The sequence below is a fragment of the Physella acuta genome, unplaced genomic scaffold, assembly GCF_028476545.2.
Source record: "Physella acuta isolate Inbredline_101_S28 unplaced genomic scaffold, ASM2847654v3 ptg000653l, whole genome shotgun sequence".
NCBI lineage: Eukaryota > Metazoa > Mollusca > Gastropoda > Physidae > Physella > Physella acuta.
Genome location: NW_026732172.1, coordinates 2,271 through 74,359, shown reverse-complemented (window position 1 = coordinate 74,359; position 72,089 = coordinate 2,271). Strand labels below are relative to the sequence as shown.

General features: G+C 39.9%; 4 protein-coding genes and 1 long non-coding RNA gene across 7 annotated transcripts in view; all 5 read right to left on the bottom strand.

Moving 5' to 3' along the window:
• LOC131948620 (uncharacterized) overlaps positions 1 to 1,777 on the bottom strand; it is a 53,232-nt gene extending 51,455 nt beyond the window's left edge. Inside the window, exons 1-2 of the mRNA XM_059310227.1 lie at positions 1,460 to 1,777; positions 1,114 to 1,200 (exon numbers count right to left, since the gene is read on the bottom strand). Coding sequence (XP_059166210.1) covers positions 1,114 to 1,200; positions 1,460 to 1,488 — 116 coding nt within the window. The 5' untranslated portion in view covers positions 1,489 to 1,777. The remainder of the gene's footprint in view (positions 1 to 1,113; positions 1,201 to 1,459) is intronic.
• Positions 1,778 to 21,065: 19,288 nt separating this feature from the next.
• LOC131948622 (uncharacterized) lies at positions 21,066 to 29,564 on the bottom strand. 2 transcript variants are annotated; one of them, XM_059310229.1, is made up of 6 exons: positions 29,535 to 29,564; positions 28,158 to 28,296; positions 27,149 to 27,335; positions 25,563 to 25,700; positions 24,739 to 24,914; positions 21,066 to 23,726 (listed from the first exon to the last, which is right to left on the bottom strand). In XM_059310229.1, the coding sequence occupies exons 2-6, from the start codon at positions 28,266 to 28,268 to the stop codon at positions 23,601 to 23,603; spliced, it is 738 nt and encodes a 245-aa protein (XP_059166212.1). In that variant the 5' UTR covers positions 28,269 to 28,296; positions 29,535 to 29,564; the 3' UTR covers positions 21,066 to 23,600. The 2 variants fall into 2 exon arrangements, with proteins under 2 accessions (XP_059166212.1, XP_059166213.1); XM_059310230.1 differs by having other exon boundaries at positions 29,415 to 29,541.
• Positions 29,565 to 39,457: 9,893 nt separating this feature from the next.
• Positions 39,458 to 55,613, bottom strand: LOC131948617 (uncharacterized). Of its 2 annotated transcripts, none has more exons than XM_059310222.1 (5): positions 55,550 to 55,613; positions 42,962 to 43,144; positions 41,643 to 41,784; positions 40,327 to 40,464; positions 39,458 to 39,999 (listed from the first exon to the last, which is right to left on the bottom strand). In XM_059310222.1, exons 2-5 carry the CDS (start codon positions 43,061 to 43,063, stop codon positions 39,833 to 39,835), a joined length of 549 nt encoding a protein of 182 aa, XP_059166205.1. In that variant the 5' UTR covers positions 43,064 to 43,144; positions 55,550 to 55,613; the 3' UTR covers positions 39,458 to 39,832. The 2 variants fall into 2 exon arrangements, with proteins under 2 accessions (XP_059166205.1, XP_059166204.1); XM_059310221.1 differs by lacking the exon at positions 55,550 to 55,613 and adding an exon at positions 45,413 to 45,500.
• Positions 55,614 to 57,548: 1,935 nt separating this feature from the next.
• On the bottom strand, positions 57,549 to 66,844 carry LOC131948629 (uncharacterized). Its single transcript, XM_059310240.1, has 7 exons — positions 66,452 to 66,844; positions 65,925 to 66,039; positions 62,550 to 62,672; positions 62,098 to 62,169; positions 61,322 to 61,484; positions 60,452 to 60,613; positions 57,549 to 57,760 (listed from the first exon to the last, which is right to left on the bottom strand). The coding sequence occupies exons 1-7, from the start codon at positions 66,693 to 66,695 to the stop codon at positions 57,626 to 57,628; spliced, it is 1,014 nt and encodes a 337-aa protein (XP_059166223.1). The 5' UTR covers positions 66,696 to 66,844; the 3' UTR covers positions 57,549 to 57,625.
• Positions 66,845 to 68,196: 1,352 nt separating this feature from the next.
• On the bottom strand, positions 68,197 to 70,354 carry LOC131948628 (uncharacterized). The gene is made up of 2 exons (XR_009388039.1): positions 70,234 to 70,354; positions 68,197 to 69,064 (listed from the first exon to the last, which is right to left on the bottom strand). It is a non-coding gene; the product is annotated as an uncharacterized LOC131948628 (long non-coding RNA).
• Between the last annotated feature and the right edge of the window lie 1,735 nt (positions 70,355 to 72,089).

Below are 72,089 nucleotides of genomic sequence, written 5' to 3'. Positions count from 1 at the left end.
ACCACCAATGACATATGCCCCTACCTATCACACCACATATGTCATATGCCCCTACACCACAGATGGCATATGCCCCTACAACACAGATGACATATGCTCCTACCTATCACACCACCAAAGACATATGCCCCTACCTTTCACAACACAGATAACATATGCCCCTACAACGCAGATGACATATGCCCCTACCTATCACACCACCAATGACATATGCTCCTACCTATCACACCACATATGTCATATGCCCCTACAACGCAGATGACATATGCCCCTACCTATCACACCACCAATGACATATGCCCCTACCTATCACACCACATATGTCATATGCCCCTACACCACAGATGGCATATGCCCCTACAACACAGATGACATATGCTCCTACCTATCACACCACCAAAGACATATGCCCCTACCTTTCACAACACAGATAACATATGCCCCTACAACGCAGATGACATATGTTCCTACCCAACACACCACAAATGACATATGCTCCTACCTAACACACCATAAATGACATTGCTTTTACAACACAGATCACACATGCCCCTACCTATCACACCACATATGACATATGCCCCTACAACACAGATGGCATATGCCCCTACCTATCACACCACATATGACATATGCCCCTACAACACAGATGATATATGCCCCTACAACACATATGACATACGCCCCTACCTATCATACCACATATGACATATGCCCCTACAACACAGCTGGCATATGCCCCTACCTATCACACCACATATGACATATGCCCCTACAACACAGATGATATATGCCCCTACAACACATATGGCATATGCCCCTACCTATCACACCACATATGACATATGCCCCTACCTATCACACCACATATGACATATGCCCTTACAACACAGATGGCATATGCCCCTACCTATCACACCACATATGACATATGCCCCTACAACACAGATAATAAATGCCCCTACAACACATATGACATATGCCCCTACCTATCACACGACATATGACATACGCCCCTACCTATCACACCACATATGACATATGCCCCTACCTATCACACGACATATGACATACGCCCCTACCTATGACACCACATATGACATATGCCCCTACCTGTCCTTGTCATAAAACTGAGGATGCTGGTTTAAATCTTCACGTATGTTCGTCACCTTGCCCGTCACAGGTTTTTTAACTTCTAAACTTTAGATTGAAAACAAATTTACGTTCTTGCCTTAACTTTAAACAAAATTTGTTTTATTATAATCTTTGAGTTTTACACTTTGTTATTAAAAGAAAGAATGATAAACCTTTAAATAACTCACTGAATAAAAGAATGATAAAATTTTGAAAAGATAAACTGAATGAATGAAAGATTAAGTATTGAAAAGACTTAATGAATGAATGGAGTTTTTATATGACTCCTTGATTGAATACTAATCAAGTTTTTAAAAGAACTAACTTTTTATTTGGCTCGGTCGACATCACCATGTCATATGTCTAAACGTTGCCACAGAAATTCATAAGTCACTATCCATCTTGATCTGGAACATTCGCACACAATGATATAGAATTAAGTCACCCCAGGGCAGGCACAAATGTTTACATTTCTTAATGTGTTTCTAAAATTCGCTAATTATATTTTTTCGAATGGATTTTTATTTCGCAATTTTATGATTTCCAAGTCATTTAAAAATTATTCGCGATTATTTGTCTTACAAAACAAAACTAAAAATTCAAACTCAATATCGTTAAAATAAATGACCAGAACTAAAATACTACTATTATAGTCTACAAGCAGACGATCTTCTGTAATCAAAGACAATGGCATATGGCAGCGTGTCATTCCATTCTTTGAGCGTGTAGATCTAGCTAACAATGGTGTTCATTATAATTGAAGGCTATCGATTTAATAACGTGTAGACATCAAGACGGCGTATCGTCTGCTAGAAAAATGTGTGCGGTATTTGTAAAAATGTGTAGGGCCTACGGTATTTGTAAAAATGTATGCGGTATTTGTAAAAATGTGTAGGGCCTACGGTATTTGTAAAAATGTGTGCGGTATTTGTAAAAATGTGTAGGGCCTACGGTATTTGTAAAAATGTGTGCGGTATTTGTAAAAATGTGTAGGGCCTACGGTATTTGTAAAAATGTGTGCGGTATTTGTAAAAATGTGTAGGGCCTACGGTATTTGTAAAAATGTGTGCGGTATTTGTAAAAATGTGTAGGGCCTACGGTATTTGTAAAAATGTGTGCGGTATTTGTAAAAATGTGTAGGGCCTACGGTATTTGTAAAAATGTGTGCGGTATTTGTAAAAATGTGTGCGGTATTTGTAAAAATGTGTGCGGTATTTGTAAAAATGTGTACGGTATTTGTAAAAATGTGTGCGGTATTTGTAAAAATGTGTGCGGTATTTGTAAAAATGTGTGCGGTATTTGTAAAAATGTGTACGGTATTTGTAAAAATGTGTGCGGTATTTGTAAAAATGTGTGCGGTACTTGTAACAACGTCCACGTGACCTTTCAATTTATTTTTTTGTTCATTATCGCCAAAAGTTCACCGGAGACATTTGTCATTGTGTGGATCCAAGGGGTTTAACTTCCCATAACATCTTTCGTTGATAGACCTTTGTGGTTAGCCACGTGTGGCGTGGTTTAACCACAGATCACCACACCCTACTACGTGCTAACTTTGTGGCATACACTAGCAGTAAAGACTTGTCAACACTTTACACACAAAAAATATTCCACAAAAATCACGTTCGGCGTCTCTTAGATAATTGCGCTGATTAGTTTGTCTAATTAAGCAAACACTACTCCTGTGTTTACGTTAACTAGGTCAGTCTGACCTCGTTAGATGGCAGACAGAGCACCAACATAAAATTGTGTTTTAACTTGTTTCATGCAAGTTCCGTACTAATTAACATCACGCTGGTTTGTTAATTAGTTCATGTAATATACTTTAAATAATTAAACTCAAAGCACTTCTTAACAACAATGATTTTCTTAAAATATTGAATCTTAACCAAACTACTCCATATAGCGCTTAAGCGCTGCTTTCTATATATGCAACCTAATCCTCACTAAAATAAAACCTAACATTTATGTATGTAACAATCTTAATCCGCACTGAAATCAAACCTTACATGCATTGGATATATTTAGTCGTAATTTCACGAAACTTAATTAGTCCTAATTAAGCAACAACTTGTGTTGTGTCCATTGTTATTGTTTCCATGGCTGGTTCTTACCTCAAGGAAATTTTGGTCTCAGGTTTTGTACATAGAACTTGTGTTATTTGGACCAAAATAATCTTCCGGTGTTTGGACCAGACAAATCTTCCGGTGTTTGGACCAAACAAATCTTCCGGTGTTTGGACCAAACAAATCTTCCGGTGTTTGGACCAAACAAATCTTCCGGTGTTTGGACCAAACAAATCTTCCGGTGTTTGGACTAAAGGAATTTGTTTTTATCAACAGTAGAGCTGGGACTCGAAATGATTTGTATCAAATGCGTTGAATCAAATTTTCATGACAGCGTATCTACCGGCTGAGAGAAATAGGCTGCCTGTTTGAAATAAATGCCCACAGAACTGGGTTATAGCCATTACATGTATGCCTAAATAATTCAATTATATGGTTAATACCCATAAGTTGAATTGTCATCTGGAATGTTTTAATCCAAGCAGAAAACTAGAAAGTGGTGACATATTTAAAGAAAATCATATATTTTCTTCTTTTTACTTTCTCGTATATGCGAAGTATAGAGAAAGCCTTGTAATCGTGCAAAAAAAAAAACCCGAGATTTTTACAAATCTCGACGTTTTACACCTCACAGATACGGAAAAACATAATTTTGGAATCTTGTCCGTATGTCTGTATGTCTGTCTGTGTGTGTGTGTGTGTGTCTGTCTCTCTGTGTGTAAACACGATAACTTGAGTACCGTTACAGCTAGGTTGATGAAATTTCATATATAAGTATTTTATCAAAATCGTAAATCCGTTTCAACTTTTGAGCGATTTCCGATAAGCGGAAGTGGTACTTTTTCTACTTTGAATTTTTTTCAAAAGCCTATAACTTGAGTACTATTTAGGATAGATAAATGAAATTTCACATGCAAGTAAAAGATTTAATTCTCTACCTTCTGTCAAATTTTGAGTAATTTCCATTGACAGAAAGTACTAATTTACGCTATTTCCTATTTCTCAAAAAAAAAAACGCATGTAAATTTATAAAGTACTAATCATATTGCGTACTATTATGCACATTTTGTTTTGACGTTCGTTTGGTGCGCAATTCTTTTTTCTATGAGATTCTTATTTTTAAAAGTTTAAGTAATTAAAAATCATGTCTATATTCCAAGTTATATAAGAATATTCGAGAAAGCTTTGGGGAGATCACTCCCGGTTTATTTAATGCATATTTAAAAACTTTTCATTAAAACTTTTAATACTTTTAAATTTGAATAGAAAACAATCGCACAGCCAAAATGAATTGCGCATCACATGATGCAATCGATGTGGAAAATAACACGAAGACATCTATTTAATTTTGTCACCTTACACACCTGCTACACACAAGTTGTTCGCTACACACACACACAAAACACACGGATCAGATATGTGTTACATGACAAAGTTAGTTAAAACCAGCTGAGACCAGGATAAAACAGCACAAGAGTTATGACTTACCCCGAGTCAGACACAAGAGTTATGACTTACCCCAAGTCAGACACAAGAGTTATGACTTACCCCGAGTCAGACACAAGAGTTATGACTTACCCCGAGTCAGACACAAGAGTTATGACTTACCCCGAGTCAGACACAAGAGTTATGACTTACCCCGAGTCAGACACAAGAGTTATGACTTACCCCGAGTCAGACACAAGAGTTATGACTTACCCCAAGTCAGACGTACATGTGGACAGGTTGAAGAAAAATCTTTACCGTGTTGTTTTCATGCATGTTGGCTGGGGGAAAAATCTGTTGTTTTTTAAATTGTTAAAACTTTCGGCCTCGGTCTTAAAGCACATTTTTTAAACAGAGCGTTAATAATAATTCTTTGAGCTGGTTTAAGAGAGGAAATAATATCCGTGTTCTAGATGTGAGTGTAATGATACGTCCATTCTAAAACGTCCCTAGATGGCATCAATACACGTCCCTTCTAGATGGCCTCAATACACGTCCCTAGATGGCCTCAATACACGTCACTAGATGGCCTCAATACACGTCCCTAGATGGCCTCAATACACATCCCTTCTAGATGCCTCAATACACGTCCCAATATGGCCTCATTACACGTCCATAGATGGCCTCATTACATGTCCCTAGATGGCCTTAATACACGTCCCTAGATGACCTCAATACACGTCACTAGATGACCTCAATACACGTCCCTAGATGGCCTCAATACACGTCCCTAGATGGCCTCAATACACGTCCCTAGATGGCCTCAATACACGTCCCGTCTAGATGGCCTCAATACACGTCCCTAGATGGCCTCAATACACGTCCCTAGATGGCCTCAATACACGTCCCGTCTAGATGGCCTCAATACACGTCCCTAGATGGCCTCAATACACGTCCCGTCTAGATGGCCTCATTACACGTCCAGTCTAGATGGCCTCAATACACGTCCCTAGATGGCCTCAATACACGTCCCTAGATGGCCTCAATACACGTCCCTAGATGGCCTCAATACACGTCCCTAGATGGCCTCAATACACGTCCCGTCTAGATGGCCTCAATACACGTCCCTAGATGGCCTCATTACACGTCCCTAGATGGCCTCAATACACGTCCCGTCTAGATGGCCTCAATACACGTCCCTAGATGGCCTCAATACAGGTCCCTAGATGGCCTCAATACACGTCCCGTCTAGATGGCCTAAATACACGTCCCTAGATGACCTCAATACACGTCCCTAGATGGCCTCAATACACGTCCCTAGATGGCCTCAATACACGTCCCTAGATGGCCTCAATACACGTCCAGTCTAGATGGCCTCAATACACGTCCCTAGATGACCTCAATACACGTCCCTAGATGGCCTCAATACACGTCCCTAGATGACCTCAATACACGTCCCTAGATGGCCTCAATACACGTCCCTAGATGGCCTCAATACACGTCCCTAGATGGCCTCAATACACGTCCCGTCTAGATGGCCTCATTACACGTCCCGTCTAGATGGCCTCATTACACGTCCCGTCTAGACGACCTCATTACACGTCCCTAGATAGCTTCAATACACGTCCCTAGATGGCCTCAATACACGTCCCTAGATGGCCTCAATACACGTCCCGTCTAGATGGCCTAAATACACGTCCCTAGATGACCTCAATACACGTCCCTAGATGGCCTCAATACACGTCCCTAGATGGCCTCAATACACGTCCCTAGATGGCCTCAATACACGTCCCGTCTAGATGGCCTCAATACACGTCCCTAAATGACCTCAATACACGTCCCTAGATGGCCTCAATACACGTCCCTAGATGACCTCAATACACGTCCCTAGATGGCCTCAATACACGTCCCTAGATGGCCTCAATACACGTCCCTAGATGGCCTCAATACACGTCCCGTCTAGATGGCCTCAATACACGTCCCTAGATGACCTCAATACACGTCCCTAGATGGCCTCAATACACGTCCCTAGATGGCCTCAATACACGTCCCTAGATGGCCTCAATACACGTCCCGTCTAGATGGCCTCAATACACGTCCCTAGATGACCTCAACACACGTCCCTAGATGGCCTCAATACACGTCCCTAGATGGCCTAAATACACGTCCCTAGATGGCCTCAATACACGTCCCTAGATGGCCTAAATACACGTCCCTAGATGGCCTCAATACACGTCCCGTCTAGATGGCCTCAATACACGTCCCTAGATGACCTCAATACACGTCCCTAGATGGCCTCAATACACGTCCCTAGATGGCCTCAATACACGTCCCTAGATGGCCTCAATACACGTCCCGTCTAGATGGCCTCAATACACGTCCCTAGATGACCTCAACACACGTCCCTAGATGGCCTCAATACACGTCCCTAGATGGCCTAAATACACGTCCCTAGATGGCCTCAATACACGTCCCTAGATGGCCTCAATACACGTCCCGTCTAGATGGCCTCAATACACGTCCCTAGATGACCTCAATACACGTCCCTAGATGGCCTCAATACACGTCCCTAGATGACCTCAATACACGTCCCTAGATGGCATCAATACACGTCCCTAGATGGCCTAAATACACGTCCCTAGATGACCTCAATACACGTCCCTATATGGCCTCAATACACCTTCCTAGATGGCCTCATTACACGTCCCGTCTAGATGGCCTCAATACACGTCCCGTCTAGATGGCCTCGATACACGTCCCTCGATGGCCTCATTACACGTCCATAGATGGCCTCAATACACGTCCCTAGATGGCCTCAATACACGTCCCGTCTAGATGGCCTCAATACACGTCCCTAAATGACCTCAATACACGTCCCTAGATGGCCTCAATACACGTCCCTAGATGGCCTCAATACACGTCCCTAGATGGCCTCATTACACGTCCCTAGATTGCCTCAATACACGTCCCTAGATGGCCTCAATACACGTCCCGTCTAGATGGCCTCGATACACGTCCCTAGATGGCCTCAATACACGTCCCTAGATGGCCTCAATACACGTCCCTAGATGGCCTCAATACTCGTCCCTAGATGGCCTCAATACACGTCCCTAGATGGCCTCAATACACGTCCCGTCTAGATGGCCTCGATACACGTCCCTATATGGCCTCAATACACGTCCCTAGATGGCCTCAATACACGTCCCTAGATGGCCTCAATACAGGTCCCTAGATGGCCTCATTACACGTCCCTAGATGGCCTCAATACACGTCCCTAGATGGCCTCAATACACGTCCCTAGATGGCCTCAATACACGTCCCTAGATGGCCTCAATACACGTCCCGTCTAGATGGCCTAAATACACGTCCCTAGATGACCTCAATACACGTCCCTAGATGGCCTCAATACACGTCCCTAGATGGCCTCAATACACGTCCCGTCTAGATGGCCTCAATACACGTCCCTAGATGACCTCAATACACGTCCCTAGATGGCCTCAATACACGTCCCTAGATGGCCTCAATACACGTCCCTAGATGGCCTAAATACACGTCCCTAGATGACCTCAATACACGTCCCTATATGGCCTCAATACACCTTCCTAGATGGCCTCATTACACGTCCCGTCTAGATGGCCTCATTACACGTCCCGTCTAGATGGCCTCAATACACGTCCCTAGATGGCCTCATTACACGTCCCTAGATGGCCTCAATACACGTCCCGTCTAGATGGCCTCATTACACGTCCCTAGATGACCCCAATACACGTCCCGTCTAGATGGCCTCAATACACGTCCCTATATGGCCTCATTACACGTCCCTAGATGGCCTCAATACATGTCCTGTCGAGATGGCCTCAATACACGTCCTGTCGAGATGGGCTAACTGGGAATACGTTTGTATGGCGATAAATCCTCTCCGTTCTTGGCTTTAATTCGATCACTGACAGTATCGATAGGAGCCGATCAATCAGGGACGAACAAGAGTGAGAAAATCCTTTGAGAATTTAAGTGTTTTCTTTTTCATGCCCTTGACGCTAGTTCTCCAGTTTTATTTCTCATCGCTCAATCTTTGAAAAGAACCTACTGCGTGTGTTCAGTTGGTTATGACCTACTACTACAACTACTACTATTACATTACTATATCTACTACAATACTACTACATAAAATATTCTAATACGTTTAACACACGTAGTAAAACCGCAATAGTAAGTACCGGAAACAGGTCACAAAGTCGCCATATACAAACCACATGACAGAAAAAATATCCGTCACATTTTACCCAGAAAATCGTTAATTATTCCATCATTGGCATCCAGCATCAGGCACTTCCTTCACAAGCATCGAAATCTTCTCTGAGAATATCCGGGTACATGCCATTAGAATTTACCATCGAAATGTTCTCTGAGAATATCCTGGTACATGTCATTAGAATTTACCATCGAAATGTTCTCTGAGAATATCCTGGTACATGTCATTAGAATTTACCATCGAAATGTTCTCTGAGAATATCCGGGTACATGCCATTAGAATTTACCATCAAAATGTTCTCTGAGAATATCCTGGTACATGTCATTAGAATTTACCATCGAAATGTTCTCTGAGAATATCCGGGTACAGGTCACTAGAATTTACCATCGAAATGTTCTCTGAGAATATCCTGGTACAAGTCATTAGAATTTACCATCGAAATGTTCTCTGAGAATATCCGGGTACATGTCATTAGAATTTACCATCGAAATGTTCTCTGAGAATATCCGGGTACATGTCATTAGAATTTACCATCGAAATGTTCTCTGAGAATATCCTGGTACATGTCATTAGAATTTACCATCGAAATGTTCTCTGAGAATATCCGGGTACATGTCATTAGAATTTACCATCGAAATGTTCTATGAGAATATCCGGGTACATGCCATTAGAATTTACCATCGAAATGTTCTCTGAGAATATCCGGGTACATGTCATTAGAATTTACCATCAAAAGGTTCTCTGGGAATATCCTGGTACATGTCATTAGAATTTACCATCGAAATGTTCTCTGAGAATATCCTGGTACATGCCATTAGAATTTACCATCGAAATGTTCTCTGAGAATATCCTGGTACATGCCATTAGAATTTACCATCGAAATGTTCTCTGAGAATATCCTGGTACATGCCATTAGAATTTACCATCGAAATGTTCTCTGAGAATATCCGGGTACCTGCCATTAGAATTTACCATCAAAATGTTCTCTGAGAATATCCTGGTACATGTCATTAGAATTTACCATCGAAATGTTCTCTGAGAATATCCGGGTACATGTCATTAGAATTTACCATCGAAATGTTCTCTGGGAATATCCTGGTACATGCCATTAGAATTTACCATCGAAATGTTCTCTGGGAATATCCTGGTACATGCCATTAGAATTTACCATCGAAATGTTCTCTGAGAATATCCTGGTACAGGCCATTAGAATTTACCATCGAAATGTTCTCTGAGAATATCCGGGTACAGGCCATTAGAATTTACCATCGAAATGTTCTCTGAGAATATCCTGGTACATGCCATTAGAATTTACCATCGAAATGTTCTCTGAGAATATCCGGGTACATGCCATTAGAATTTACCATCGAAATGTTCTCTGAGAATATCCTGGTACATGCCATTAGAATTTACCATCGAAATGTTCTCTGAGAATATCCGGGTACATGCCATTAGAATTTACCATCGAAATGTTCTCTGAGAATATCCGGGTACATGCCATTAGAATTTACCATCGAAATGTTCTCTGAGAATATCCTGGTACATGCCATTAGAATTTACCATCGAAATGTTCTCTGAGAATATCCGGGTACCTGCCATTAGAATTTACCATCGAAATGTTCTCTGAGATTATCCGGGTACCTGCCATTAGAATTTACCATCGAAATGTTCTCTGGGTTATGGTTAGTGCTTGAACTATGTTAGCTCTAGGCTTAAGGTTAGTTGGGTTATGGTTAGTGCTTGAACTATGTTAGCTCTAGGCATAAGGTTAGCTGGGTTATGGTTAGTGCTTGAACTATTTGATCAACAATGGGGCACTCGGGATCGAGGACAGTTGGTCCAAAAGTTTCTTGAAGTAATCGACTTTAGACTGAGTGCGGTAAGTTCAAAAGTTTAATGAAGTAAACGATTTTAGACTGAGTGCGGTAAGTCCAAAAGTTTAATGAAGTAAACGACTTTAGACTGAGTGCGGTAAGTTCAAAAGTTTAATGAAGTAAACGACTTTAGATTGAGTGCGGTAAGTCCAAAAGTTTAATGAAGTAAACGACTTTAGACTGAGTGCTGTAAGTTCAAAAGTTTAATGAAGTAAACGATTTTAGACTGAGTGCGGTAAGTTCAAAAGTTTAAAGAAGTAAACGACTTTAAACTGAGTGCGGTAAGTTCAAAAGTTTACTAAAGTAACCTAGTCTAGACAAGCTGATTATAATTCGGTACTAGGATACCATACCATAAAGAAATAGCGATGACGTAGAAGGCAAATGGTTATCGACAGAACAAAGTTATTAATAACAAAGTACACATCAATTAGCGACGGTTGGGAAAACATTGTGATGGTAATTTGTTTCTCTACACACGACAGCTCCCCCTCACAGCCGTCCTGTTCTAGTCGCCATGTTCCACTCCCAGTTTGTGACATTTCTTGGTTGCTAAGGACGCCACAAGCAGACCTTCTGACAAGAATCCCCTTAATGGTCTCTATTGATTTGGGGTGTGGAAGAAAAAGACAGCTTTAAAAATCTGACCTTTAACTCTATTCATCTATTTAAAAATCTTAACTGCTGCCTTCAGTGCTGTAGAGTTGTTGAATAGTTTTTAAGTAGTTGGTTCTAACTCTGGGTAATTAGTTTACTTAAAAAAGGGCGCCAACTGTTTAAAGGGGAATAACGCATTTATAAACTATTAAAATGGAGCCACTCAGCGATATGATCACCAACTCTCGTCCCCCTTCGGCAGTTAGTGCAACCCAAGTTAGCACCCTTCCCAGGGACAAACTTTCAAACTTTCAATTTGCACCCCCCCCCCCGTCAAGTTTTTCTCTATATATTTTGCTATTTTTTGCCTTGGTGTCACCCCCCTATATGGTGCGTTCCGCACCAATCGCCCCCCCCCCCCCCCCTTCGCTACGCCTCTGGCTTAACTTTCTTTTAGACTATACCGGCCAAGGTCGAGAGGGGGATCACGATGCAAGGGTTACCCAGGGTCACTTTAACTAACGCCATGGTACCCGACCCCTACATTTCTATTCTCCACGTGCATCTATTGTCTCCCGATTCAAAATGGAGCCATAGTTCAATTTAAAAAATTGGGGGGGGGGGTGTTATATAAATAAAATGAGCGAGTTATGTAAGGCTCTAGTGACGTCAGACACATCAATGGCAAGTCAACTTTCTTGAAGCTGACATCACCTGGGTGTGCGATGTCTTGGGGGTGCCGCAATGTTGTCATGTCTTAACGTGCTCAATTTACCGAGGAACATTTGTATCTTGCTCAATATACCGAGGAACATTTGTATCTTGCTCAATATACCGAGGAACATTTGTATCTTGCTCAATATACCGAGGAACATTTGTATCTTGCTCAATATACCGAGGAACATTTGTATCTTGCTCAATATACTGAGGAACAGATAACTATCTTGCTCAATATACCGAGGAACATTTGTATCTTGCTCAATATACCGAGGAACAGATACCTATCTTGCTCAATATACTAAGGAACATATGTATCTTGCTCAATATACCGAGGAACAGATAACTATCTTGCTCAATATACCGAGGAACATTTGTATCTTGCTCAATATACCGAGGAACATTTGTATCTTGCTCAATATACCGAGGAACATTTGTATCTTGCTCAATATACCGAGGAACATTTGTATCTTGCTCAATATACCGAGGAACATTTGTATCTTGCTCAATATACTGAGGAACAGATAACTATCTTGCTCAATATACCGAGGAACATTTGTATCTTGCTCAATATACCGAGGAACATTTGTATCTTGCTCAATATACCGAGGAACATTTGTATCTTGCTCAATATACCGAGGAACATTTGTATCTTGCTCAATATACCGAGGAACATTTGTATCTTGCTCAATATACTGAGGAACAGATACCTATCTTGCTCAATATACTGAGGAACAGATAACTATCTTGCTCAATATACCGAGGAACATTTGTATCTTGCTCAATATACTGAGGAACAGATACCTATCTTGCTCAATATACTGAGTAACCTGTATGGACGATTAAAAAGCAAAACTAATTCCCTCTAAGCAGATGAATTTTTAATGTGAACATGCTATTTTACTGTTTGTCTTGACATAGGGCTCCAATGGCCGTCTTGACATAAAGTTCCACTGACAAAGCGGGTTGCTGTCAACTAACCAACCACGCGGGTTGCCGTCATTTCACCAGCGGCTAAACTTTTGAGCAGCAAATCAATACACGTGGCCGGTAAGACGCAGACGCCAAGCCGTAATGTGGCGGTTTTCTCTCTAAGCATCCGGTAAACGTTGACCGGTGACGTGCCTTTGATCCAATCAATCACTTACTCTCCAATCACACCACGTGACTGAGCCAAGTTATTTCCCGAATCAATCAATAATCAACAATATCTGGCAAAACCTGAGTTACCCGGGTATCTTTTTGGCTGCAGGGTGGCAGACATTTTGAAATTTATTCTATCACGTGATTCGATACGACGAGATTTGGCGAGGGTTATGACGTCACTCTAGAAAAAGACTTAGACAAACTTGGTCTTGTTTTCTTAAACTTGACATTGTCTATCTGAACCCTGACCTTGTCTGTCTTAAACTTGACCTTGTCTAGCTTACACTTGGCCTTGTCTAGCTTACAATTGGCCTTGTCTAGCTTACACTTGACCTTGTCTGTCTTACACTTGGCCTTGTCTAGCTTACACTTGACCTTGTCTAGCTTGCACTTGACCTTGTCTAGCTTCCACTTGACCTTGTCTAGCTTACACTTGGCCTTGTTTAGCTTACACTTGACCTTGTCTGTCTTAAACTTGGCCTTGTCTAGCTTACACTTGACCTTGTCTAGCTTACACTTGACCTTGTCTAGCTTACACTTGACCTTGTCTAGCTTACACTTGGCCTTGTCTAGCTTACACTAGGCCTTGTCTAGCTTACATTTGACCTTGTCTAGCTTACACTTGACCTTGTCTAGCTTACACTTGACCTTGTCTAGCTTACACTAGGCCTTGTCTAGCTTACACTTGACCTTGTCTAGCTTACACTTGACTCTGTCTATGTTAACCTAGGTCTTGTCTATATTTAACCTTGATGTAGTGTGGTAGCCTTATGTGCGTTAAATTTAATTTTCAAACAGCTTTTTTGCTAACCATTTAAAGAGAACTGGTTGAAGGTACTGTTGGGGGGGGGGGGGGTGAGATGACTTAATGTTAAACCTGTATGGCTAATTCGGTAAAAATATTTTCTAGTTAAAGTTAGTAGTATCGAGGTATAGGACTTTTTTTTTAATTTACGAGTGTTTTATTTTACTTAGCCAGGACCTATATCTGTTTTGTTTTTTAATTGTTTTTCTTTATCGAGTCGAACTTTATCACAAAAGTAGGATCCCTTTTAAAATGCGTACTAAATTTTCATTTTACAACTTATCATTTTGATTGGCATAACATGAAAAGAACAAAATTAAAATAAATGTAATACCCTTTACTAAATTTTAAATTTTGTTTGAAAAAAGTATACAAATTACGCCCCTTTGTACCAAATACATATGTGACTTACACACACACAAAATAAACAAATAAATAAAAACACTTTTTTAAAAGTTTGTTTTGATGTTTGTATTTGCGTTTGCATTTGTGTTTGCTTTTTCTTTGTATTTGCGGTTGTGTTTGTGTTTGTTTGCGTTTGAGTTGATGTTTACTTTTGCATTACCTTTGTGTTTTTGTTTGCGTTTGTTTTTGCGTTTTCGTTTGTGTTTGTGTTTGCGTTTTTTTTTTTGTTTTAGTTTTTGTTGTGGTTGGTTGTGGTTAGGGTTAAGTTTTCAGTTACAGTTAGGTTTAGGGTTATGCTTCCATATTTGAAGATAGACATTTTATTGGATAAGTAATATATTTCCTAAACCCGGGCAATGCCGGGTATATGCACAAGCAACGGTTCTTTACAGATTTTTTTTCCACAGAGGCCAGTGCAGGGCCTGGCTGGGACGGCTAGTATTCTTATAAAAACTACAGTGTTGGGCTGGCACTTCTAGTGGAATCGGGCTACAGAAGTAGGAGGAACATTTACGATAAAAAAAAACACTTTTTTTAAAATACAGAGGCGAAAAATTCTAAGAATATATTGCTGAATGTGAATGTGATATATAATTATCAAAATTCTGAGGGTTTTTAAGAAACCGAAATAGAGTATCACTTTCAGTTACTGGAAATCTATTACAAGTTTATAAGAAACCTAAGTTTAGAATCTAATATTGGATGTGAAACGTCGTCTACCTAACTAGCACGATGCACACAGGTAGACAGACAGACAAGCACACACACACATTATGTGTGACACATACACACAAAACATACAGACAAGGTTGTAAAACCGGGGGTTTGTGGTAAAACATTGTGTTTTTTTCCGCACGATTGCGATACTTTATATACTCGGTGATGAAAGGGATCCTACGATACAGAAACATGCGGATTCTTGACACGGAAATGAACTAAAATATTTGACATATAATCTAAGCAAACATTCAGTTTTTTTTTATGTAAAAAAAAGCACTTGAACTGCGACTAATAAGAAGCTTAATAAAACTGACACCGTAAGAAGCTAGTGGTATAAATAACTGGGTGCATTGTGCAGTGTATACACCGTCGTTTGAAATGTTTTTTTTATAGTGGATTGTATTTCACCTTCCTCAGTGGGGCACGTATCCAGTAGACATTAAGTTGGTCAATATTCTCCTAGAGAGGGGGTTTACAAGTATCTTGAGTTCAAGGAGATTTACCACTTGCCATAGGCGTATCGAGGGGGGCGGGGGTGGGGACCGTACTGGGCGACACCATTTAGGGAAGCGACCCCAAGGCAAAAATAGCAAAATATATAGAGAAAAATAATAAATAGTGTTTTAAGAGGTGCAAATCGAAAGTTTGAGGGGGGGGGGTGCAAATCGAAAATTGAAAGTTTGTCCCCGGGAAGTGTCGCTACGCCTCTGGGGGGTGACACCATCAAGTGCCGCACCGGGTGACACCCGACCTCGCTACGCCACTGCCACTTGCTTGATGTAAACAAGACTTTCGTTAAGACTAGCGATATGTCTAGTTTCACTTTGTGACCAATGAAACAATTTGTGACCAATGAAATCAGCCGTTTTTTCCACGAATCAGAGACCAGTAACAAACTGCTGTAAAACACGTTAAGATCTTATGTAGCGACACACAGGCAGATTTTTGTGTACTCACCCACAACCTAGCAGTGTTTTTTCAGGCATCTCCCTGGGGTAAGGGTACATTATGTGTGTTCATGCGTGTGTACGTGTGCGGTGTGCGCATGTGTGAGTGAGCGCGGGTGTGTATGTGTGTGTTACTGTATGTGTGTTAGTGTATGTGTGTGAGTGTGTGAGAGTGAGAGTGTGTGTGTGTGTGCGTGTGTGTATATGTGTGTGTTACTGTATGTGTGTTAGTGTATGTGTGTATGTGTGTGTGAGTGTGTGTGTTTGCGTGACTAGGTATGCAAGAGATTTTAAACTTACGCAATGCTAATTCGTATTGGATTAGTTTTACAACACAAGAAATAAATTTTAAAACTACAACAATAACCTGGTGACTACAAATAAAAGGATATAAAAATCCGAAGATCAATAATAATAAATCAGTAAATAAAAAGCAAATACATACGCCATCATAAAATGAATACCCTAGCGTGTAATAAAAACGTGGATATCAACTGACGTATGAGACGAAAGATTATAAGAAAAACAAGATCCCACACGCACAAGGACAAAAAAAGAACCTTAACTCACAACGACAAAGAAACATAACTGACAACCACAAACAACTATCACTCACAAGAACCAGAACTCAATAGGACAAAGAACAAAAACTCACAAGAACAAAGAACCATAACTCACAAGAACAAAGAACCATAATTCATAAGGGCAAAGACCCATAACTCATAAGAGCAAAGAACCATAATTCACTAGGACAAAAAAAACATAACTCACAACGACAAAGACCCATAACTCATAAGAGCCAAGAACCATAATTCATAAGCGTAAAGACCCATAACTCATAAGAGTAAAGAACCGTAACTCACAAGGACAAAGAACCATAACTCACAACGACAAAGAACCATAACTCATAAGGGCAAAGAATCCCTATTCATAAAGACAAAGAACCGTAACTCATAAGAACAAAGAACCATAACTCACAAGAACAAAGAATTACAACTCATAAGAACAAAGAACCATAACAAAAATAAACAAAGAACCATAACTCACCTGTCCGACTCGTCAACACGAATATCCCCCACAAAGCCAAACCACGAAATCACGAGCAAGAAAATAGCCCGGCAGTTTGAACGCGGGCTTTTAGCTAGCAGACGATCTATACCGGGAGTCAATCAAATTCCTGACGGCATTCTTCGTCATTGTCATACCGGTCAGTGCCAGACTTTGTGTTTTAATGAAACAGTGGAGTTTACAAAGAACTGCGCTTTGACTGGTGTAGGTTTTGTATGTTACATGCAAGCAGTGGCGTAGCGAGGGGGGGGGGGGGGGGCGGGGGTGCGGACCGCACCGGGTGACACCATTTAGGGGGGTGACACCAAGGCAAAAACTAGCAAAATATATAGAGAAAAATGATAATTCCACTTAATTAATTCGAGTGTTAGTCTTTTAAGAGGTGCAAATCGAAAGTTTGAGGGGAGGGGTGCAAATCGAAAGTTTGAGGGGAGGGGATGCAAATAGAAAGTTTGAGGGGGTGGGGGCTGCAAATCGAAAATTTGTCCCCGGGAAGGGTCGCTACGCCTCTGGGGGTTGGTCCCATTAAGTGCTGCACCGGATGACACCCGACCTCGCTACGCCACTGCATGCATAAAATACGATATGAAATAATTAAGGTCATGAACCCCACATTACATTACACGAGCCAGTAGCCAATAATATAGTGCACATGAACAAGAACTAAATGGTACCTTCACGTGGTGAGAATAAAATGATGTCCTTCTAATTTATCTTAGGAATAAACTAAGGGATCGACCCAATATATCTACCAAGGGATTGACCTAACATATATATATATATATATATATATATATATATATATATATATATATATATATATATATATATATAGATAGATAGATAGATAGATAGATATAGATATATAGATATATAGATATATAGATATATAGATATAGATATATAGATATAGATATATAGATATAGATAGATAGATAGATATAGATATATAGATATTTAGATATATAGATATATAGATATATAGATATAGATATATAGATATAGATATATAGATATAGATATATATATATATATATATATATATATATATATATATATATATATATATATATATATATATATATATATATATATATATATATATATATATATATTTACCAAGGGATCTTCGTAATATAGACGTATCTAAATGATAGACCAAATACAAATTTTAAATACTTAGTGGTCGTACAGCGTGGACCGGCAAAAGAAAATGTTGTGTTTGTTGTAGTCTTACAGTAGTCATGTAGTGTACAGCTTCTAGCGTCTTGCAGTAGCTATGTCTTCTTCTTCGTCGCGTTTTCAACTTTTAGTGGGACACATTAAAAATATCATTTCATCCTTTTCTGCCTTTTGCAACTTTTCCATTTCTTGCCAATAATTACCATGCCTTTCTACTGCCTTATATTGCCAATAATTACCATGCCTTTCTATTGCCTTATATTATGACTTATTTTCAAAAAACTATATTTAATTATTTGTTTCTGTGATTACCTTCTATCTTCGCCTAAGGTACTTTGAACCACTATTATGTAATCTGTCTTGAATCGATTTCTGTCACAAGACTACTACAACCTTACCTGCTAATTTGGTGTGTTCATTAGACCGGCGGCTCTCAGTTTTTCACAAGACTACTACAACATTACCTGCTAATTTGGTGTGTTCATTAGACCGGCGGCTCCCAGTTTTTCACTACTACAACATTGCCTGCTAATTTTTTTCATTGACCTATTTCTTATATATAGATAATTGAATAATTAAAAGCACGCGATAAAAACAACTCCTTATCTGCCTCTAGGGCAAGAGTCAGTGTTATTGTCAGGATTAGGGGTGAGGTTAAAAACTAATAGTACAAGTATCATAATATCGTATTTTTTATATTTTTTTTGGTGGCGCGGGTTATCTGGACAAGAACGGGTACATCTTAATTATGTGGTTTGGTATACCCCTCCCCCTTTCCCATATATTTCAACCACGCCCAAACCTCTTTAAACACAGCCTACAAGAAAATAAGTTATTTAGTTGGTGCGTCTGGTGCATAGGTTTGCTCCAGTTTGATGGAACAATTTTTTTTTTATTTATCAACTCCGCTTTTATGCTCAGTAATTGCAATATGTTTATCATATTTCACATTAAACTTATATACGAAGTGTTCACGTGTACACCTGCTTGTATTGAGACTGATGACATACACTTATAATGCCACTTCTTAAAGTAAGCCTATACATTAATTTTGTTTAGATAAACAATCTTGGTCAGAGAAAAAAAAATCACTTTATATTTACTTCAAGCAGGAAGAAAACACACGATATCCCTTAAAAAGATAGTCTAACTCTACATCGCTATATGACATCATCTCACACTATATCGAGCGCCCCCCCCCCCCCCCTGAGGCTGTGTAGAGTCATGTTTTTACGAATGTTGTGTGGTCCAACACCCCGAACCACAGTTTGAGAGCCGCTGAGTTATCGGGTCACTATAGAGCCACGTCAACCCCGTCTGACAGTCTAAACCCGTGATCGATGGTTAGAACAAATGGCGGCATACACAGAGAGATAGGACCAGTAACTCCCTGGGTCTAAAACCGTGATCGATGGTTAGAACAAATGGCGGCATACACAGAGAGATAGGACCACTAACTCCCTGGGTCAAAAACCGTGATCGATGGTTAGAACAAATGGCGGCATACACAGAGAGATAGGACCACTAACTCCCTGGGTCTCCGTCTGACAGTCTAAAACCGTGATCAATGGTTAGAACAAATGGCGGCATACACAGAGAGATAGGACCACTAACTCCCTGGGTCAAAAACCGTGATCGATGGTTAGAACAAATGGCGGCATACACAGAGAGATAGGACCACTAACTCCCTGGGTCTCCGTCTGACAGTCTAAAACCGTGATCAATGGTTAGAACAAATGGTGGCATACACAGAGAGACAGGACCAGTAACTCCCACACTCCCGAGTTAGTAGACCTACCTACCAGACGATACAAGTCATACGCTTAAGACCAACACATACAAATTCAACTAGGATAACATAAAACTGATATATTTTTTTAAACTATATTCTTCTAATAAACTTTTAAATGCACTAAAAATTAAAAATCCTTGTGTAATGGTTTATAGACCAATTAGTTGAAATTGAGTTTCAAGATTTGCTAGAAATAGACAGTAAGACAGACAGACATTGTAAACTAAACAAAAGTTTTTTTTTAAAATACGCACAGATCACATATATGTCCAAAGACGAATTAGAAAAGTATATCTGACGCTATCAACACGCCAAAAACAAGTATCTGACGCTAATAATACGCAAAATAACATGTTGAAAGTGACCAAATGTAGGCCTAAGTCTTGATGGGTAGGCTCTAACTTCAAGTCAAAAGTAAATCGTTCATCAAACAGTTTATTTTAATAACCCTACCACATTCAGTTTAATAATATATATGAAATAAACTTGGAAATCCATTACTATAATGGGCATCTCAAAAACAAAATTATTATCCTACAATCCCTTTTATTTATAGTTGGCTTATAAATATTGTCTTTAACATGAATAAAGCTTCTAACTCTAATGATCTTGAAATTTATTTTACATTAAGGGGTCGATGTGGTACAGTCGGAAGCTCATGGTTGCTAAACCAAAAAGACTCGAGTTCGAACCCTCAGGCAGATGAGGCTCATTAGCTGGTGACGTATACATGACATGACTAAAGATTCCACCCATGCATTATGTTAGAGACCTAGATAAAGTCGATTCTTCTAATAATTTATATGGTGTCAGCAATCTTGTCTGTCTACATGAGAAATTCATGTTGGTGGTTGGTGCAGAAAAAGTAGGGAAGTTAAATGTATGAGATGGGGGTCAAACATTACATTCAAACTGCTAAAGAATAAAACAACAAATTGTTTCCAATTTTTATACAAATACATTTACAGTGACAAAATTGGGAAATGTTTAATGTTAAACCTACATCGAGAATTTACCCTATATTAATTTGTTTGAAGAAATATTTTGACAACTTTATCAGCCAAATGAATTAAATAAAATTGTAAACAGAAACGAAAAAAAAAATTCATAAAAAAAATTCACCGGTGTATATAAATAAATTTACAGTAAAATACAAAAAGCTACAATAAAAAATCAGCAAGAACACAAGCCCTTAATATTGGAAATATTATAACACAGCAAAATAATCATAGATTTAAACTTACACAGAAATCCTAAACTTTGTAAGAAATAATCTGGTGTTTATTTACAAACTGAAAAGTTTTAAAGCTAAAATTTAACTTTCATGACGAGATTTAAAACTGTCCTTAAATGGTGTGTATATAAATAAACTTACAGTAAAATACAAAAAGCTAGAACCCAGTATACTGGCTATAACAAAAATATTAGCAATAACACAAGTCCTAAGTATTGGAAATAATATAACAGTAAAATAATCATAGATTTAAACTTTTTAAATCTGGTGTTTACAAACTGAAAAGGTTTAAAGCTAAAATTCAACTCTCATGACTAGAGATTTAAAACTGTCCTTAAATGGTGTTTATAAATAAACTTACAGTAAAACTAGAACCCAGAATACTGGCTATAACAAAAATATTAGCAATAACACAAGTCCTAAGTATTGGAAATAATATAACAGTAAAATAATCATAGATTTAAACTTTTTAAATCTGGTGTTTACAAACTGAAAAGGTTTAAAGCTAAAATTCAACTCTCATGACTAGAGATTTAAAACTGTCCTTAAATGGTGTTTATAAATAAACTTACAGTAAAACTAGAACCCAGAATACTGGCTATAACAAAAATATTAGCAATAACACAAGTCCTAAGTATTGGAAATAATATAACAGTAAAATAATCATAGATTTAAACTTTTTAAATCTGGTGTTTACAAACTGAAAAGGTTTAAAGCTAAAATTCAACTCTCATGACTAGAGATTTAAAACTGTCCTTAAATGGTGTTTATAAATAAACTTACAGTAAAACTAGAACCCAGAATACTGGCTATAACAAAAATATTAGCAATAACACAAGTCCTAAGTATTGGAAATAATATAACAGTAAAATAATCATAGATTTAAACTTTTTAAATCTGGTGTTTACAAACTGAAAAGGTTTAAAGCTAAAATTCAACTCTCATGACTAGAGATTTAAAACTGTCCTTAAATGGTGTTTATAAATAAACTTACAGTAAAATACAAAAAGCTAGAACCCAGAATACTGACTATAACCGAAAATCAGCAAGAACACAAGTATTGGAAATAATATAACACAGAAAAATAATCATAGATTTCAACTTACACAGAAATCCTAAACTTTGTAAGAAATAATCTGGTGTATATTTACAAACTGAAAAGGTTTAAAGTTAAAATTCAACTTTCATGACTATCGATTTAAAACTGTCATTAAATGGTGTGGAGATTTTTCTTCAAAATGAGATTTTTAAAATCTCAGATATTATTAGAGAACAATAAAGAAAGCAACGAATAATGAAAAACTAACCATTGCAAGCTACAAAAAACTAACATTTTAAAAAATGCTGCTACTTATAGATGTGCCTTTGAAAAAAATACTCAAAAGTTAAGTTTAAATCATTTCCTAGACAGTTCTTAATTGCACGGGTATTTGAAATATTTTTTTAAAAACGTACAAATTAAACGTAATTTTTTTCTTCAAGCGTTATGTGATTTTTAATAATTTTTATCCTAACTGGAAAAAAGTATCTACAGTAATTTTCAACTAGTTTTAATTATTTGAAAAGTACTGTATAAATATGAAGAAGTAATAACAAAATTACAAAACATCTTTAGAAAAAATACAAAGATAATAATGTAAAGCTATTGGTACAATGGAAGCAATAGTCAGATCTAGTGGGTGTATAGTAGGTGACCTTATCATTGATAAATTCTTGGCACCTGTTCACTGACTCAACTGTATAGTGTACTTAAAACTAAAGGCATGCAAAACAACTCAAAGCTTTAGGTTGATTTATCATAGCACATGAATTAAATTAAAAAATTAAGTAAAATATTTGACAAAAACACTTCAGCAACATAAGGAAGATGACACTTCAGTTTAGCAACATCAGCAAGATGACATTTCAGTTCAGCAACATCAGCAAGATGACATTTCAGTTCAGCAACATCAGCAAGATGACATTTCAGTTCAGCAACATCAGCAAGATGACATTTCAGTTCAGCAACATCAGCAAGATGACATTTCAGTTCAGCAACATCAGCAAGATGACATTTCAGTTCAGCAACATCAGCAAGATGACATTTCAGTTCAGCAACATCAGCAAGATGACATTTCAGTTCAGCAACATCAGCAAGATGACATTTCAGTTCAGCAACATCAGCAAGATGACACTTCAGTTCAGCAACATCAGGGTTATGAGACATCCATACCCTCCACAATCCAGCTGCTCCACACTAATAACGGGCAGATTGTGGGTACACAACCTCATTCTGGAACTCTGATGGCTGGGTCAGACCGACCTGGTCAGTCTGCATGCGTGTGTAACCATTGGGTAGAATATGACTGACACCACTGATTACCTGTTAGGTGAGAGAAAGAAAATATATAGCCACGACACAATCTTATACATCAAATTAAAATATTACCACAACACAATCTTATACATCAAATTAAAATGTTACCACAACACAATCTTATACATCAAATTAAAATGTTACCACAACACAATCTTATACATCAAATTAAAATGTTACCACAACACAATCTTATACATCAAATTAAAATGTTACCACAACACAATCTTATACATCAAATTAAAATGTTACCACAACACAATCTTATACATCAAATTAAAATGTTACCACAACACAATCTTATACATCAAATTAAAATATATAGCCACGACACAATCTTATACATCAAATTAAAATATATAGCCATGACACAATCTTATACATCAAATTAAATTATATAGCCACGACACAATCTTATACATGAAATTAAAATATATAGTCACGACACTTATACATTAAATTAAAATTTGTTGCCATGACACAATCTTATAAATCGAATTAAAAATTGTTGCCATGACACAATCTTATAAATCGAATTAAAATTTGTTGCCATGACACAATCTTATAAATCGAATTAAAATTTGTTGCCATGACACAATCTTATAAATCGAATTAAAATTTGTTGCCATGACACAATCTTATAAATCGAATTAAAATTTGTTGCCATGACACAATCTTATAAATCGAATTAAAATTTGTTGCCATGACACAATCTTATAAATCGAATTAAAATTTGTTGCACCCACTAATGATGGCTTCAATATGCAGGTGAAATTAAGAAAAATAGAGGGAATACAACCCCATAATCTGATGAGTCAAAGCTAGAAATGAATCCATAGACTACTTTCACAGTACAATATTATTACTTCTGCCAATATCTAGCCAATACTTCTGGCTAATATCTAAGTCACAACACATGAATATGACAAGTTAAACTAGGATGGGTCTAAAGGCATTGTAAGAAATGAAACCACATAATGAAATAGCAATATAACAAATGTATCAAACTAACACGTACCATTCCAGCAAAAGGACTGCTTGGGGAGGCGAAACAGAGAATAAATGAAACAGTGACGACTAAGGCACTTCCAATAGCGTACACAAAGAATGCCCAGCCCCAATCCACTTTAAAGAACTTCATTCCGTATCCGTCACTGCTGGCAAAGATGGCCACACATGCTACACCTGCAGCACCTGTTGATAGATGTTTCAACATTTTCTTCTGGTTCCCTTCATTTTATCAAGTAAATAACACAGTACTCAACACCCATGACACCAGTTAAATACAGTACTCAACACACCAGTTTAACTCAGTACTCACCACACACCAGTTTAACACAGTATTCAACAAACCAGTTTAACACAGTACTCACCACCCATGACACCAGTTTACTGCAGTACTCACCACACAAGTTTAACACAGTATTCAACAAACCAGTTTAACACAGTACTCACCACCCATGACACCAGTTTAACACAATACTCACCATCCATGACACCAGTTTAATGCAGTACTCAACACACCAGTTTACAGCAGTACTCAACACACCAGTTTAACACAGTATTCAACAAACCAGTTTAACACAATATTCAACAAACCAGTTTAACACAGTACTCACCACCCACAACACCAGTTTAACATAGTACTCACCACCCATGACACCAATATAACACAGTACTCAACACACCATAACACCAGTTTAACACAGTACTCACCACCCATGACAGCAATATAACACAGTACTCACCACCCATGACAGCAATATAACACAGTACTCACCACCCATGACACCAATATAACAGTACTCACCACCCATGACACCAGTTAAATGCAGTACTCACCAGCTACAAATGCAATGACACCATGGCACACTGTTTTCCCACCTCCACAACAACAGCTACGGCAGAGAGCAGCTAATGCACAGGTCAGTGCAAGAAAGACATTGACCACTGCTGTGATGCGAATAGCCCAATCTCTACCTGAAATTTAAAAACCTCGACTGATCACATTAACACTTCACTAGAACATGACAATATGGTCAACTGATGGATGGATAATCTTGGCAACTAGAGGTGTGATGTTTTTATCTCATATTTAGGACTTTAATTTTTTTACTGCAACCTTATGAAATATAGAAATGTGTCTACAGTCACACTTCTTGGCCACAAAAACAAAAATTTTCTGTATTTTACTCATTTTAGCATTTATGATGTCCACAACAAAAGTGGATTTAGAACCCACTCCTCTTTGGAGTTGATATCCACAAAAATAGAATCCTCTAATCAAGCAATGTGTACCTTGCAATACTAATTAATTATAAAGTTATGTATTCGTTTTGAAAATGCTTGATGTGATGAGGAAAAAAAATTCTGTTTTTAAAGAATATATCTATATTATAGGTGCGTGTTATATTTTAATTAATATTTTTGTTTCCAAATAAACAAAAAACCAAATACAGTTTTCAATATTTTTATACGGAAAGAAAGTTTAAAAACTCAGTTTTTACCCACTTCTAATGCACTGATTTCATTCAAACTTTCAAGATGTTTGTCTCCAATAAAAATGCAAGAATATTTATTTTTAATCTAATTAGGTAGGTCATTAAAGTGTAATTAAAAGATTACTAAACTCAATAATATAGGGAGAGGTAATATTAAACATTAGAGATTGCACATTCAGCTAACCGCACTCCACACCAACGCAATACATGAAATAACTCAAATGTAATAAACTACTTCTTTTGCTGAGGTTAAAATTAAAGTATAATTATTATTAATCAAATATTTTCAGAGAAATTTCCTAATTACATCTTCACTACTCGACATGAACAATTAGGTTCTGGTATAAATTGAGTTTACGCTTTAGACATGATTTACTGATGGCTGGAGCAAATCCTGAAAAGTATAACAAGTTGGTTATGTAACAAAAGTAGGTTGGAGCTGGGTAACTGTATACAAAATACAATGTATTGAAACAAGTAAATATCTTTTTCCTTTTAATAAAGTATCTTAGTGAAATTTAATGTTTTGCCTTTTAAGATACATTAAATTTCTTCATTACTTGTTTAGTTGAGATTCATATTAAACAAAAATTGAAGTTTTTATATCTTTCAATTTATTACTGTCTCTGATTATAATTTGGTGCATATATTCATTTTAATATTTACATTTTTCCTTTTTAACTGCTACACACAATCTCTATATTCAAACACTTACATATACATGTATAAATAAATACTTAAACCCTAGTGATGATGAATGAATAGATACAATGAATTAAATACTTTTTGAGATGTACTTTTCAAAACAATAACAGCTGTTTTGACCAGTACTGTAGTTAAAATGTATATTTGTATGCAGGTTAACTAAGGCTTTTATGATTGTTGTAATGTCTTGTGGTGCCATCATCCTCTTACTTATAAACTTACCAGCGCCTTCTTCCAACTTGTACATTTCACAAGACCGACCAGTTAAAATGTTATCTTCACACCACCACCACAGACCTCCATAAACAGACACTAATTCCACTTCTGGCACCAGATTATTTACAACAGAGTTAACAATCTTCCCCTCTCCAACATCTGGGATAATTTTACCAACATCTTTTGTGGTAACCTAGAAGAGATAATTGCTAGATAAAAACATCAAATAGCTACATTAAATAAAATACTACAGATATTCCAGCTCACTGTAAAAGTACTCATGCACTCTTTGACCAAAGTATATTTTATTTTATTAGGCCTAAATGTACCATTATTTTTTTGCATTCATTATTTTTTTACTGAAACTAAAAGCTATTGTTTTTTTAAAGCCAATTTCTTAGCTCTTAAATTAAAGAAACAATAGTTATCTGGTTTTAGTTTTTCCTTCAAAAAAAAGCAAGGTTTTTTTAAATGTGAGGATCAGTTCACTTTTATAACAATTTTGACTCTTGAGAAAATTGAAAAAACAAATGTTTTTTTTAAATGTGGTTAAATAGTGTATGTTATCATGGACATCAGGATTAACTTAATCTCAACTCATAAAGCATTTTTAAAGCATATTAAACAGTAATCCTAAAATGCACAAAATTTTCTAAAATATTAAAACCTTAATCACAATGTCTGTTCTTGAGCAAAAATATTTTTTTTATATACAATTCCATAGGTCTATTTTCAAGTAAACTGTTTTGGCAAAATCTAGGATGGTTTCCAGAATGGATTAAACCCTTTTTAGTTCATTCCTAATTCCTATTAAAAATATTAATTGACATTCAACTAAATCCCCCAAACTGAGATATGCAAAGTTGGTACAAAAGACAAATATCCCCAGCCTAATAATATGTTCACTATAAATGGATAATTTTTAATGTTTTATTATTAGATTTGCATTAATGAAAGAAGTTAATTTCCGAGACCGTTTATATATACCCTATCCGCTCAATGGAACTTCACTTACTTTCCCAGCTTGCCAAAAAGGAGCAATAGCACCAATGGTACAAAGCAAAAATCCAATAACAAGACCAGCAAATGCAATTCTCTGAGCTGAACTGTAACTTGTTATTGCCATTTTGTTGCCAGCATGTGATGTACTTCACCTGCAACAAAACATTTTATTTTAACAATTTGGGAGTTTTAAAACAAAAGAAATTGTAAATATAGGCCTAAACAATTTAAAATAATATTTCTAATTTAGCTTGAGACTTCATTTTTGTTTACAAATAAATATATGATAAGTTAATTTTCATGGCCTAATTAATTCAATAGAATCTGAACAATCAGTAGCCTGTATTGTTAACTGCTAATAAATTCATGTTCTGATTCACTACAAATTTTTTCTTCCTCGTTCTTAATTGAAAATAAAATGTTGGATGTGATTTCACACAACACAACTTTTTATGCATCATATATAGGGAGTGGACTACAACTTCAGCCAGCATTTCTTTTTGGATTTGCTTCTATAGCCTTTATCCATCCAAGGACTAATTAAAGGCAGTGCTTGTTTGATTTTGGAGTTGTCTCTCTTGGATGGGTTGCTATCCCCAACTATAGAGCTGGGTTTGAGGGCGGAACATTTCGGTTCAGCAATCACTAGCTTTACCAACCTGAACGGGTAGACCCCCATTACACAATTGAAATACTTGTTTTAAAGAATCACACTTTTCTTATTTGTACAAAAAACTATTATTTAGATTATTTAAGTGTGGATTGGTTTTAGTCAGGAAATGGTCATGGCGAGAGGTCAACTCAGGATGCTCAATCAATTGACAATATTATAGAATATGTAAACTCAGGGTGCAAACAGCACACTCTGCCGCTGGAGCACTCCTCTGATATTTAATTTTTTTAATGGCAGAAACCTTCCCTGGAGTGTACTAAACAACTTTCCAAGCAAAGTTTATTCTCTCTCTCATTAAAGTCTGCATTTTTTTACAAGTGTGTTTTTAATTGCTGAGAGTTATGCACAGTTAGGCTATAGAGACTCTATATAGTATAATTATATTGATAATGTAATGTAGACATTATTAAAAATAATCATATTGAAGTAGTAGACTTAGACTTAGTCACTACTACTAGAGTACTCTACTGTAACTGTAGTCTACTACTTAGAATCTAGATTTAGTACAGTGCACACAAAATTAAATTAAAATAAATCTAACTCAAACCACTATAAAAATTCTAAATGAATAAGGTTGATAAGCATGAATAGGCTTACAAAACGAAATGATTTGCAGGCTATAGATTCTAGATCTAGATCTATAATTCTAGATCTAGTTATTTTCGTTCTGGTCTACTGAATTTCTTTCAATTCTTTACTTTATGACTTTATGCCTACCCTGTTTAGATTCTGTCAATACGACTAAAAGGAATTGTAGTCGAGCTGTATCTAGAATCTAGATCGTGTCGATACTTTGTTTTATATTAATTTAAGTTAATCCGATAATGTATTTAATTAGTATAGCAAGTAATTATTTCATTTTTATCTACATTTGCTGGAGGGAACATTTTCTCCGTTAAAAATATTAAGTTGGGCCTAATTTTTTTTAAAAATATGTAGATCTCGTATCGGTTTATCCCATATTATTCGAATACTTTACTCGGATTTTTTTTGCTCTCGAGTACGGTTCTGCGCATGTGTAGGCCCATTTCCTAGAAAGAAAACAATTCTATGAAGCGAACTTTTCACTTTCACTAGTAATACTTAAGAAATGGCTTACAATGTGCATTAAAACAAATGTTTGTTTTTTTCTACGTGTAAAAAATTATCTATCCACCAATACGGCAAACAATGCCTCCTCCCCTTCCCCCCCCCCCCCCCCATCTTGGAAAAAGTTTGTGAGTGGTTTTACCGGTCACTTACTGGTGTTTCTTTTTTTACCGTTACACAATCAAAGCAGAAAACAGTTAAATCCAGAGTTTCTTCCAGGCATCTCTTCGGGGGGGCGAAGCCCCCCCGAAAATTTTTTACCGCCCCCCCCGAACGAAATGAAATTTATATATTTTATATAGAAAATATATACTTTTAACAGTGTCCGCCCCCCCGAAGAAAGTTTACCGCCCCCCCGAAGATTTCAAGTGCCCCCCCGGAGAAAAAAGTCTGGAAGAAACACTGGTTAAATCAGTATGTAAAACCTTATAGATTCTCTACAGCTTGTCGTTTTTTTTCTAACTTTGTTTACATTTTAATATTGCAGCTTAAATGCGTTAAATAAAGAAATTGTAAAAGCATAAACAGATATGTATGATAAGCATTTGTGCTTTGGTTTTACCTATTTTTCCCATGTCAGACAATGACTGATGTAAGTATTAAACTTTTAAAATTTTGGTATGCAAAAATAGGTTTTTAAAAAAATCGTCTGTAGTAGTAAGGGATCGGCCATAAATGACGTCGCACTCGTAAGGGGGAGGGGGTCCGTAATTTTGTGACGGTGTGTGATGAGGGGGAGGGGGTAGGGGAAGTTCAAATGGTGTAACGTAACACTTTTGCATTATAAAACAGCAATATTAGAAAACGAATTTTAACCGTTATTTCAAGTTTTAGAAAACTGTTTTAATAAATTGCAATAGGAATTGATTAAAATACTCTATGATGTCAGAGTTCAAACAAGATTTATTTGGGGGGGGGGGGGGGGATATCGATGTTTTAAGAAAAAAAATGCAATTTTGAGGCGGTTGTAGGTCGTATGTATATATATATATAGGGCCAGAGTTTCTTCCAGGTAACTCTTCAGGGGGGGGGGGGGGCGAAGAAAGTCTACCGCCCCCACCCCCGAACGAAATGGAATTTAAATAGAAAATATATACTTTTAACAGTGTCCGTCCACCCCCCCCCCCCTAGAAAATGGTTGCCCCCCCCCCCCCCCCCCGAAAATTTCAAGTGCCCCCCCCCCCCCCCCCGGAGAAAAAAGTCTGGAAGAAACACCGTTCAGGGCCTATGTATATATGTATACGTAGATATGTATGTATGTATATATATATATATATATATATATATATATATACTAGGCATACTGCCTAGCTTTGCTTAGGTTTTTAATAAAGTTTTAAAATAAAGAAATTGAGAATTTGAATGATTAATTAATTGGTGATTGGCTGTTATATGGAGTGCTTAGAGCCTAAGTTTAAAGAGTCTGAGTAACTTCATGTCATGCAAACATATGTGGAGTATTCGAAAACTTATTACGCGCAAGGTTATTAGAACTGCAAAGGCTTCCTTAATAGTATAAATAAAAAAAAATATATTAAATTCAGTTTGCAGTTTTTCCGTACGCCCTATTACCTAGGTGCGTGCCAAAAATTAGCCTGATGTACAGAGGGTAAGTACCCTAAAACCTGTGTTGAAATTACCCTCTGTTTTTCATATAAAATACAAAGATTATATAGGGAAATAAGACTGGTAAGTTTTGACCCATTTCTAGATTTTTCCCGGATATGGCGAGGTTTTTTTTTTTGTTTTTTTTCTGACACCTCACAAAATGTCAAGGGGGGTCGTTCGGCAAAAGTTTTTTTTCGAAATATAGCCCATATAAGGCGCCGGTCAGTCGAGGTCAGTTTTGCCCCCCTCGCCGTGTACTTTTCGGCCAACCGTCACCGGCCCCCGTGTTCTATCACCCCCCAAGGCAGGATCCTGCCAAATTTGAAGAGCCTGCGGCGCCGGGAAGTGCCCTAACGGGCACCTGACCACTTTGCCTTATATATATATATAGAATATTATAGAAGATACATAAAGTGCGTCATCACTTATTATTATACAGGATTTGATTGATTTATTTCCCCTTTATTTAAAAAAATTATCCTATACTCACACATGTTCTTTGAAAATAGAAACAAATACCAATACACAAAGAGACTCGTTGTCAAATGCACATTTTTTACATTCAAATATCAACTAACAAAACATAGGTTATTTTTTTTTTATTTATATCCCATTTGTAACAAAAAAAGTAAAAACAAAGATGTTGCTTTTAATGTAGAAATATTTATATCATGTTTAAATAAATGAAGGAAATGGCAACAGCCAATTCTAGTTTAACAAGAATAAAAAGCCTCTGATAGAAGAACAGGCTCACCTAACGGTGAAACATTTTCACCACATAACTACGAGAGATAACTCTCACGACCAGGATGCTTATTAGACAATAATAGACCATCAGTTAGGGATCGTACACAAGTAAGGCATTTTTTACCCATACACCTACTCCATAAACGTAACATAACTTTGCTATGACAATCATTCTTCATATTTTAAAATATTTATACGAATCACAAAATAGTTATGTCAACATAATCACAAATATTTCCGAGTATCGAAGATTTAGCAAGAATAAAAGTAAAGATCATCAAAGCATACAGCGCAATATAAAAAGAACCATCTCAGTACCCAATTGTGTTAAATTGTGTGTACACGATTCCTTACGGTGTTTCTTCCAAAGCTTCATCGAGAACCCAGGACTAAACAAGACAGCCTAGCTCTACACAACCCAGGACTAAACAAGACAGCCTAGCTCTACACAACCCAGGACTAAACAAGACAGCCTAGCTCTACACAACCCAGGACTAAACAAGACAGCCTAGCTCTACACAACCCAGGACTAAACAAGACAGACTAGCTCTACACAACCCAGGACTAAACAAGACAGCCTAGCTCTACACAACCCAGGACTAAACAAGACAGACTAGCTCTACACAACCCAGGACTAAACAAGACAGCTCTACACAACCCAGGACTAAACAAGACAGCCTAGCTCTACACAACCCAGGACTAAACAAGACAGCCTAGCTCTACACAACCCAGGACTAAACAAGACAGTCTAGCTCTACACAACCCAGGACTAAACAAGACAGCCTAGCTCTACACAACCCAGGACTAAACAAGACAGCCTAGCTCTACACAACCCAGGACTAAACAAGACAGCCTAGCTCTACACAACCCAGGACTAAACAAGACAGTCTAGCTCTACACAACCCAGGACTAAACAAGACAGCTCTACACAACCCAGGACTAAACAAGACAGCCTAGCTCTACACAACCCAGGACTAAACAAGACAGCCTAGCTCTACACAACCCAGGACTAAACAAGACAGTCTAGCTCTACACAACCCAGGACTAAACAAGACAGCTCTACACAACCCAGGACTAAACAAGACAGTCTAGCTCTACACAACCCAGGACTAAACAAGACAGCTCTACACAACCCAGGACTAAACAAGACAGCCTAGCTCTACACAACCCAGGACTAAACAAGACAGCCTAGCTCTACACAACCCAGGACTAAACAAGACAGTCTAGCTCTACACAACCCAGGACTAAACAAGACAGCTCTACACAACCCAGGACTAAACAAGACAGTCTAGCTCTACACAACCCAGGACTAAACAAGACAGCTCTACACAACCCAGGACTAAACAAGACAGCCTAGCTCTACACAACCCAGGACTAAACAAGACAGCCTAGCTCTACACAACCCAGGACTAAACAAGACAGCCTAGCTCTACACAACCCAGGACTAAACAAGACAGCTCTACACAACCCAGGACTAAACAAGACAGCTCTACACAACCCAGGACTAAACAAGACAGCCTAGCTCTACACAACCCAGGACTAAACAAGACAGCTCTACACAACCCAGGACTAAACAAGACAGCCTAGCTCTACACAACCCAGGACTAAACAAGACAGCTCTACACAACCCAGGACTAAACAAGACAGCCTAGCTCTACACAACCCAGGACTAAACAAGACAGTCTAGCTCTACACAACCCAGGACTAAACAAGACAGCTCTACACAAGACAGGACTAAACAAGACAGCCTAGCTCTACACAACCCAGGACTAAACAAGACAGCCTAGCTCTACACAACCCAGGACTAAACAAGACAGTCTAGCTCTACACAACCCAGGACTAAACAAGACAGCCTAGCTCTACACAACCCAGGACTAAACAAGACAGCTCTACACAACCCAGGACTAAACAAGACAGACTAGCTCTACACAACCCAGGACTAAACAAGACAGCTCTACACAACCCAGGACTAAACAAGACAGTCTAGCTCTACACAACCCAGGACTAAACAAGACAGCCTAGCTCTACACAACCCAGGACTAAACAAGACAGCTCTACACAACCCACGACTAAACAAGACAGCTCTACACAAGACAGGACTAAACAAGACAGCCTAGCTCTACACAAGCCAGGACTAAACAAGACAGCCTAGCTCTACACAACCCAGGACTAAACAAGACAGCCTAGCTCTACACAACCCAGGACTAAACAAGACAGCCTAGCTCTACACAACCCAGGACTAAACAAGACAGCCTAGCTCTACACAACCTAGGACTAAACAAGACAGCCTAGCTCCACACAACCCAGGACTAAACAAGACAGCCTAGCTCTACACAACCCAGGACTAAACAAGACAGCCTAGCTCTACACAACCCAGGACTAAACAAGACAGCCTAGCTCTACACAACCCAGGACTAAACAAGACAACCTAGCTCTACACAACCCAGGACTAAACAAGACAGCCTAGCTCTACACAACCCAGGACTAAACAAGACAGCCTAGCTCTACACAACCCAGGACTAAACAAGACAGCCTAGCTCTACACAACCCAGGACTAAACAAGACAGCTCTACACAACCCAGGACTAAACAAGACAGCCTAGCTCTACACAACCCAGGACTAAACAAGACAGCCTAGCTCTACACAAGCCAGGACTAAACAAGACAGACTAGCTCTACACAACCCAGGACTAAACAAGACAGCCTAGCTCTACACAACCCAGGACTAAACAAGACAGCTCTACACAAGACAGGACTAAACAAGACAGCCTAGCTCTACACAACCCAGGACTAAACAAGACAGCCTAGCTCTACACAACCCAGGACTAAACAAGACAGCTCTACACAACCCAGGACTAAACAAGACAGCCTAGCTCTACACAAGCCAGGACTAAACAAGACAGACTAGCTCTACACAACCCAGGACTAAACAAGACAGTCTAGCTCTACACAACCCAGGACTAAACAAGACAGCTCTACACAAGACAGGACTAAACAAGACAGCCTAGCTCTACACAACCCAGGACTAAACAAGACAGCCTAGCTCTACACAACCCACGACTAAACAAGACAGCCTAGCTCTACACAACCCAGGACTAAACAAGACAGCCTAGCTCTACACAACCCAGGACTAAACAAGACAGCCTAGCTCTACACAAGCCAGGACTAAACAAGACTACCTAGCTCTACACAACCCAGGACTAAACAAGACAACCTAGCTCTACACAACCCAGGACTAAACAAGACAGCCTAGCTCTACACAACCCAGGACTAAACAAGACAGCTCTACACAACCCAGGACTAAACAAGACAGCCTAGCTCTACACAACCCAGGACTAAACAAGACAGCCTAGCTCTACACAACCCAGGACTAAACAAGACAGCCTAGCTCTACACAACCCAGGACTAAACAAGACAGCTCTATACAACCCAGGACTAAACAAGACAGCCTAGCTCTACACAACCCAGGACTAAACAAGACAGCCTAGCTCTACACAACCCAGGAATAAACAAGACAGCCTAGCTCTACACAACCCAGGACTAAACAAGACAGACTAGCTCTACACAACCCAGGACTAAACAAGACAGCTCTACACAACCCAGGACTAAACAAGACAGCCTAGCTCTACACAACCCAGGACTAAACAAGACAGCCTAGCTCTACACAACCCAGGACTAAACAAGACAGTCTAGCTCTACACAACCCAGGACTAAACAAGACAGCTCTACACAACCCAGGACTAAACAAGACAGCCTAGCTCTACACAACCCAGGACTAAACAAGACAGCCTAGCTCTACACAACCCAGGACTAAACAAGACAGCCTAGCTCTACACAACCCAGGACTAAACAAGACAGCCTAGCTCTACACAACCCAGGACTAAACAAGACAGCCTAGCTCTACACAACCCAGGACTAAACAAGACAGCTCTACACAACCCAGGACTAAACAAGACAGCCTAGCTCTACACAACCCAGGACTAAACAAGACAGCCTAGCTCTACACAACCCAGGACTAAACAAGACAGCTCTACACAACCCAGGACTAAACAAGACAGCCTAGCTCTACACAACCCAGGACTAAACAAGACAGCCTAGCTCTACACAACCCAGGACTAAACAAGACAGCTCTACACAACCCAGGACTAAACAAGACAGCTCTACACAACCCAGGACTAAACAAGACAGCCTAGCTCTACACAACCCAGGACTAAACAAGACAGCTCTACACAACCCAGGACTAAACAAGACAGCCTAGCTCTACACAAGCCAGGACTAAACAAGACAGACTAGCTCTACACAACCCAGGACTAAACAAGACAGTCTAGCTCTACACAACCCAGGACTAAACAAGACAGCTCTACACAACCCAGGACTAAACAAGACAGCCTAGCTCTACACAACCCAGGACTAAACAAGACAGCCTAGCTCTACACAACCCAGGACTAAACAAGACAGCCTAGCTCTACACAACCCAGGACTAAACAAGACAGTCTAGCTCTACACAACCCAGGACTAAACAAGACAGCTCTACACAACCCAGGACTAAACAAGACAGTCTAGCTCTACACAACCCAGGACTAAACAAGACAGCTCTACACAAGCCAGGACTAAACAAGACAGCCTAGCTCTACACAACCCAGGACTAAACAAGACAGACTAGCTCTACACAACCCAGGACTAAACAAGACAGTCTAGCTCTACACAACCCAGGACTAAACAAGACAGCCTAGCTCTACACAACCCAGGACTAAACAAGACAGCTCTACACAACCCAGGACTAAACAAGACAGCCTAGCTCTACACAACCCAGGACTAAACAAGACAGCCTAGCTCTACACAACCCAGGACTAAACAAGACAGCCTAGCTCTACACAACCCAGGACTAAACAAGACAGCCTAGCTCTACACAACCCAGGACTAAACAAGACAGCTCTACACAACCCAGGACTAAACAAGACAGCCTAGCTCTACACAACCCAGGACTAAACAAGACAGCTCTACACAACCCAGGACTAAACAAGACAGCCTAGCTCTACACAACCCAGGACTAAACAAGACAGCCTAGCTCTACACAACCCAGGACTAAACAAGACAGCTCTACACAACCCAGGACTAAACAAGACAGTCTAGCTCTACACAACCCAGGACTAAACAAGACAGCCTAGCTCTACACAACCCAGGACTAAACAAGACAGTCTAGCTCTACACAACCCAGGACTAAACAAGACAGCCTAGCTCTACACAACCCAGGACTAAACAAGACAGCCTAGCTCTACACAACCCAGGACTAAACAAGACAGCCTAGCTCTACACAACCCAGGACTAAACAAGACAGCTCTACACAACCCAGGACTAAACAAGACAGCCTAGCTCTACACAACCCAGGACTAAACAAGACAGCCTAGCTCTACACAACCCAGGACTAAACAAGACAGCTCTACACAACCCAGGACTAAACAAGACAGCTCTACACAACCCAGGACTAAACAAGACAGCCTAGCTCTACACAACCCAGGACTAAACAAGACAGCCTAGCTCTACACAACCCAGGACTAAACAAGACAGCCTAGCTCTACACAACCCAGGACTAAACAAGACAGACTAGCTCTACACAACCCAGGACTAAACAAGACAGCCTAGCTCTACACAACCCAGGACTAAACAAGACAGCTCTACACAAGACAGGACTAAACAAGACAGCCTAGCTCTACACAACCCAGGACTAAACAAGACAGCCTAGCTCTACACAACCCAGGACTAAACAAGACAGCTCTACACAACCCAGGACTAAACAAGACAGCCTAGCTCTACACAACCCAGGACTAAACAAGACAGCCTAGCTCTACACAACCCAGGACTAAACAAGACAGCCTAGCTCTACACAACCCAGGACTAAACAAGACAGCCTAGCTCTACACAACCCAGGACTAAACAAGACAGCCTAGCTCTACACAACCCAGGACTAAACAAGACAGCCTAGCTCTACACAACCCAGGACTAAACAAGACAGCCTAGCTCTACACAACCCAGGACTAAACAAGACAGCCTAGCTCTACACAACCCAGGACTAAACAAGACAGACTAGCTCTACACAACCCAGGACTAAACAAGACAGCCTAGCTCTACACAACCCAGGACTAAACAAGACAGCCTAGCTCTACACAACCCAGGACTAAACAAGACAGCCTAGCTCTACACAACCCAGGACTAAACAAGACAGCCTAGCTCTACACAACCCAGGACTAAACACGACAGCTCTACACAACCCAGGACTAAACAAGACAGCCTAGCTCTACACAACCCAGGACTAAACACGACAGCTCTATACAACCCAGGACTAAACAAGACAGCCTAGCTCTACACAACCCAGGACTAAACAAGACAGCCTAGCTCTACACAAATCTACACTAGTAAAGATAGTGAGCAATGAGAAGGATGCAAATAGGAAGGGTTTCTTTCAGACCTTTTAACATTTTTCTCCCTTATGGGTGTATTTCCGGTAATTGGTCACTTTTCCTGGGGAGGGGTTTGTGGACACTGGTCAAGGTATATATTTTCTATACATATATATTTTAATATTTTGTACGGGGCTTGGGGGTAGTAGAAGAACTACGTGGCGGAGGTGGGGGGGGGGGGGGGGTGAAAGAATTGTCTAGTACTATCACAATAGTAGGAATCAAAAAGCCTTTTTTTTAAACAAAATCTATGATGCTCTCAGATAGCGAGAGGAGAAGCGAGAGTTAGAAATAATATTGTATTGCTGTCTTGTGTTCATCTTTCTGTTAATGTCATTAGAATAGTTAAAAATTATGAATGGCATTTTTAAAACACAAATATGCATGTCAATGACAGTCAAATATTCAAGTGAATTCAAAGTTTGAAATAACCTCAAAATGATTGTAAATATGTACACGAGACCAATCAAATCATAGTTACAGTCATCGTTTAGTTATAAATATGTTATAGTTATAAACAGAGGCGTAGCGAGGGGGGCGGGGGTGCGGACCGCACCGGGTGACACCATTTAGGGGGGGGGGGGGGGTGACACCAAGGCAAAAAATAGCAAAATATATAGAAAAAACTTGAGGGAGGGGTGCAAATCGAAAGTTCAAGGGGAGGGGGGGGGTGCAATCAAAAGAAAATTTGAAAGTTTGTCGCCGGGAAGGGTCGCTACGCCTCTAAGGGGGGGGGGGGGGGGACACACCATTAAGTGCCGCACCGGGTGACACCCGACCTCGCTACGCCACTGGTTATAAATATGTTATAGTTACAGTCATCGTTTAGTTATAAATATGTTATAGGTACAACAAGAAAATCGTGAAATAATTCTAACTAGCATAATACAAAAATATACGTTAAAAATGTTAATTTATTAGTCCAATTGAAAGTTGGGATGATTGCATCACAGAATAGATCTGAACTTGTAATATCCCAGGCAATGTCTTGTATGATCACCACAACCCAGTAGATAAGGCAGCACTTATCAACGATATACTCACGGCAAGACCTAAGAAAAAACAACACACAGCAGACAGGCAAGACACATGAACCAAGTCCCTCCAAGACAGGCTACCCTGGATACGCTACACACAGTAAGACCGAGTCAATGATAACAACAGAGCAGCCGATGATGTAGATGTAAAAGGCCCAAGCGTAGGACCAATCTTCCAGCTTCAGTCCGTACCCGCCCGTCGCTAGGTACACAAACAGACCAATCACACCAAAACCTAGAAAACCTGAAGTAGAGCAAGTTGTGTTGATGGGTTAGTTCTTATCAACAAGGAGCAGCTTTAAACCATCACACTTATCAGCATACCTATCAACACACGAAATACCACATACACCCAACACTCATCAACTAACCATTGACACCAGTTAACCCTTCATTTATTAACTCATCACATGTGTTTTCACTGTTTAACACAATAATGACAACACACACGCGCACATATTCCTCTTAAAGCTACTGGCGAAACGAACCATGATACCCACAAACATATTCCCACAACACTTGCCAGCAATAAAAGCCATGATACCCACACACAAATTCCCACTACACTTACCAGCAATAAAAGCCATAATGCCCACACAGATATTTCTGCCAACCCCAGTGTAGCAACACCTACACAATGCCACCAGAAAACAGAAGAGAACGAGGATGACGTTAAAAAACGTTCCTACCCTCACAGCCCATACAGCACCTGGCAATAGCAGTACATATAGCTTAATCGAGTTGCCAGATTGGCTTATAATTTTAAGTTCTTAAACGGTATGTTTTAAATTTTAAGTAATTCAATATTTTGGGTGGGGGGGGGGGGGGTGGGGGAATTAGATTAGCTAACTATATGGCAACTCTGTAACAACACATATATTATATAAATTATATAAATGTGGTGATTTGGGTAAAATAATGGACACAAACACCGTAACACGTGCTGGCTTCAAATCATCAAAACAATGTAAAATTCTATGTTCTATTTTAGACCGGTACACAGCTAGGACTGTGTGACATGATTGTTTGTAATCATTTGTCACAACTTGTGATCGCATTGCTGCAACCCCCTGACATAAGCTGTACCCCATTTATAAACCAGTTGTTAACCAGCTGATAACATATTGGCAACCAGCTTTCAACCCTCTACCAACCCTCTGTCAACCCTCTGTCAACCCTCTACCAACCCTCTGTCAACCCTCTACCAACCCTCTGTCAACCCTCTGTCAACCCTCTGTCAACCCTCTGTCAACCCTCTGTCAACCCTCTGTCAACCCTCTGTCAACCCTCTGTCAACCCTCTACCAACCCTCTGTCAACCCTCTGTCAACCCTCTACCAACCCTCTGTCAACCCTCTGTCAACCCTCTGTCAACCCTCTACCAACCCTCTGTCAACCCTCTACCAACCCTCTGTCAACCCTCTGTCAACCCTCTGTCAACCCTCTACCAACCCTCTGTCAACCCTCTACCAACCCTCTGTCAACCCTCTACCAACTCTCTGTCAACCCTCTGTCAACCCTCTGTCAACCCTCTACCAACCCTCTGTCAACCCTCTGTCAACCCTCTACCAACCCTCTGTCAACCCTCTGTCAACCCTCTACCAACCCTCTGTCAACCCTCTGTCAACCCTCTGTCAACCCTCTACCAACCCTCTGTCAACCCTCTGTCAACCCTCTACCAACCCTCTGTCAACCCTCTGTCAACCCTCTACCAACCCTCTGTCAACCCTCTGTCAACCCTCTGTCAACCCTCTACCAACCCTCTGTCAACCCTCTGTCAACCCTCTGTCAACCCTCTACCAACCCTCTGTCAACCCTCTGTCAACCCTCTACCAACCCTCTGTCAACCCTCTACCAACCCTCTGTCAACCATGTGTCGAGTGACTACCTTCATCCTCCCCCAGCCTGTAGATGTTGCAGACGCGGGTGTTGCTGTAGCAGTACCACCACAGGCCGCCGTCGACTGTCGTCAGGTTGCCGTCTGCTAGCGAGTCGTCGTGCAGGTACAGACTCAGCTGACTCATCACAATCTGCAACACGGGCATGGTTGGTGACACACCAAATATTGACACGTAACCAAACATTGACAAACATTGATACGAAGAAAAACATTGGCACGTAGACAAACATTGACACGGAGTCAAACATTGACAAACATTGACACGTAGACAAACTAAACATTGACACGTAACCAAACTTTGACACGTAGATAATATTGACACGTAGATAATTTTGTCACATAGACAAACATTGATACGTAGACCAACATTAACACGTAGACTAACATTGTCACGTAGACTAACATTGACACGTAGACAAACATTGACACGTAGACAAACATTGACACGTAGAAACATGTAGAAATATGCAGAGTCACTTATACACTGACAGACCTGTTTACTTACATGTAGACACAGTTACTTACACACATACATGTTTATTTATACATGTAGACAGGTTTACTTACATGTAGACATGTTTACTAACATATAAACAGGTTTACTTACTTGTAAACAGGTTTACTTACATTTAAACAGGTTTACTTACACGTAAACTTGTTTACTTACACGTAAACAGGTTTACTTACATGTCGACAGGTTTACTTACATGCACACAGGTTTACTTACATGTAGACAGGTTTACTTACATGTCAACAGGTTTACTTACATGTAGACAGGTTTACTTACACGTAGACAGACAGGTTTACTTACATGTCAACAGGTTTACTTACATGTAGACAGGTTTACTTACATGTAGACAGGTTTACTTACATGCACACAGGTTTACTTACATGTAGACAGGTTTACTTACATGTAGACAGGTTTACTTACATGTAGACAGGTTTACTTACATGTCGACAGGTTTACTTACATGTAGACAGGTTTACTTACATGTAGACAGACAGGTTTACTTACATGTAGACAGACAGGTTTACTTACATGTAGACAGGTTTACTTACATGTAGACAGGTTTACTTACATGTAGACAGACAGGTTTACTTACATGTAGACAGACAGGTTTACTTACATGTAGACAGGTTTACTTACATGTAGACAGGTTAACTTACATGTAGACAGACAGGTTTACTTACATGTAGACAGACAGGTTTACTTACATGTAGACAGACAGGTTTACTTACATGTAGACAGACAGGTTTACTTACATGTAGACAGACAGGTTTACTTACATGTAGACAGGTTTACTTACATGCCCAGACTGCCAGAATGGGGCTAGAGCACCCAGAAGACTGAGCAGACATCCAAAAACGAGAAAGATAAAACTGAGTTTTGATGACCTCACTTGATTCATTTTGTCATCCCTGGACCTTCTGTTGGTTAGGCAGGTCTTGGTCAAGTGGAACTAGGTCTCTAGGGTCATTCTTTTAAGTTGCTGGGGGGATGTGAGATAAAGATTTTTTTTTTTTAATTTAGAGGGTTTATTGTTTGACAAGATGACTGGAGACCAAATAAAGGGAAACAACTCAAATAAAAATGTGTGACATATTTATGTTATTGTCACGTAATGGCATATAGTGACTGAATGTTCGATCAAGTTTTCTGATCCGTCTGATGTACAATAGTGCACAATTTAGCCACAAATAAGACACAGACTGTTTACAACGTCTAAGTTTTCCTAGAATCACAGAACAGCACAGAGGATAATATATTGTGATCGAATATTACAAAGATGTAATGTAAATATATCCACAGAATAGCCAATTTTATTGCAGGTAATCCACACGTATCCACGGGATGGCTTATAATCTAAATCAGTGGTTCCCAACCTTTTTCGAGTGGCGACCCCCTTTTATAAAAAGTAAGCGACCCGCGACCCCCATAGAATTAAAAAGCCAAAATTAGTATGGAAATTAATAAGCACTAAAATAAGATTTTCTAATAGACTTTCAATATGAACTACTCTTGATAACTATTTTAATAGCATGAGTAAAATTGCATACTATTCACTAAACCTTCGTGGTTAAGTTTTTAATTTCAATTTTTTTTTTGTTAACGCCAACCTATGTCATTATAATTATCTTAATTTTGTTTTTAATCGAAGAATAGTGTTGAAAATATATTCTCGAAAAGTCAATCAATTTTACGTTTGGGTATGAATGGTGAATACTACACCAAAATTGTGTCTGCAGTTTTTCATCTTACTCGGAATCATACTGCAAATCAAATAATTCATCTTCTAATTCATCGGGAATGCTGGCAACATCAAGGGAAGAAGAGAATGGGTAATGCGTAAATGCAGATTCTTCTTTTTTTCAGCTCAGAGAAATAGCGATGCAGTTCGTTTTCAAGAGATTCAAGATGCCCAGAAATCGCTTCTTTCAAAATTTTAATTATCTCACAATCAGATTCATCTACCACACCGCAGAGTTTCTCGAATTTACAATATTTCCAAGATTTATTTTCTTTAACGATTTTGCAGCTTTGATAAAAATGCCCCAAGATTATCATGGAAAGTTATAATATTCCTTCATTTTCCCCGAAGCTTCAGGTTAAGCTTATCTTGATGTTCGAATACATCTGCTAGGTATGATACTCTCTCCAACCACTCTATGTCGTTTTAAGTATACCAAAAAGTCTTGTTTCCTTTGCACACCCAAGAACAATTTGATTTCAGATTTCAATTCAAAAACACAATTTACAACGTTTCGTTTGACAGCCAGCGTAATGTAGTGTAGAAGAGCAGAACCTCGTGATCTATAGTAATGTTTTTGCTCAGTTCTTTGAAGGCTCCAGATTTTATATATAATTTACGACTTATACTAGCAATGGACTCTTGAAGTCGATTGGTTAGGGCAGTGTTAGGGAGCTAAATCTTTTCTGTTTTCTGAAAGCCCGATTTTGAGCTAAACGTAGATGGCGCACCATCCGTACAAACCCCCACAGCCGTTCTAACCCATTTTAATCATCCAGTTTCAAAAAAGGTATTTATTTTCTCCATGCTATCTTCACAAAAGAGCAACTCTTCTTTGCTATCATCCGCATTAATATAGACACAGACCAGCAACTGCGAACACGAGCTCACGTCTGTTGATTTATCAACTTGAAAAGCAAACAATGGTGAAAGCTTAATTTCGATAAAAGTGTGTTATTTAACATTTACGTACATGCAGCGCTTGATGAGATTTTCTCCTATTGTTTTTTTTTGTTGTTTTTTTTGCTTGGCATTTTTTTTTTACTTTATTTGATGCTTGCACTAATGATGGTGAAAACTTCCTGTTCGATCAAGTCTCTGGCGTTTGCAACTAGCTTCTTACCGACGAAAGAACTCCATATATTTTTTGGTGTGTTCCGAATGACTCGTCTCAAATGGCGTTTTAGTTTTGAAGATTTCATAGATTCGTGACTGAGAACAACTTTGTACAGTGCGCTTTGTTTCTTCTCTATTACATTTCCAGTGATGTTAATGAAGCCGAATTTCAAAAATTCTTCTGAATATTTATGTTTTGTTTCAAATTACTACGGTTTAGTTTACCAGTTGGCGACCCCCCAGAAAGACCTTCGCGACCCCCAAGGGGGTCGCGACCCCCAGGTTGGGAACCCCTGATCTAAATGTATCCAATGTGTATCCAAATGACGGTATCATACGTGTCAAAATAAAAATGTGTATCCATAGTGTTGAAAAAGTCTTCGCGAGTCTTACCTGTTCTACCTGCAACAAAAGAATTTATCCGCCCAGTCTGCACCAAGCCACCATTTATCCAAGCCCGTATAATTATACACGACCGTCGGGGTACTGCACTAGATGGTGCCCCGGCTACCACTACAGTAAACAAACACCAAGTTTCCCACGGAAGTAGCCACTTTATAGAGCTTGAGTCGTGGCTGTCTGGTTGGCTGATGTGGTGGATCTTGTGGGCTGTTGTAGTGAATGTGGTATGGGCTGATGTTGTGGATGTGTTGTGGTGGTTGTGTTGTGAGCTGATGTTGTGGCTGTGTTGTGGATTTGTTGTGGGCTGTGGTGGGTGTGTTGTGGGCGGATGTGGTGGATGTGTTGTGGGCTGATGTGGTGGCTGTGTTGTGGGCTGATGTGGTGGATGTATTGTGGGCTAATGTGGTGGATGTATTGTGGGCTGATGTGGTGGATGTATTGTGGGCTGATGTGGTGGCTGTATTGTGGGCTGATGTGGTGGATGTATTGTGGGCTGATGTGGTGGCTGTGTTGTGGGCTGATGTGGTGGATGTGTTGTGGGCTGATGTGGTGGATGTATTGTGGGCTGATGTGGTAGATGTATTGTGGGCTGATGTGGTGGGTGTGTTGTGGATGTATTGTGGGCTGATGTGGTGGATGTATTGTGGGCTGATGTGGTGGATGTATTGTGGGCTGATGTTGTGGATGTATTGTGGGCTGGTGTGGTGAATGTATTGTGGGCTGATGTGGTGGCTGTATTGTGGGCTGATGTGGTGGCTGTGTTGTGGGCTGATGTTGTGGATGTATTGTGGGCTGACGTGGTGGATGTATTGTGGGCTGATGTGGTGGCTGTATTTTGGGCTGATGTGGTGGCTGTATTGTGGGCTGATGTGGTGGCTGTATTTTAGGCTGATGTGGTGGTGTATTGTGGGGTGATGTTGTGGGTGTGTTGTGGGCTGATGTTGTGGCTGTGTTGTAGGTGTGTTGTGGGCTGATGTGGTGGGTGTGTTGTGGGCTGGTGTGGTGGATGTGTTGTGGGCTGGTGTGGTGGATGTATTGTGGGCTGATGTTGTGGCTGTGTTGTGGGCTGATGTGGTGGATGTGTTGTGGGCTGATGTGGTGGATGTATTGTGGGCTGATGTGGTGTCTGTATTGTGGGCTGGTGTGGTGGATGTATTGTGGGCTGATGTGGTGGATGTATTGTGGGCTGATGTGGTGGATGTATTGTGGACTGATGTGGTGGATGTATTGTGGGCTGATGTGGTGGATGTATTGTGGGCTGATGTGGTGGGTGTGTTGTGGGCTGATGTGGTGGGTGTATTGTGGGCTGATGTGGTGGATGTATTGTGGGCTGATGTGGTGGATGTATTGTGGGCTGATGTGGTGGATGTATTGTGGGCTGATGTGGTGGGTGTGTTGTGGGCTGATGTGGTGGGTGTATTGTGGGCTGATGTGGTGGATGTATTGTGGGCTGATGTGGTGGCTGTATTGTAGGCTGATGTGGTGGCTGTATTGTGGGCTGATGTGGTGGATGTATTGTGGACTGATGTGGTGGATGTATTGTGGGCTGATGTGGTGGATGTATTGTGGGCTGATGTGGTGGATGTATTGTGGGCTGATGTGGTGGATGTATTGTGGGCTGGTGTTGTGGATGTATTGTGGGCTGATGTGGTGGATGTATTGTGGGCTGGTGTGGTGGATGTATTGTGGGCTGATGTGGTGGATGTATTGTGGGCTGATGTGGTGGGTGTGTTGTGGGCTGATGTGGTGGGTGTATTGTGGGCTGATGTGGTGGGTGTGTTGTGGGCTGATGTGGTGGATGTATTGTGGGCTGATGTGGTGGATGTATTGTGGGCTGATGTGGTGGGTGTGTTGTGGGCTGATGTGGTGGGTGTATTGTGGGCTGATGTGGTGGATGTATTGTGGGCTGATATGGTGGCTGTATTGTGGGCTGATGTGGTGGCTGTATTGTGGGCTGATGTGGTGGATGTATTGTGGGCTGATGTGGTGGATGTATTGTGGGCTGATGTGGTGGATGTATTGTGGGCTGATGTGGTGGATGTATTGTGGGCTGATGTGGTGGATGTATTGTGGGCTGGTGTGGTGGATGTATTGTGGGCTGATGTGGTGGATGTATTGTGGGCTGGTGTGGTGGATGTATTGTGGGCTGATGTGGTGGATGTATTGTGGGCTGATGTGGTGGATGTATTGTGGGCTGATGTGGTGGGTGTATTGTGGGCTGATGTGGTGGATGTGTTGTGGGCTGATGTGGTGGCTGTATTGTGGGCTGATGTGGTGGATGTATTGTGGGCTGATGTTGTGGATGTATTGTGGGCTGGTGTGGTGGATGTATTGTGGGCTGATGTGGTGGCTGTATTGTGGGCTGATGTGGTGGCTGTGTTGTGGGCTGATGTGGTGGATGTATTGTAGGCTGATGTGGTGGATGTATTGTGGGCTGATGTGGAGGATGTATTGTGGGCTGATGTCATGGATGTATTGTGGGTTGATGTGGTGGATGTATTGTGGGCTGATGTGGTGGATTTGTTGTGGGCTGATGTGGTGGATGTATTGTGAGCTGATGTGGTGGCTGTATTGTGGGCTGATGTGGTGGATGTATTGTGGGCTGATGTGGTGGATGTGTTGTGGTGGACTGATGTTGTAGCTGTGTTGTAGGAGTGTTGTGGGCTGATGTGTTGGGTGTGTTGTGGGCTGGTGTGGTGGATGTGTTGTGGGCTGGTGTGGTGGATGTATTGTGGGCTGATGTGGTGGCTGTGTTGTGGGCTGATGTGGTGGATGTGTTGTGGGCTGATGTGGTGGATGTATTGTGGGCTGATGTGGTGGCTGTATTGTGGGCTGGTGTTGTGGATGTATTGTGGGCTGATGTGGTGGATGTATTGTGGGCTGATGTGGTGGATGTATTTTGGGCTGATGTGGTGGATGTATTGTGGGCTGGTGTGGTGGATTTGTTGTGGTCTGGTGTGGTGGCTGTATTGTGGGCTGATGTGGTGGCTGTGTTGTGGGCTGATGTGGTGGATGTATTGTGGGCTGATGTGGTGGCTGTATTGTGGGCTGATGTGGTGGCTGTATTGTGGGCTGATGTGGTGGCTGTATTGTAGGCTGATGTGCTGGTGTATTGTGGGCTGATGTTGTGGGTGTGTTGTGGGCTGATTTTGTGGATGTGTTGTGGTGGACTGATGTTGTGGCTGTGTTGTAGGAGTGTTGTGGGCTGATGTGGTGGGTGTGTTGTGGGCTGGTGTGGTGGATGTGTTGTGGGCTGGTGTGGTGGATGTATTGTGGGCTGATGTGGTGGCTGTGTTGTGGGCTGATGTGGTGGATGTGTTGTGGGCTGATGTGGTGGATGTATTGTGGGCTGATGTGGTGGCTGTATTGTGGGCTGGTGTTGTGGATGTATTGTGGGCTGATGTGGTGGATGTATTGTGGGCTGATGTGGTGGATGTATTTTGGGCTGATGTGGTGGATGTATTGTGGGCTGATGTGGTGGATGTATTGTGGGCTGATGTGGTGGATGTATTGTGGGCTGATGTGGTGGATGTATTGTGGGCTGGTGTGGTGGATGTATTGTGGGCTGATGTGGTGGCTGTATTGTGGGCTGGTGTGGTGGATGTATTGTGGGCTGATGTGGTGGATGTATTGTGGGCTGATGTGGTGGATTTGTTGTGGGCTGATGTGGTGGATGTATTGTGGGCTGATGTGGTGGATGTATTGTGGGCTGATGTGGTGGCTGTATTGTGGGCTGATGTGGTGGATGTATTGTGGGCTGATGTGGTGGCTGTATTGTGGGCTGATGTTGTGGATGTATTGTGGGCTGGTGTGGTGGCTGTATTGTGGGCTGATGTGGTGGCTGTGTTGTGGGCTGATGTGGTGGATGTATTGTGGGCTGATGTGGTGGATGTATTGTGGGCTGATGTGGTGGATGTATTGTGGGCTGATGTGGTGGATGTATTGTGGGCTGATGTCATGGATGTATTGTGGGCTGATGTGGTGGATGTATTGTGGGCTGATGTGGTGGATTTGTTGTGGGCTGGTGTGGTGGCTGTATTGTGAGCTGATGTGGTGGCTTTGTTGTGGGCTAATGTGGTGGATGTATTGTGGGCTGATGTGGTGGATGTGTTGTGGGCTGATGTTGTGGATGTATTGTGGGCTGGTGTGGTGGATGTGTTGTGGGCTGGTGTGGTGGCTGTATTGTGGGCTGATGTGGTGGCTGTGTTGTGGGCTGATGTGGTGGATGTATTGTGGGCTGATGTGGTGGCTGTATTGTGAGCTGATGTGGTGGCTGTATTGTGGGCTAATGTGGTGGATGTATTGTGGGCTGATGTGGTGGATGTATTGTGGGCTGATGTGGTGGCTGTATTGTGGGCTGATGTTGTCGGTGTGTTGTGGGCTGATGTGGTGGCTGTATTGTGGGCTGATGTGGTGGATGTATTGTGGGCTGATGTGGTGGCTGTATTGTGGGCTGATGTGGTGGCTGTGTTGTGGGCTGATGTGGTGGATGTGTTGTGGGCTGATGTGGTGGATGTATTGTGGGCTGATGTGGTGGATTTGTTGTGGGCTGATGTGGTGGATGTGTTGTGGGCTGATGTGGTGGATGTATTGTGGGCTGATGTGGTGGATGTATTGTGGGCTGATGTGGTGGCTGTATTGTGGGCTGATGTGGTGGATGTATTGTGGGCTGATGTGGTGGCTGTATTGTGGGCTGATGTGGTGGATGTATTGTGGGCTGATGTGGTGGCTGTATTGTGGGCTGATGTGGTGGCTGTGTTGTGGGCTGATGTGGTGGATGTGTTGTGGGCTGGTGTGGTGGCTGTATTGTGGGCTGATGTGGTGGCTGTATTGTGGGCTGATGTGGTGGATGTATTGTGGGCTGATGTGGTGGATGTATTGTAGGCTGATGTGGTGGGTGTATTGTGGGCTGATGTTGTGGATGTATTGTGGGCTGATGTGGTGGATTTGTTGCGGGCTGATATTGTGGATGTGTTGTGGACTGATGTGGTGGATTTGTTGTGGGCTGATGCGGTGGCTGTATTGTGGGCTGATGTGGTGGATGTATTGTGGGCTGATGTGGTGGATGTATTGTGGGCTGATGTGGTGGATGTATTGTAGGCTGATGTGGTGGGTGTATTGTGGGTTGATGTTGTGGATGTATTGTGGGCTGATGTGGTGGATTTGTTGCGGGCTGATATTGTGGATGTGTTGTGGACTGATGTGGTGGATTTGTTGTGGACTAATGTAGTCGCCTCTTGTTCAAATCACAGGAGTCTTATAAAAGTCAAGCGAGGTATAAATTAGCCTAGTCGGCCATCTTGACGGACAGGACAGCTAAAATATGGCCATGTCCTGGTCTCTGTGTCAAGATTTATGGTCAATTTAATTCCTACTCCAGGATTCGTTGTCAGTTACTGCTGACCTACATCAAGTGTGGATTTTCTTGTGTCTTTTTTAAAACATTAGTATTAAAAATTAATTTAATTAAATTGCCTTTTTCAGAAAATCTCACGGATATTTGATTCAATGTTTGATGTCTTTTAGAAAAAATTCTTTTGATATGAAGTACATGTAGGTCGTATACATGCGCCCAGTGTAAGTTTTGTATTGGCTTATGTAGGGAACAAAACATGATTAAGTAGACCCGTATGTCAGGGGAGATTACTCCGACGGCATGGAGACAGCTACATGTTGTTATTGAAAACTAAACGTAACCACATAATCTGCTATTGCTGAAATATACTTATAGTGGCGAGATATTCTCCGTTATTATTAATTAGCAACTAGTGTTTTTAAGAAAGGAGGTGGGGTCTGTGTCCCTAGTCCCATGTACAAGTTAATATGCTTTTTAAAAATGTAGTCCCATTATGTGTACACTTCACATTTAGTCCCATTATATGTATATTTCACATTTAGCCCCATTTTAAGTGTACAATTCACATTTAGTGTCGTGTGAAGTTTGTACTTCACATTTAGTGTCGTGTGAAGCTTATACTCCACATTTACTGTCGTGTGAAGTTTGTACTTCACATTTAGTGTCGTGTGAAGTTTGTACTTCACATTTAGTGTCGTGTGAAGCTTATACTCCACATTTACTGTCGTGTGAAGCTTATACTCCACATTTAGTGTCGTGTGAAGTTTGTACTTCACATTTACTGTCGTGTGAAGCTTGTACTTCACATTTAGTGTCGTGTGAAGCTTATACTCCACATTTACTGTCGTGTGAAGCTTATACTCCACATTTAGTGTCGTGTGAAGTTTGTACTTCACATTTACTGTCGTGTGAAGCTTGTACTTCACATTTAGTGTCGTGTGAAGTTTGTACTTCACATTTACTGTCGTGTGAAGCTTGTACTTCACACTTAGACATCATTGTGTAACAGATCGTGTGACATGTCAGTTCCTCCTGTCACCTCATTGGTTGGTTGTGTGACACATTTCGTCATGTCATAATCGCTGTGACACATTATGTCGTAACTGGAGTGACTCACCATGTTGTGTCACTAGTTTTGTGACACATAATTGACACTGTGTCGTGTCAAGAAGTGACACACCTGGATGTGTCTAATTAAACTTAATGACGGTTTTAACACCCTTTCTCAGGCCCCATAGAGGTCTTTCACGCCACAAGCTAGAGGAAAATGCTATTTATAGCAACAGTCAACTGGCCAATAGGAACACGATTCGATTTTCCTTTCAAGTAAACACAGATTTATGATATTGATTTGTTACTAAGACTTGTAATAAATGATCTTTATGTATTGATAGATATTGTAATATGCGTTGTTCTTGTGGGTTTATTTTTAATTGGAATGTGTGATATGTGTTAATAAATAACGTAATGTGGGGTGTAAAAGTGTTAATAATAATAAACAGTATCCTACTTGTTGATATCGCATTCAGTGTTTCTTCCAGACTTTTTTCTCCGGGGGTCGGGGTGCACTTGAAATTTTCGGGGGGGGGGGGGGCGGACAACAATTTTCGGGGGGGGGGGGGGGGCGGACACTGTCAAAAGTATATATTTTCTATATAAATTCCGTTTCGTTCGGGCGGGGGGGCGGTAGACTTTCTTCGGGGGGCGGGGGGATGCCTGGAAGAAACTCTGATCGCATTTTGACAAAACACAAAACGGGCTGTTGATTTTCCATAGGAATTTTCAACCAATCGGTAATCGCACAAAAGTTACTGCTAATACTAATAGGCATGAAAAGTCTATGTAATCATATTAATTTACTTTTTTTAATCTTTTAAAAATACGGCAAGTGATAAAATTATAGTTATATTTTAAAAACTTAAAGCTGTTTGAGAAACATCGATTACACTCATTTCCATATTTTTGTACTGAAGATCATCTGACGAAAAGCCATTTAGAATTATTTTATCAATTCAAATATTTTTTTTAAAAAACTGCTCTCAACCTGTCCTTGAGGTCAACCGTATATGTCAGAGAGAGTAAAACAATTGTTATCACTACAATTTTTTTCCATGATAAAACACTCAATGGTGGCCAGTGGTGCATAGCGTAGTATTGTATTTAATGTATATCATATAACATCCCCTATCATCAAAACACCCTGACTTTACTAACCCAAATTAAAAACAGAAGTGTTTGCTAAACTACTATTATATTACCATTAATTATTTGTTTTGACTAATTCGAGCATTAATGAAACCGGAAGTCATTTTGTAATTATTATACAACTGTTATTAAATATTTAATTTTGGTTGAAAAATATGCTTTCTGGCAACAAACATTTAAAAACCAGCTTTACGAGCCTATTGGCGCCTATTGCTCTTAAATTTCAAGTCGAAAGTTGTTTTACTATGCTAAATATTTTCTTTACGTAGAATATACTTCTTTATTAGTTTACAATTTTTAATAGTTACACTTTTTAAAGGGGACAACTAGATCTTAACTGTTTAGAAAATGGCAATATTGAAATGCAGAAGTATTTCAAGGCCAAACGTAGACTTAGGATAGACCTAGAAAAGTTTTATTTAGCCAGACGGGATCCGAACCCACGACTCAAGACGTCACCGCCTGCCTTGCATCAGCTCAGAAGTGTAAATACTACAACCATTTACCTCAATAGGGCCTTCTGATCAGTAGCGACCGCTCCCCCTCTGGCCGTTTTCAGCAAAGTGGCGCCTTTTTGGAAACTTTTTAAACTCAAAGTTTTAAACAATGATATTTGTTAAAAAATAAAAATATTTTTGGTCGGCACATGTAAATCACAAGATTTCTTTTCATGCAGCAATTAAGCATTATTGTACTAGTCTAGTAGTGTGTACATTTACAACACGTATTAACACATGCATCAGTTTGCCATTCTAAAAATAACTATTACGATGCTTTGCAATGTTTAAAAAACATCTACAGGTAGTATCACTTGGCAAGAGGGGTGTTAAGTTTAAGGCAACTGTATAATGTATTTGCTTACGAATAATTGAATTAGAAAATGTTATACATAAAACTTCACACATAATTACTTTATATATATACAGTTTGAATCGTGTGATTAATTTTAAAAAAAAATTACAATACAGAAACAAATACAACTGATTAGGCACCTCTATTTAAATTTACTAATGGGCAAACTGCGTAGCGGTGGGGAAATTTTGACAAGGTCAACAACGTCATCATGATGAAGTAGTAGTATTCTTACAGTCTGGGCGATAGTGATTACGATTACAAATTATATGAAACAGTTACAACCCCCCTCCCCCATGGACCCCTCTGTAAAAACAATATTGTCATGATATCACTGCTACTTATTTAAATCTATTTCTGAATCAGTATACATATGTAATATATATGTATGTTTAGAACAGTCATCTAAAAACTGACGCTATCTTCACTCTGAGTTGGTTATCTCCCCCCCCCCCCCCCCCCACACACACACCTCACCACCACAATTGTGTAGAGCGACATTAATGTCACACCTGGGTATACTCTGGGTTGGATAATTGACCTAAAGTGACCGGACAGTGATGAATGAAGTTGAACCCCCACCCCCAACCCACCCCGAATTGATCTGTTAAGTACATTTGGGAAAACGCGTAATGATGTACCAAAGTGACATGCCGCCAGAAAATTAGCTTTTTAAACGTAAAAATCTATGAATATTGTTTTTGCAATTACCAGTAAAAAGGTGTGTGAGCTATACAGTCATCTAACCTATACCTATCACTATGTTAAAAAATGATCTTTAAAGAACACAAAGAATCAGTAGTTAATTTCAAAATATATAATCTGAACTACAATACCGATATTTAATTACAAGCGATCGTCATTCCGAATGTTTTTCTATAATAACGAAAAGCGTGGTTTTATACCAACTCAGATTTCAAAAACTTTCTTTATGCTGTAATGCTTTAGCATTTATGATGACGATATATTTTATTCTGATTACAGACAAAAACATTTTGGATACATGAATAGTGTTAAACAATTTCATTATATTCAAAAGTAATTATTTATTTGTTTTGACATTTATAATTAATTATGTAAATATATACATATTTATATTAAAAGAGTGATTATTTCCCCTATTTCACTTGTCTTAAATAATTTCCCAGGAATTATTATGTAAGAATTTTTTTTACAAGAATTACAAAACAGATTGTGTTATGTTCATTGTTTGTGGTTGTAGTGTGTGTATATTTTTTTTTTTTTTTTTTTTTTTTTAGATTGATACAATTTTTGTTTTGTCGGCCTACATTGTGTGTTTTTTCTTATTTCTTCAGAGTGGTACGTTCAATTTATTTTAAATCATAGCGAAGTAATAACATAAAGCTAGTAATTATATATATATATATATATATATATATATATATATATATATATATATATATATATATATATATACACGTATACAGAACGTGTTAAAAATTCGGCGCCTTTTTTTGCTCTTTTCGCTCCCCATACAACGAAAACCTGGATACGCCTCTGCTTCTGATCGTCTGTTTTCATAGCCAAGCACTACATTATTATTTACCTGTGTCTACCTTTGGCATTGAAAGAATACTTTATGTCTACATTACTAATTTAATTAACAATGCTAGCGTCCAACCCCTGTAATTGTTAATTAAGCTGAGATTTAGAAGCCGTACACGTACAATCGACACCCTGAGATTTCTACTCACCTTCTATTGAACTGGCAAGCTGCACGCGTAATCTCCGCGCAACTCTACACACTGTTTACATGGGACACACCAGTATGACGTCATCCGGTCACAGCTGTCACGCTCCATTGGTCGCACGTGCTACTCTCCTTCCCCTCAAGCACGCGGTGGTTTCAGTTAACCAAGCCAGTTTATTTATAGAACGGGATTGATTGGTCAAGTCGCTTTTTTGTATTTTACTTTGTTGTTTAGTGTTGGGCTGCGCCATTTTATGTTTACATCTGTGTTTGAACCTGCTACTTCATGTTAGCATCTGTTCAGATTTAATCTGATAATCTGTGTAAATCTAACTTTTTAGCTTAGTGTGTCTCCTTTACGTCACCATCTAGGTAACCAAAAGTCTTAATTTTGATTATTTATTAAAGTTTTTTTTTCTTTATCTGGATTATTTTCATAGTTTCTTCCAGGCATCTCTTCGGGGGGTGGGGGGGGGGCGAAGCCCCCCCCCGAAATTTTTTTACCGCCCCCCGAACGAAATGAAATTTATATAATTTATATAGAAATATATACTTTTAACAGTGTCCACCCACCCCCCCCCCCCCCCGAAGAAAGTCTACCGCCCCCCCTCCCCCGAAAATTTCAAATGCCCCCCCCCCCCGGAGAAAAAATTCTGGAAGAAACACTGATTATTTTACATCTGAAAACAAAAAGTTCGTTTACTTGCTGACTGTATGACTTGTTGCCTGTTGTCAACATGACCTGTTGTCTAGATGGCCTGTTGTCTAGATGACCTGTTGCCTGTTGTCTAGATGACCTGTTGCCTGTTGTCTAGATGACCTGTTGCCTGTTGTCTAGATGACCTGTTGCCTGTTGTCTAGATGACCTGTTGCCTGTTGTCTAGATGACCTGTTGCCTGTTGTCTAGATGACCTGTTGCTTGTTGTCTAGATGACCTGTTGCCTGTTGTCTAGATGACCTGTTGCCTGTTGTCTAGATGACCTGTTGCCTGTTGTCTAGATGACCTGTTGCCTAGATGACCTGTTGCCTGTTGTCTAGATGACCTGTTGCCTGTTGTCTAGATGACCTGTTGCCTGTTCCCTAGATGACCTGTTGCCTGTTGTCTAGATGACCTGTTGCTTGTTGTCTAGATGACCTGTTGCCTGTTGTCTAGATGACCTGTTACCTGTTGTCTACACAATCTAATGTCTGTTGTGTTGTTGACCTGTTGCCCGTTGTCTAGATGACCTGTTGCCTGTTGTCTAGATGACCTGTTGCTTGTTGTCTAGATGACCTGTTGCCTAGATGACCTGTTGCCTGTTGCCTAGATGACCTGTTGCCTGTTGTCTAGATGACCTGTTGCCTGTTGTCTAGATGACCTGTTGCCTGTTGTCAACATGACCTGTTGTCTAGATGACCTGTTGCCTGTTGTCTAGATGACATGTTGCCTGTTGTCTAGATGACCTGTTTCCTGTTGTCTAGATGACCTGTTGCTTGTTGTCTAGATGACCTGTTGCCTGTTGTCTAGATGACCTGTTGCCTGTTGTCTAGATGACTTGTTGCCTGTTGTCTAGATGACCTGTTGCCTGTTGTCAACATGACCTGTTGTCTAGATGACCTGTTGCCTGTTGTCTAGATGACCTGTTGCCTGTTGTCTAGATGACCTGTTGCCTGTTGTCTAGATGACCTGTTGTCTACATGATCCAATGCATGTTGTCTAGATACCCTTTTACATATTTCACCGTAACAAAATCGGTTTTTTTTTACTATTTCACATTTGCTACTAAACTGATGGGTTGGTTGAACTGCTGTTGTATAATTATGGTTATCAAGGCAAAGTGTTCAAATCTCGATAACGATTTTAGACAATCAAGGTATTAAGTATTCTTTTTAGTGTTGCATTTCAAACATCATTAGCTTCAGGTGGAAATACTGGGTTAGACCGAGAATGTCGTAGTGAAGTTGTAGTATTGCAGTTGTAATGGGTGTAACAAAGTCCAGTAAATTAAACAGCGAGACGTAAATGTTGGATGGATAGTTTAATAAATCAATACAAAATCAATACAAATGGTTGAATGATAAAACAGTTGAGGAGCATGTCTTAATAGAACCATTTAAAGTTGACGTTACCAAAAAAGACGGACGCCTTCAACAGGAAGTGGTCAGGCGTGAGAGACAGCTCGTCCACATTGATGTAGTACTCACGTAGACCCATCTGGCGCAGTCGGGTCAAAGTCTGGTGAAAACATAGGGTTAGGGTTAGTAGAAGATGTTACAATAACAAGTCTCGGTGGGCACTACAATAACAAGTCTCGGTGGGCACTACAATAACAAGTCTCAGTGGGCACTAACAAGTCTCAGTGGGCACTACAATAACAAGTCTCAGTGGGCACTACATTAACAAGTCTCAGTGGGCACTACAATAACAAGTCTCGGTGGGCACTACAATAACAAGTCTCAGTGGGCACTAACAAGTCTCAGTGGGCACTACAATAACAAGTCTCAGTGGGCACTACATTAACAAGTCTCAGTGGGACTAACAAGTCTCAGTAGGCACTAACAAGTCTCAGTGGGCACTACAATAACAAGTCTCGGTGGGCACTACAATAACAAGTCTCAGTGGGCACTAACAAGTCTCAGTGGGCACTACAATAACAAGTCTCAGTGGGCACTACATTAACAAGTCTCAGTGGGACTAACAAGTCTCAGTAGGCACTAACAAGTCTCAGTGGGCACTAACAAGTCTCAGTGGGCACTACAATAACAAGTCTCAGTGGGACTAACAAGTCTCAGTGGGCACTAACAAGTCTCAGTGGGCACTAGATTAGCAAGTCTCAGTGGGCACTAACAAGTCTCAGTGTGCACTACAATAACAAGTCTCAGTGGGACTAACAAGTCTCAGTAGGCACTAACAAGTCTCAGTGGGCACTAACAAGTCTCAGTAGGCACTAACAAGTCTCAGTGGGCACTAACAAGTCTCAGTGGGCACTAACAAGTCTCAGTGGGCACTAACAAGTCTCAGTGGGCACTACAATAACAAGTCTCAGTGGGACTAACAAGTCTCAGTAGGCACTAACAAGTCTCAGTGGGCACTAACAAGTCTCAGTGGGCACTACTTTAGCAAGTCTCAGTGGGCACTACATTAGCAAGTCTCAGTGGGCACTAACAAGTCTCAGTGGGCACTACATTAGCAAGTCTCAGTTGGCACTACATTAGCAAGTCTCAGTGGACACTAACAAGTATCAGTTGGCACTAACAAGTATCAGTTGGCACTAACAAGTATCACTCAATGATACAAGGTCATGTGATCCTGCTAAAAAAAACTAGCCTATGTTTGAGTCAGCATAAACTTTGAGCTCCCTAATTACAAGTACTAGGAATCAATAACTTGAAGTGTTTAATCGATAAATCAATTAGTTATCGATAGCCGGTAAACTGTGCAAAGCGGCTAAAACTGTTGGTCAAAAAGGTGTGGTCTTTGTTGCTGATGATTGTAACTCTGTATAGGTAGGAGATTTCTTTAAGAGTATAACAAGGATGAACTGCTACCAAAATATTCCATTAGATGACGTCACAGAAAGCGTGCACCCCGTTAAGCCACGTGCTGGCTTTAAACCAAAACTATTCGAACATGACGTCAAAAGTCAGAACACGTTCGTTATTATGACGTCAAGAGGCAGGAAGATTAAAATATGAAGTAAAAAATGGAACATCCTAATGCAGCCTCCAAAGAGTGTGACGTCGAAAAATGGAACATCCTAATGCAGCCTCCAAAGAGTGTGACGTCGAAAAATGGAACATCCTAATGCAGCCTCCAAAGAGTGTGACGTCGAAAAATGGAACATCCTAATGCAGCCTCCAAAGAGTGTGACGTCGAAAAATGGAACATCCTAATGCAGCCTCCAAAGAGTGTGACGTCGAAAAATGGAACATCCTAATGCAGCCTCCAAAGAGTGTGACGTCGAAAAATGGAACATCCTAATGCAGCCTCCAAAGAGTATGTCGTCAGTATGACAATTTCAAACATGACGTCAGAAAGTAAGACGTCAAAACGTGAACATCAGACGGTCCTAAGTCACAAGACTAACCAGGCCTATTTATTTTATATTTGTGGCTCTATCAAAATCTATCCAGTCCCTCCAACTGATTATTGTTGTGATATCTTTACTTGTCGCTCTCCACGCAAAGAGCTTGTTTGCCTCAAACATTTGGGGGGGGAGGGGTCCAATAATCATATTTGAATGTAATTCAAGATCTAGAATCTAGTTAAATTTGACGTGGACAAGAAGACAGTTTTTTGTTGGAAAATGTGGCAGTTTAAAAGTAGGCTTCCATATGCACATGTGCGTGTACGTGTCTGTCTGGGGGGGGGGGGGGGGGGCGGGGACAAAATACCTTTGCGGTATGTGGGGGAGAGGGTATTTTTCTAGTTCCTCAACTACTGAAAACAAAGACCCACCTGAAAACAAAGACCCACCTGAAAACAAAGACCCACCTGAAAACAAAGACCCACCTGAAAACAAAGACCCACCTGAAAACAAAGACACACCTGAAAACAAAGACCCACCTGAAAACAAAGACCCACCTGAAAACAAAGACCCACCTGAAAACAAAGACACACCTGAAAACAAAGACACACCTGAAAACAAAGACCCACCTGAAAACAAAGACCCACCTGAAAACAAAGACCCACCTGAAAACAAAGACACACCTGAAAACAAAGACACACCTGAAAACAAAGACCCACCTGAAAACAAAGACACACCTGAAAACAAAGACACACCTGAAAACAAAGACACACCTGAAAACAAAGACCCACCTGAAAACAAAGACACACCTGAAAACAAAGACACACCTGAAAACAAAGACCCACCTGAAAACAAAGACACACCTGAAAACAAAGACACACCTGAAAACAAAGACCCACCTGAAAGTACAGAACGAAATTTTCCTTAGGTGTCCGCGGCGGTACCAGGTGGAACTTGACCAGCAGAAGTCTGACGGAGCGGAACATGTCGGTCTCCATCAGGTTGGCCAGCACCTCCCACTCGTCGCCGCCGATGTTCAGCTTAAGCGCGTCTATGATTTGCTGGAGGGCAGCAACCACATCGGTCATTGTTTCAACAGCAACCATAACGGTCATTGTTTCAACCACATCCATAACCATAACGGTCATTGTTTCAACCACATCCATAACCATAACGGTCATTGTTTCAACAGCAACCATAACGGTCATTGTTTTAACAACATCCATAACGGTCATTGTTTCAACAACATCCATAACGGTCATTGTTTCAACAGCAACCATAACGGTCATTGTTTCAACAACATCCACAGCCACACCAATTGTCGTATCAACAACATCCACCACCACATAGGTCATTGTTTCAACAACATCTACAGCCACATCAACAGTTGTATCAACAACTTCCACAGCCACTTCAACAGTTGTATCAACAACATCCACAGCCACATCAACAGTTGTATCAACAACACCCACAGCCACATCAACAGTTGTATCAACAACATCCACAGCCACATCAACAGTTGTATCAAAAAGCACCAGCAGCTACATCAATAGTCGTATCAACCACAGAAAAAAAAAACACTCACATACAAAAACATGTGATCAAAAACAACATTACATCAGCAAACCTTAACCCCATATATATGTGAGTATATGCATGCGGGTGTGCTCGTGCATGTGTATTTCTGTCGGTATGTGTATGCGTGTGAGTATCTATGCGCGCGCATGCGTATGTGTGTGTTTGTAAATATACAAGGTTAGAATACTCACATCTTCCTGTCCGAGTAATTTTTTGATTGTCTTTAAAGTTCGCATCTTCCATTTTTGACCTTGACCTTGAGCAGACCTTGAGTATATGTCCGTGTTACTTGGACTTATCCCCATGTTGTAAAAACGTGTGGATTTTTTACGGGAGTGGTCACTGACGTTCATCCTGCAAACAAAACATAAAGCAAGCAATGTCAATTCTCTTGATAAATAAAAGAAATAAGGCAAACATTGTAGGGAGGGAGCAAAGGGACGTAAACTTTTCGGACGCGCCTGGGGCGCCGGGAAGTGCCTTATCGGGCGCCTGACCACTTTGCTTTATATATATATATATATATATATATATATATATATATATATATATATATATATATATATATATATATATATATATATATATATATATATATATATATCAAAGGCGTCGGTTGGGGGTGCGGACCGCACCGGGTGACACCGTTTAGGGGGGGGGGGGGGTGACACCGAGAGAAAAATGCAAGATATATAGAATTTTTGGTTAATTTTTGTCAGTTAAATGAATGATTAATTAGAGTTAAAAAGTATTTAAGTAGAAATGTATGATCCCGACAAGGGGGGAGGAGTCCACATTGAGGTAAACATGCGGTAAACTATAGGTAAAATAATGTTACACCCAGCTGTATTAACAACCGACTATAGACAGACATCGTTAGTATTAAATGTAAACACTTTAAACCTTTTACCGGGGAGTGGGTGAAAACAACTGCAAAATTTATTGTAAAAATAAGGGGGCAACTTACCCTGGATCGAATGATCTGACGTCACAACCTTGCCAATCCATGTGCTCCTCAAACCGGAAGTTGTGATTAATTCTATCCGGTAAAAAAAATTCACGTGACATTAGGGATTTCAAACTAATTTTTCTTTCCTGACAGAAACGTAAAATAGTCTAGACAAATGTTAACATCTACCCAACCAGTGGCGTAGCTAGGATTTTTGGGCCCCTTTGCAAAAAGTGTTAGTGGGCCCCTCAGAGGCGTAGCGACCCTTGCGCCCTCCCCCCCTCAGACTTTCGACTTGCATCCTCCCTCAGACTTTATATTTGCACCCCCCCCCCAGACTTTCGATTTTTCGATTTGCACCCCCCCCCCCCTCAAACTTTTGAAAAAGGGCCCCTATTTGCCTTGGGCCCTATGCCTTGCTTACGCTAGCTTTACGGTAGCTACGCCACTGTACCCAACTGATAACTGACCCGAATGAGTAGACGAAGCATGACTTCCTGATGGTGAAAGGTCGACCTGAGCAGAGAGCATACAACTTGCCCACCCACGACAAGCCGTCGGTGCACTGAAATCTGGTCGAAGAATTAAAATACCTGTGGAAGTTCAAAGTTTTTTAGTACTCTTGGTGCTGTTTATATTTTTTTCCGATACCCTCTGTTAAAACTGCAATCCAAACCAAATTCTGAATTTTGATTTAGCTGTAGACAGATCAAAGGCATGTTTGTGCTTTTTGACGATTGGCATTGTAATTTCTACAAGAGAATATAGAACATCACAGATCTGTTGAGAGAAGGACTTAAAAAAACAGTTGGTCATTCCACACAAGTAAACAATTGGTCATTCCACACAAGTAAACAGTTGAACGGAGAACTACCCAGAACATTTAACTACAGGATTCAATAGGACTGTTGACTAAAGAATTCAACAGGACAATTGACTAAAGAATTCAACAGGACAGTTGACTAAAGAATTCAACAGGACAGTTGACTAAAGAATTTAACAACAGGACTGTTGACTAAAGAATTCAACAGGACAGTTGACTAAAGAATTCAACAGGACAGTTGACTAAAGAATTCAACAGGACAGTTGACTAAAGAATTCAACAGGACAGTTGACTAAAGAATTCAACAGGACAGTTGACTAAAGAATTCAACAGGACATTTGACTAAAGAATTCAACAGGACAGTTGACTAAAGAATTCAACAGGACAGTTGACTAAAGAATTCAACAGGACAGTTGACTAAAGAATTCAACAGGACAGTTGACTAAAGAATTCAACAGGACATTTGACTAAAGAATTCAACAGGACAGTTGACTAAAGAATTCAACAGGACTGTTGACTAAAGAATTCAACAGGACAGGTGACTAAATAATTCAACAGGACATTTGACTAAAGAATTTAACAACAGGACTGTTGACTAAAGAATTCAACAAAAAGAATTCAACAGTACAGGTGACTAAAGAATTAAACAGGACAGTTGACTAAAGAATTCAACAGGGCGGGTGACTAAAGAATTCAACAGGGCGGGTGACTAAAGAATTCAACAGGACAGTTGACTAAAGAATTTAACAGGACAGTTGACTAAAGAATTCAACAGGACGGGTGACTAAAGAATTCAACAACAGGACAGTTGACTAAAGAATTCAACAAAAAGAATTCAACAGGACAGCTGACTAAAGAATTCAACAGGACAGTTGACAAAAGAATTTAACAGGACAGTTGACTAAAGAATTCAACAGGACAGTTGACTAAAGAATTCAACAGGACAGTTGACAAAAGAATTTAACAGGACAGTTGACTAAAGAATTCAACAGGACAGTTGACAAAAGAATTTAACAGGACAGTTGACTAAAGAATTCAACAGGACAGTTGACTAAAGAATTCAACAGGACAGTTGACTAAAGAATTCAACAGGACAGTTGACTAAAGAATTCAACAGGACAGCTGACTAAAGAATTAAACAGGACAGTTGACTAAAGAATTCAACAGGACAGTTGACAAAAGAATTTAACAGGACAGTTGACTAAAGAATTCAACAGGACAGTTGACAAAAGAATTTAACAGGACAGTTGACTAAAGAATTCAACAGGACAGTTGACTAAAGAATTCAACAGGACAGTTGACTAAAGAATTCAACAGGACAGTTGACTAAAGAATTCAACAGGACAGCTGACTAAAGAATTAAACAGGACAGTTGACTAAAGAATTCAACAGGACTGTTGACTAAAGAATTCAACAGGACAGTTGACTAAAGAATTCAACAACGGGACAGCTGACTAAAGAATTCAACAGGACGGGTGACTAAAGAATTCAACAGGACAGTTGACTAAAGAATTCAACAGGACAGCTGACTAAAGAATTAAACAGGACAGTTGACTAAAGAATTCAACAGGACTGTTGACTAAAGAATTCAACAGGACAGTTGACTAAAGAATTCAACAGGACGGGTGACTAAAGAATTCAACAGGACGGGTGACTAAAGAATTCAACAGGACAGTTGACTAAAGAATTCAACAGGACAGTTGACTAAAGAATTCAACAGGACAGGTGATTAAAGAATTCAACAGGACAGTTGACTAAAGAATTCAACAGGACAGGTGACTAAAGAATTCAACAGAACAGTTGACTAAAGAATTCAACAGGACAGTTGACTAAAGAATTCAACAGGACAGTTGACTAAAGAATTCAACAGGACAGTTGACTAAAGAACTCAACAGGACTGTTGACTAAAGAATTCAACAGGACTGTTGACTAAAGAATTCAACAGGACAGTTGACTAAAGAATTCAACAACGGGACAGCTGACTAAAGAATTCAACAGGACAGTTGACTAAAGAATTCAACAGGACAGTTGACTAAAGAATTCAACAGGACAGGTGACTAAAGAATTTAACAGGACAGTTGACTAAAGAATTCAACAGGACAGTTGACTAAAGAATTCAACAGGACAGTTGACTAAAGAATTCAACAGGACAGGTGAATAAAGAATTAAACAGGACATTTGACTAAAGAATTCAACAGGACAGGTGACTAAAGAATTCAACAGGACAGTTGACTAAAGAATTCAACAGGACAGTTGACTAAAGAATTCAACAGGACAGGTGACTAAAGAATTCAACAGGACAGTTGACTAAAGAATTCAACAGGACAGGTGACTAAAGAATTCAACAGGACAGTTGACTAAAGAATTTAACAACAGGACAGTTGACTAAAGAATTCAACAGGACAGTTGACTAAAGAATTCAACAGGACAGTTGACTAAAGAATTCAATAGGACTGTTGACTAAAGAATTCAACAGGACAGTTGACTAAAGAATTCAACAGGACAGTTGACTAAAGAATTCAACAGGACAGTTGACAAAAGAATTCAACAGGACAGTTGACAAAAGAATTTAACAGGACAGTTGACTAAAGAATTTAACAGGACAGGTGACTAAAGAATTCAACAGGACGGGTGACTAAAGAATTCAACAGGACAGTTGACTAAAGAATTCAACAGGACAATTGACTAAAGAATTCAACAGGCCAGTTGACTAAAGAATTCAACAGGACAGGTGACTAAAGAATTTAACAGGACAGGTGACTAAAGAATTCAACAGGACAGGTGACTAAAGAATTCAACAGGACAGTTGACTAAAGAATTCAACAACAGGACAGTTGACTAAAGAATTCAACAGGACAGTTGACTAAAGAATTCAACAGGACGGGTGACTAAAGAATTCAACAGGACAATTGACTAAAGAATTCAACAGGCCAGTTGACTAAAGAATTCAACAGGACATGTGACTAAAGAATTAAACAGGACAGGTGACTAAAATGTGAAGCCATGAAACTGAGCAACTGACCAGTTAATCATGGCCGCTGCCTGCCACCATTCAGTGATGCTGGAAATGTTCCCAGGGTCGGCCGTCATGGGCTGACTGTCGTTGTTCAATATCTTGTTGTACTGGATCAGGAAATCTAGGACAAAGGGTGGATGATGTTACACTTGTTGACCTTTCTGTTTATGGACTGTCTTACTGTTGACATAAGTGTTGATTAGCCTAATGGTATGACCAACCTATGACATCAACACATACCTATGACACCAGCCAACACTTACCTATGACACCAACACTTACCTATGACACCAACACTTACCTATGACACCAACCAACACTTACCTATGACACCAACACTTACCTATGACACCAACACTTACCTATGACACCAACACTTACCTATGACACCAACACTTACCTATGACACCAACACTTACCTATGACACCAACACTTACCTATGACACCAACACTTACCTATGACACCAACACTTACCTATGACACCAACACTTACCTATGACATCAACACTTACCTATCACACCAACACTTACCTCTAGCACCAGTGGTATCCCACACGTCAGGCTTGACCTCCACGATTTCCGGTTCTCTTTTAACCGGCTCCCAGACAACCGGCACCCCTTGGGTCGCCATTCTCTCTCCCAGCTGCCGTCCTTCACCCTGGCAAGACGAGTACTCCACGGACCAGGCGGAGGCATCAAAGAGATTGACCAGAGTGAGCAGAGTCACACCGAAGCAGACGATGAGACACAGCAGCAGACGAAGATGGCCAGCCATAGCTCAGACCAGCAGAGCTCACTTGACCAGATATTGATACTTTACCGCACTGGGAAAAACCTCACATCACGCACAATTGACATGGGAGGGATTTAATGTGGGGTTAATCCACACACAACATGCTATTGATTCTGTGTAAGCTCATTCGATTAGGTCTAATCTTGACATTTCGTATTTGTACACACACATACCCCACCCTCACCCCCTCTCTCTCTGTGTTATCCCGTTTAACGCTCCGAAACGTTTGGTCGGTATCGAAGCATCGCATCATATCACGTGTTCTGCTTGTCAACAGCTGCTAGTGATTGAATTTTCAAGCTATTTCAATCAATTACATCTACGTTTTCTTGTGTTGAAGAAAACATTGTATCCAGTTCAGTTATACAGATTAGTGATTAATTGATATTTTAAAATTCGTTTAGGTTTTATGTTTTCTTGTTTTCGGTGAATTTCGGTTTTATGCACAGTTAATTTGATATTTTTTTTAGGTTTGCTTCAGGCATGTAATTTACAGCCTTGCATGTTCGCTTTAGTATTACAGCTTTCATCATCGGCTTATGAGGACTGATACAGATTTACAATAGTAATACTTCTTTCTGATATGTACTTTCATTCATTTAAGGTGGTTTACTTATACATAGATCTAATACAAAACGTCTAATTACAATTTCATTTTAAACCTGAAATTGCAGTGTTTGATTAAATTGTGATTCAAGAGTATTTTTCTTTCCGTTGGGGTGGGTTGAGGGGGTATGGGCTTATAAGAAGAGCTGAAATATATTTGGGATTAAAGAAAAATAATGTTATAAATATTATAAGCAGCCTGGATAAGACACATCAATTCAAACATTCTCCGCTTTCAGTTTGATCTATATTCTATAGTTAATTGGATGCATTCACTTTCGTTTCATTCGAAACAAAGAGAACCTCATTGGAGATACGGCCTAGTATTTTAAGTGTAACTAGTGTTACATATAAATGTGGTATAATTATTGACATATATATATATATATATATATATATATATATATATATATATATAATATTAATCCAGTGTCTTGTTGTTTAACTCTAAGTAGCTGAATTGTAATACTTCACTTTTAACAACCATCCCCCTAGTTTGTAAATGTTCCCTTGTGTTAGGCAATAGCTGTTGTAAATGACCCCTTGTGTTAGGCAATAGCTGTTGTAAATGACCCCTTGTGTTAGGCAATAGCTGTTGTAAATGTCCCCTTGTGTTAGGCAATAGCTGTTGTAAATGTCCCCTTGTGTTAGGCAATAGCTGTTGTAAATGTCCCCTTGTGTTAGGCAATAGCTGTTGTAAATGTCCCCTTGTGTTAGGCAATAGCTGTTGTAAATGTCCCCTTGTGTTAGGCAATAGCTGTTGTAAATGTCCCCTCCTTTGTCGCTCTGTGCTTGTAGATAAGGTGTGTTACGATTAATTCTAAAAAAAATAAAAAATAACAAATAACAATATACCAAAAAGGCCAATACAAGTGTATTTAGTTCTCTTTCTTTACTGTCGCATCTACGTTCAATTAGTGTAAGTTAATTTCACTCATGCGAGCGTTTCTGTTCACATAGTTACAGAGGATGAAGGACTTGACTACCACCACGCCCACCAAACTCAGGAACAAGCCCAGGTTGACGTTGGAGAAGTAGATGTAGGCGATGAGGATGAGGACGAGAACTGTGGCAACGGTCTGGATGTCTACCCCAAAAACTCCAAAGTTACCCGATGGTGTGCGAGACAGTAGACTCTCCATGTTTTTCACAATCAATATCGGCATTATGCAGTTCTTCGAAACGTCCCATTACTGACTTAATCTTTCACTTTTTGGCTTTAACAAATTTTCGTTTTAATGATTAATCTTCTATTTTCTATTGGGATGTGTCAAGAGTCAATTAGATACGCTAGACTTTACAATATAGGGTGTGTAAAGGGTGAGTTTAAAATGTTTAAAAAGATGGACATTACATGTTTTATGGCTGTAAGAAAAAGATGGACATTACATGTTTTATGGCTGTAAGACAATGATGATGACGATACCAAAGATCATGGTGAAGATAATGGCGGGCGTGACGTCGATGGTGGGGGTGTAGGGTGCGATCGTCTGCAGCTGTTTGCGATTCACTGGTTTCTGTTTGGGCGGCATGTTATCGTCTGCGAGGTGGGTTCAAATCACAGTCTTCAATTTATTGATAGTCATAGAGCTGGGTTCAAAACACAGCCTTCAATTTATTAATAGTCATAGAGCTGGGTTCAAACAATGGAGTTTATGGAGTTTTGATGGAGTTGTAACGAGGGCATTTCTATTTTCTTGATCAGACTAAATTAGAGTCTTCATTGAAATATCTGAAGCTGTGATCTGGAATAGAGGATTTATGAACTTGAAGTTTTTGTCCATCATTCTTTTTTCTTAGATAAAATGTCGGCTTACATTTTAAGCGCGTCTGATATAGCATACTAATACGTCACACATTGAAGTGTGTCTGATATAGCACACTAAAGCGTTACTTATTGAACCAAACTAAAACAATAAACCACTGTCAAAAGTTTATCAAAAACAAACAGATGTGACGTCTTTCAAAAGTTTATCAAAAACAAACTGATGTGAACGTCTTTCAAACGTTTATCAAAAACAAACTAATGTGAACGTCTTTCAAAAGTTTATCAAAAACAAACCGATGTGACGTCTTTCAAAAGTTTATCAAAAACAAACTGATGTGAACGTCTTTCAAACGTTTATCAAAAACAAACTAATGTGAACGTCTTTCAAAAGTTTATCAAAAACAAACCGATGTGACGTCTTTCAAAAGTTTATCAAAAACTGATGTGAACGTCTTTCAAAAGTCGCTTTGAATTAAATGCTGAGAGCAACAAAATAAGGCCTGGTGTGATGTAGTTTTGACAGTAAACAGGGCTGTCTGATGTGCTGTTAGCTTGACAGTAAACAGGGCTGTCCAGTGTTTCTTCCAGACTTTTTTTTCCCGGGGGGGGGGGGGGCACTTGATATTTTCGGGGGGGGGGGGGGTCAACATTTTCCGGCGGGGCGGACACTAGTAAAGTATATTTTTACTATATAAATTCCATCTCGTTCGGGGGGGGGGGGGGGGGGCTGGAAGAAACTCTTGGGCTGTCTGATGTGCTGTTAGCTTGAAAGTAAACAGGGCTGTCTGGTGTGTTGTAAACAGGGGTGTCTTGAGTGATGTACTTTTGAAAGTAAACGTAAGAATGCCTGAAACTCGTCTAAGATAAGCTTCTATACCTGAGTCCATAGTGTTTTCTTACGTTTACTGGTCTAGATCTATATCAAGATCTAGGTAATAGATCTAGAGCTAAACTCAGATCTAGTTATAGTCTAGATCTAGAATCTAGATCTAGATCTAGAATTCTAGATCTAGATAGAGATTCTAGAATATGCCAAAGTCTAAGTAAGACTTAAGTCTAAGTAAATGTTTTAAAAATGGTAGATCTATATAGATCTAGATCTAAAGTATTTTTTTCTAAATATTAAGCTTAGAAAAAATACGACACCAAATTTTAGACAGTTCCAGACAGGATTTTGAACTGGATCTAGACTACGTGATAAATTCATTTTACAACTGACTTTGGCGTCCGTGGAGCCATGTTTAACCAACAAGTTATGTGTAGTTTGTAGTTTGTATTTCTTCCTTTTAATCTAAAATCGGGTTTTCCCATTTTAATTTAGTTTGATGCGTAAAGTTGGACTCTTGTTCTTATTAGTATTATTACTGAAAAACTAAGAACGATTACCTTAATCACATTTTAGGAGCCGTGTCCAAGGAGAGAACTAGAAGCATTTTTTTAAAATTCTTTAGTGTAAAATAACTAATTAATAAAGTAAACATAAACAAGCTAGGACGTTCACTTTTTAAATAACAAAAGTTTATGAAAGCGCCTCTGTGTAATCAGCTGGTCCTGTTGGTTACCTGTTTTTTTTATCATAAATTATGCCACTTTCCAAATGGGGGGGGGGGGGGGAGGAGATATATAGAGAGAGAGTTATGTGAAGATGTGTTTTTATAGAGAAAGTCTTAAACATTGTATGTTTACAAGTAGATCTATAACGTTTTGAACTGAATTTTAGCATTTAAGTAGCTATTTTGTTTGTTGTTTTGTTTTGTTTTGTTTTGTTTTATATTTATTGACCAACATTAACACATCAACATAAACCTAATAATGACCAAGACCAATTGATAATATAGGAAAAAAAATCGCTGTCATAAAAGTAATGCAATTTGGAAAAGGTGTAAGCTGAATTGTGACTATATTATAAGGGGGTGTGGGAATTCTGACATTCTTTGAACTTGTGTGACTATGGCAGGGGGGGGGGGGGTAAATTGTCCATCATTTTTTAACCAGAGGCGTAGCGAGGGGGGTGGGGGTCCGGACCGCACCGGGTGACACCATTTTGGGGGGGGGGGGTGACACCAAGGCAAAAAATAGCAAAATATATAGAAAAAAACTTGAGGGGGGTGCAAATCGAAAGTTCGAGGGGGGGGGGTGCAAATCGAAAGTTTGAGGGGAGGGTGCAAATCGATAGTTCGAGGGTGGGTGCAAATCGGAAATTTGAAAGTTTGTCCCCGGGAAGGGTCGCTACGCCTTTGGGGGGGGGGGGGTGACACCATTAAGTGCCGCCCTGGATGACACCCGACCTCGCTACGCCACTGTTTTTAACAAGCCCTTTGAAGAAGCCGACGTTGTTTTCTTTCTAAGCTGTCATAGAAGATTTCACAAATTATCGAGTTCGTGATGTAATTTAAGTTTTCGTGTCGATAAAATAGATGTACAACAATGCCTAGCTTTCACAAATTATCGAGTTCATGATATAATTCAAGTTTTCGTGTCGATAAAATAGATGTACAATAATGCGTAACTTTCACAAATTATCGAGTTCATGATATAATTTAAGTTTTCGTGTCGATAAAATAGATGTACAACAATGCCTAGCTTTCACAAATTATCAAGTTCAGGGTGGTACATATGTCCCCGGGCGCCGACCGACCTTAGGGGGGGCGCCAAAATAGGTTGTAAAAACAAATTAAAATTTTCATTTTAGCTGCACTTTTGCATTATAAATAGTTTGAGGGGGGGGATTGCAAAAATCAAAAGTTTGAGGGGGGGGGGGGTGCAAATTGAAAATTTGAAAATTCGCTCCAGAGGGGGCCCTAAATTGAAAGTTTGTCCCAGGGCGCCGGGAAGGGTCGCTACGCCTCTGTGTACAATGCCTGTTCAAATGTGATTTAAAGTTTCAATACAGTCTGTGTACGAGTTCCTTTGCCCGGCAATTCGACTATTAGCCTTTGTGATGTCCGTGTAATACCTGTACAATATATTGCTGTATAAATAGACATATATACTGTAACTAT

Coding starts and splice junctions, on each gene's coding strand:
- LOC131948622 (XM_059310229.1), bottom strand. CDS start 28,268: ATGGCAATAACAAGTTACAGTTCAGCTCAGAGAATTGCATTTGCTGGT. Junction 25,701..27,148: donor CAAGTTGGAAGAAGGCGCTG/GTAAGTTTATAA, acceptor TTTAAATTTCAG/GTAGAGATTGGGCTATTCGC. Junction 24,915..25,562: donor TGTCATTGCATTTGTAGCTG/GTGAGTACTGCA, acceptor ATCTATCAACAG/GTGCTGCAGGTGTAGCATGT.
- LOC131948617 (XM_059310222.1), bottom strand. CDS start 43,063: ATGAATCAAGTGAGGTCATCAAAACTCAGTTTTATCTTTCTCGTTTTT. Junction 41,785..42,961: donor CATTCTGGCAGTCTGGGCAT/GTAAGTAAACCT, acceptor CCCGTGTTGCAG/ATTGTGATGAGTCAGCTGAG. Junction 40,000..40,326: donor CATTATGGCTTTTATTGCTG/GTAAGTGTAGTG, acceptor GCTCTACTTCAG/GTTTTCTAGGTTTTGGTGTG.
- LOC131948629 (XM_059310240.1), bottom strand. CDS start 66,695: ATGGCTGGCCATCTTCGTCTGCTGCTGTGTCTCATCGTCTGCTTCGGT. Junction 62,673..65,924: donor GCAGCGGCCATGATTAACTG/GTCAGTTGCTCA, acceptor GAACTTCCACAG/GTATTTTAATTCTTCGACCA. Junction 60,614..61,321: donor AATTACTCGGACAGGAAGAT/GTGAGTATTCTA, acceptor GCTGCCCTCCAG/CAAATCATAGACGCGCTTAA.